This window comes from Amia ocellicauda, chromosome 2 (genome assembly GCF_036373705.1).
Source record: "Amia ocellicauda isolate fAmiCal2 chromosome 2, fAmiCal2.hap1, whole genome shotgun sequence".
Taxonomy (NCBI): Eukaryota; Metazoa; Chordata; class Actinopteri; order Amiiformes; family Amiidae; genus Amia; species Amia ocellicauda.
In genome coordinates, this window is record NC_089851.1 from 56913243 (window position 1) to 56985331 (window position 72089).

The 72089-nt window shown below is 42.1% G+C and overlaps 1 pseudogene; it reads left to right on the top strand.

The window, feature by feature from the left end:
* The first annotated feature begins 23333 nt into the window (after positions 1-23333).
* LOC136713234 (ADP-ribosylation factor-like protein 13B pseudogene) lies at positions 23334-45406 on the top strand (annotated as a pseudogene).
* Positions 45407-72089: the final 26683 nt, after the last annotated feature.

Below are 72089 nucleotides of genomic sequence, written 5' to 3' on the forward strand. Positions count from 1 at the left end.
TTTAAAATAGCCCATATTGTTGTTTTATTTGTGTATGTAATCGATGTGTGTGATAAAAAAAACATGTCGTTGTCGATATAGAACAAGTAACCAATCATCTGATTTATTTTTGTTTGGACCGTAGAAAAAATTGTTGTGTATGTTATACTTTTCTCAATTGTCTAAAAAGAGGTGTTTGTTCGCCTGAAATGGAATAAAAAAAACATGTATAAAAAACTTTGCTCATTGTGTCGTGTGATCTGACAGAATGACTCTGCAAGCTCCCCAGATGAAGGATCTGTACTACAACCCGGCCAAGGCCGGTGGTTTGGCTGGTAAGAAAGGTTTTCAAAGAGGACTAACTGAAGCCGGGGTTAAGGCTAAGGATGAGGTTGTTTCAGAATGGCTAAGGGCACAAGACGCCTATACCCTACATAAACCGCTCAGAATTAACTTTAAAAGAAATCGCGTCTATGTGACTGACATAGACTCACAATGGCAGATGGATCTAGTCGATATGTCAAATTTATCAAAAGATAACAATGGTCACAAATTTATGTTGATGTGCATCGATGTGTTATCGAAATACGCATGGATCCGAATTCTGCACAATAAAACAGGTAGTGTGGTGACAAGGGCCTTTGAGGATATATTGTCCCAGGGTCGGTGTCCTAAAAAACTGCAGACTGATAAAGGAAAAGAGTTTCTCAAAAGAGAATTTCAGAATCTGTTGAAGAGACACAATATACATCATTTCACCACCGGTAATGAGCTTAAGGCATCGGTTGTGGAGAGGTTTAACCGCACCATAAAGACAATAATGTGGAGATATTTTACAGCTGTCAACACGTTCAAGTATGTTGATAAAGTTCAGGATTTTATCGAAGTTTACAACCGAGGATATCACACCAGTATTAAAATGAAGCCTATAGATGTTAACAAGAGTAATTCTTTTAAGGTATATAAAAATGTATACGGTCCCTTTTTTAAGACAGAAAAAACTACTTATAAGTTCAATGTCGGGGATGTGGTGAGAGTTTCAAAGCTGCGCAACCCTTTTGCCAAAGGTTATAAACAAACATTTACTGATGAATATTTTACAGTTACCGAACAGTTGGCTAGAGACCCCCCCGTGTACCGGTTAAAAGACTATGACGGGGAGGAAATAGAAGGGACGTTTTAAGCTGCCAAGTTACAAAAAATTATTGTGGGTAAAGATAGAGTATTCAGAGTTGAAAAGATTATAGCGGAAAAAAACCAAAACCGGAAAAAATATGTGTTAGTGCAATGGAGAGGTTGGCCTGAAAAGTTCAATAGTTGAGTCCCGGAGCAACAGGTTTGTGTTATTCAAGCCTTATAACAAGATGTCCGCGGGTGTGGTGGGGGGCATTACTTTAGTTTCTCAAGATGGAATTAGGTGGCTTCTACGTGACTCTACCCAGTAACTCCTCTCTCGATATATATCCTAAAAATGAAATATCCAGTTACACAGTGCAATTTGGAAAATCTATAGATCTAAGGGGTTCGTGGGAAGTGGGTTTGGCGGAAATACAGTATCCTTACACTTGGTCTATTTTACAAGATAAAGATGCCAACTTCTCAGTTTTTGATCATGTTAAAAAGAGTCAATGGTCATTCACGATCGAAGGGGGTTATTACGACAGCGTGGATAAAATATTAGATGAGATGAATAAGCAGTTCTCAGACGGGAACCCCTGCCTCAAGTTATATTACAATCCTATTAAAAACCGAGTGTACATTGTGTCAAAACCTGGCCTTAGTATTCAAACCAGCGGGGCCCTGGGACGTATAATAGGCTTCTATACTGACACGGAGAACTCATTCTCAGACGTGGTGGCCCCCTTCCCGGCCGATATCAGAGGTGGTTTTTACACTCTTTACATCTATACGGACATCATTACCCACCAGAGGGTTGGTGATAGTTATGTGCCTCTTTTGAGAAATGTACTTATTAAAGGTAAAAGCAATGACATGATCACAATTACTTATGACAAGCCGCACTACATACCAGTCTCAAAGACACACTTTGACAACATCACGATCAAAGTAAAATCAGATCAGAATATCAACGTACCATTCCGTTTCGGTAAAATTATAGTTAAACTACATTTTCGAGGGGTTATGTCGATCCTCTGGCCTATGTTGATTATTACAAAATGCAAGCCGGGAATGGCTTGCCCGGGTTTGTAGGATCCTCCACTATGTATGGGGCCGGGCTAGGTGGACTCTTTCGTGGTCTTTTTAGAATGGCCGTACCCCTGCTCAAGAGAGGCTTTGCTATAGCCAGACCCCACTTGAAATCAGCGGCTAAAAACATTGTTAGTGATGTGTTCGCCAATGTTATGAACCGCTCAGCTAGCCATGAGCATCAGGAGGGTTCGGGACTCATGGTGATGTCGAGGGGCGGGGGTAAAAGAAGAAGCAGCAGACACCCACCAGGGCAGCGAAGACCCCCAGCTAACAAAAAAACGAAGACTCGCTCATTCTCCAACACACCACAGAATCCCTCGGAGAAGGAAGCAACAGAAGAGAAAACCTGCAAAAAGAAAGTCTCAAAGAAAGCCCAATAGATCTTCAGGTTACATCTTTTAAACGTCTTTTTTCCATAGCCTATCGGAAGAATGCATTAAATCAGAACTGGTCCTGTTTACAGTCCCGTACACCCAAACGAGTATAGATAAAAGCATCTATGTAGAGATACTACCTCTTTCCGCAATTTCAGAAACGTCCCCTCTGGAGTTTTTCATAGCGGGAAATGGGGAAGATTATATTGATTTGAACAACACTGTCATTTTAATCAACTGCAGAGTGGATGAGGAGGATGGGGATGCAACAGTGAAGGCAGCCAACGTTGGTGTCATCAATTACCCTATGGCCACCATGTTTTCGCAAGTGGACGTGACCCTGGGTGATCAACTCATTAGTCAAAGCAGCAATACCTACCCCTATAGAGCCATGATGGAGTGTATCCTTAATTATAGTGAGGAGACTCTAAGCAAGCAGTTCAGTCCTGGCCTGTTCTTCAAAGACACCCCAGAAGCTATGGACGACAGGGATACAGATGGACTCAATGAGGGCTTGCAAAAAAGAGCAGCCTTTTCAGACGAAGGCCGGACCTTTGAGCTAATAGGGCATATTCATGTGGACATATTTTTTCAATAAAAACTCATGCTCAACAGGGTAGACATTAAAATTAAAATGATCCCGAGCAAAAATGCTTTCTGTCTGATGACTCCCGATACTGAAAAATATAAACTGAATATATTATCGACCTCATTGTTTGTGAAAAGTGTCCGTATCCCCAGCGGTTAAACTAGGACACGCCCAGGCATTAATGACGGCAAACGCCAAGTACCCGAAAGAAAGAGTCTATATGAAAGTCCACAGTATCCCCGCGGGGACACGTGTGATGAACCAAGAAAATCTTTTTCTAGGGCAGCTCCCAAAACAGGTTATTATAGGTCTAGTGGATAATGATGCCTTTACCAGGGTATACAACAAGAACCCCTTTAACTTTAAACATTAAACGCAGAATTTATAGCATTGTACGTTGACGGAGTGCAGGTGCCGTCCAAGCCTTTTCAACCGGACTTTGAAAACAGCAATGCTGTTCGGGAATATTACAGTCTAGTGTTGGCTACGGGTCGTCATCTCAAGGATCATCCTCTGATGATCAATCGCCAGGAATACTGCAGCGGCTACACGCTGTACAGATTCAACCTGACCCCCGACGAAGAGTGTGGACAACATTTTTCACTGGTGAAAACGGGTAACATGCGTCTGGAGATGCGTTTTAAATAGCCTCTACCCCGCACTGTAAATATGATCGTGTACGCTGTGTTTCACAACATTATTGAGGTGAATCAGAGAAGAAACATTCTGTATGATTATTATTAAAATGAATACCATAGAGCTCAACACCATCATGACGGCTACCTCATGTACCCGCAAACGGTTTCAAGGGGTCTATGCCTGTGACCAGCTGCCTAAATTTAAGATCAAGAATTTACCAGCGATGTACATAATCAATACTCACCCTAAAAATATGCCTGGAGAACACTGGTTCACTATTTATCTAAGGGAGGATCAACGTGGTGAATTTTTTTGATTCCTACGGTCACCCCCCAGATTTCAGACCTTTCCCCCGGAGTATCCATAACTTCTTGCTCAACAACTGTCAAGAAACCCTTTAAAACGGGCGTCAAGTACAGAGTCTACAGACCACCACTTGTGCCAACATTGTGCATTTTTCTTATATCATAGAGCTAAAGGTCGAACACATCCAGACATTATGACTCTGTACAGCGATGATTTAGAACAGAATGATGAAAAAGTGACAGTTTGTCAGGACAATGTATACGGACCCTTATATACCTGTAACGTATGGTGCTAACAACCCTTGTATACAGACTGGCTGCTCTTGTGAGGATTTTAAAAGATGTCACGTATGTTAAGGAGAAAAACAGGAATCAGTCTTTGAAGCAAATCATTTATTTAACACACTTATTATAGAAGACACGGGGCATGTTATAAAGAACACATCTGTACAACATTCGAAAAATAAAACATAAAATAAATAATTACAATCGGTTGTCGGTCTTCATTCACTGTTTTACAAACAATAATAACAGGCTATTAATAAGCAAACCAACGTGTACTAGATCCTGAGATCCTTCGCTTAACACTGGGTAAGTAATGAGCAGTTGGGGTTTTAGCTTCCCATTCAGCCTCCCCCCTCTTTACACATGTGTATTTTTTGGCGTGTCTCCTGGTTAGGCACTGTTGATTGTGGGATGTTCAGACAGGCCATCGCATGTAGGAAAGAATTCCAGCCTACAGGTCTGCAGCTAGCAGGGATCTTATTAGTGCTAGTGACACTCTTCAACAGATCAAACATATGTGATCCTTTGATCAATTGTCCTTTAAAAACAAATTCACCCTGTTCATTCCAAGCCGTTACACGTGGTTTCTGAACCATTTTGTGCAGGATATATTCAGCATTTCTTTTGCTTCTGGAAGGCATGTTTCTCAAAACATCAGTTACAACATCGACCTCTGGCGAGGAGGAAAAACCCTCAACAGGCTCGGTATCCGCTATCACAGAGGGCTGAGCATCAAAACCCTTATCAGCCACAGTCCCCTCATCCGCAATCCCGTTTTCTCGAGAGGCCATGTTTAAAGTTAAAGTGTTGTAATCTTTTTCCCCCTGCCGAACCAGATACTGTATATTGTTGTATTGTGGCACTATACAATTGGGGTTTGGAATGCTGATTTAAATCAACCCTGGCTAATATAGCTTTCATTTCAGAGTCCAAGTTATTTTCGACAGTTTGTTGGAGGGTTTCTGGACCGGCAACATTTTTTTTCAGTTTTTCAAGCTGATCCTGAGGGACCAAAAACATTTTCCGAGCATGTTCCATTACTAAACCGAGCTCGAAGCCAGAAGACTGGCAAGGAAAGGCACAGCTATGCTCAAGAGTGGTTCAATAAAACCCCCGGTTTGATTAATCTTCTTTCTTTTTCTTTTAATAGAATACTTCTTATTAGCGATGATCTTGATAACAGCTTTTTGTTTTTTGAGTTTAGAATGTTGAGAAGGGGTTAGGGGGATGTTTCCACGCAAGATGTTTAAAGCTATTTCGCACAGGGACTCTATCAAATCCGAAGGGGCCGCGGCCAGCACAGCTTTCCTCTGGCACGGGTTCCCCTCAAATAACATCTGCAAAAGTGGTAGATTTCTCTTAATCCGAACAGACATGCTTATTTATTTCCTTTTCTTTAGCACATACACGGCCGGCCAATCTGGAGGGCACAAACCTGTTCCGAGACGAAAGTCTTCTGGGGTTTGTGCTTTAAAATCGGCGAGCAAGTACCCGTAGGGTTTTTTGGTAGCGTCCTCAAAAGCCTCCAAAAAGAACTTTGTCTGTTTGGGGTACATTTGACGAGCCAAGACGGTAACCTGTAGTTTATCTCTGGGATTTAAAAAAATAATTATATAATTAGTGTTTAAATTAATAGTGCGACTTTTTTTACCTTGCAAAAATAAATTTTGAACTAAATAAATAATGCTTAAATTCCGATGATGAGTGTACTTTGTGAAGGCATTTTCCACCTCGCTATTGTCACTGGCCAGTTCCATCAGGTCATCAAGGACCACTAGATTAGGTAGACTTTTTGACAACTCATCATCACACAGCGAGTCGGGGACTCCCTGTACAAATTTCAGATTTTTTATTTTCGCCGCCAAAGCATCGTAGAGCGGCTGCCAGCAAGAGTAGCACCACACTATGTTGTCGAGATTTTGGGACACGGTCGCTTCCACATTTTCTATGAAATTCTTTATAAGATAGCTCTGACCCGAGTTGGAGGGACCGGCTATAATACATGAAAAAGGATGTTGAAGTCTGTTATCAAAACCACCGCTAATATTCATAAGGTAGAGTGTTATAGTCGGGCATCAACACTCTTTTATTGTACACCACCCTGAACCGTTTGTTTAGTGATCTATTTTCCAACATGTAACCCTTTTAATTCAGATAGATTCAGTTTCTGGAAGTAATAATCTCACGAGAAGGCGCGTCTTTTTCAGTTACAAAACTGTGGACCAGGGTCATCATAATGATTTTGTTGTTACAATGGTTCAGAGTGATCCCCTTAACTTTCATACATGTCTTACCAGCAGCTGTTCTGTATGCGTAAGTCTTTGGAACCCTGAAACAAACTCCACTATGTGGTCCTGAGGATCTAGCTCGCTCGTTAACTCCCCAAAGTAGTCCCCGAGGGGCGGGACCCAATCCCCCGGCCTGGTGACAAAGATCACAGAGTCAGTATCGTGATAGAGCGTGCACTCCTGTAGTTGGTCCATTAAGTTGTACAGTTCAAGCTGGGCGTAAGCCGTGGAAAAAATTGCAATAAACACATTAACGTTACCCTGGCGGGTGGGGAAATCTTTCGGGGTCCGCCATTGCACCTGGGCCACTCGGTCATTTATGAATTAGAAAGTGGGATACATCGTGTTCTTTGGAAAACATGAATTCTATAAACTGTTCGGGGTTTTTAATCAAGGTTGTATTTAGACGATTGTTTCCACACATGTTCTACACAGAGGTAACATCAATTTTCCCGAGCACCTGTAAGGCAACACGGGCAAGAATAGACCTCGGGGCGGGTATACGGTGAATTTGATCAAGCCAAAGTAATGACTGATGTCGAGAAAGTCGCGATAAATAATGTTTGGATGTCCCAAGGGATACATTTTAGTTTTGTTGACAAATGGGTACAAGCTAGTGAAGTCATAGTAATCTACTCTCTCCCCTGACTTTACCTCATAATGTAAACAGATGGCGTTGGTCCAACCCCCAAATAATGCCTCCCGGGGTTGGAGACGTTCTGGAAAGTCAAAGGTTTCCATGAAGACCCGCACCCCCTCATCCTGCTGCTTCAGGGTGGTCCACTAGTGTTCCCAAATCACCACCACGTTCAAACCATAGGTGTTTTTTTAATGTTTCAATTCGTTGCTGAAAATTATAGTGCACATCACCACAGAGTTTTTGAGTTACAGGATTAAAGGTGTTTGGATCAAAACATTGCGGACACCCGTGGAAAATACAACCGGCAAACTCGTAAGCGGTACGCACCCCAGCCACCTGGGGTAGTGGTAGGGACCCATTTTGACTTCCCCGCGGTTTAAAGCGTGACTGATCATGATGTCATCCCGGGTAGTCAGGTATTCCAACCACTGTGACAGAACCAACCTTTCTTCTGAGACGCGAAACCCAGAGCTTTAGGCAAAGCACTCAATTTCATGGGTAGGAAATTCAGCGAATCTATGTACCTTTGGTTGAAAGTTTCATCGGTGAAACACATTATCTTGCTCCCCTGAGCAATAATTTTAGGGGTCACCACGTTCTCCACCAGATACTTCATCAAAACGTAAGAATCATAACCCTTAGCATTGTGTGCAATAAACGTGTAATTGAGGTATTTCAGACTACGGTATTTTATAAAGAAAGCACTGACACAATCCTCACCGCTGGCCGACCACTCGCGATCCATCATGTCTATACAGTGTATATAATTAGCCACATGGATCCCTTTTTCCTGGCAACATTCAAAATCAAAAAAGACATACAGTTTATGCAGTGGCTCCTTTTTAACAGACTGAATAAAACATTGGTGTTCGGCCTCTAGGGTCAGGTCGGCCTTACACAGCCGACACCGCTGTTTCGAACATTTGTGGGTCTTGCCCTTATGAAACCGGTATTGGAAACGACATTTGGGGCAATATTTTGTTTGATCACAGGCGCTCAGTTCAACACCCTCGCTGTTAACCCTCGGCACCTTATGCTCAGAAAAACAGAACGCTGAGAGACAGATCCATAAACAATCTTTACAGCGGATGGTGGGGGACAACCCCTTACGACACTGGGGGCTGAAACAAACATTGCAGTAACCGGCGCATCGGTGTTTAAGCTTATCGTTGAATGCCGCATAACAGAAGGGGCAAACGTACGAACAACCCAAAAAAGCCGTCAAACTCTTTATTCCAATGTAATGACTATCATTAAGGAAGAGAAACAGCGTCTGTTCGTGGGGGTCAGAATGCATCTGAAATTTCACAAACACGTCATTTATCACACACACCACAATTTTTAAAGACAATTTCTCCTCAAACTTGAAGATGTCTGAAAAGGCAACAGATTTTGTTGTCCCCATCGGAGTTCACCACTAACTGTCTGATCTTAATCCGGATTATGTCATTCTTCAAACATTTTGACAACTGTCTTCTACAAGCCCCTCCCTCACGGTCACGCACCACATTTAGAACCAGGGTCAAACTTTCATCGGCTAAGATGGATGCGTTACTCTGTAACAAGGCATTACAGACAGGTTGCTAAACAAATCATCACCCCTCAGTTCTAACAGGACAACATCTCGAGGTCTAACCCTATCAGCCACCCGCTCAATCATGCTTTGCAAGGCATCGTGTATGTTGACGAATATTTCAGCATAATTATCACAATTGAAAAGTTCTGCAAAATTAAAACGCTGCATAATTTCAAAATTGTTATAGGCCGGTCTATCTATAATCACTGGATCAACGAACCTCTTAGGATTGTCCACAGTTTGCCCAAAACCCTCACTACCCTTGTTCTCACCGAGTCTGCCCCCTACCACTTTATCAGTATCACAACCCTCCACATCACCCCAACAACCCGCAAAGCCACCATTTTGACGAGTCTCATTTAAGGTCTGTAAAAGACCTTCAAAGATATCAAACCAGTTAATGTCAAGATCCTGCTCTATAGCACCGGCTGCTTCAGCAGAACCCCGGTGTTCTAATGGGCACAATTAATTTGTAACAGGGACAGAATTTGGACAGGGTATCACATTCAAAGCATCAACCATTTCTAGTAAATCAGGATGTATTGGGGGCCGGGGCTCTATAGGAGACATTGGCAGGGGTAGGATATTTATATCATTAACAATTTGCAACAGGTCGGGATTCAGCGGCAATTCGACCAAATCAGGAGGGAACAGGGTGTTTAACTCTATCGGGGGTAAGGGTCTGTTATTTAAATAATTTACCATTTGCAATAGTTCCGGGTTTATTGGATGGCTGGCTGAGTTCTCGACATGAACGGGTCCATTCTCTCTGGATGGTCTTTTTGGGGACTGAACTCGGTCATAATCATTCGGATTGTGAACTCTTTTACCATGTCCAGACATTTTTGTTTATTCATTCATTTATTTATTTTACACAACACCACATCCCACACTTTCGAGTCGTTTTACCGCTAATAAAATATTAATTTCGATCTATGGCGTTATTAACTGTATTAATAATAATGTTTTGACCCTCTATAGCCAGGCTTTGTGCATGTATAATCATTTTTTGATAATCTAGGATATCCAATAACAACTCACGTGCCACTTGTGGGATTATATCCGGGCATTCGTCTATCGATGCAGGTCTATAGGTGGTTCAGTAGATCTCCACCCATCGGCGGATACTGTCCGGGATTTGAAGGGGTCGAACGTAGACTCGGGAGTGGTGACCCAAAAGAACTTGAGGGTAATCTGGCATAGGCGGGGTACTGCTCCCGTATCTTGGATACAGGATCGAGGGCGGGTTGAGTGACGATGAAACTCTTCATTTAAATCAAATGATTTAAACGCTATGCTAGGGTCATTTTAGACCTTTGAAAATTAGCCTTAGGAACAAACAAAACACATTGATGCTATTATTTACAAACAATAGACATATAAACACTCGCTATAAAACGTATGAACCATGTAAAAACTGCATAAAATACAAACCGTAAATAAAGTCATAATAAACGATTCTTTAAAACGGTAATATTAATATTATCATAACACAGGTTTATAGACGACTAACAACATTTAGCTTTTAAATGAACCTTCCAAGTTTAAATGTCGTCTGACCCCGGAGATTCCTGGTTCGGGAGCATTTTCACCATCTAAAAAAATAATAATAACAAACATAAAAAAGAAAAGAATACAAAATGAACACATGTAGTCATTTACAATCAACCCAAACACTTTAAAATACAATCACAAACATCTATATACATCTTAAACTATCAAAATAACGGTAGATATTACAAACAACTCACTAAAACATCTGTGACGGTAAGCTTAATTTCACAACCAACTGAGTGTTCAAACAAACATTTCTAAACAAGGCCATGCTACATGCCCCAGCATGTCATCTACACCCACCCACGAAACAGACTAACACACCCTCCCACCCAAAAAAAATAAATACAAAAAATACCCCTCAAGCCTCAGCGGTACAAACAAACAAACCCGTTTAAAGACTTAAAGTTTGAAGGACATTACTGACTGTCTAGGATCACGTTTCTTACAGCTGTTAAAAAATAATATGTTTTAAAAAGTACCGTGGATCCCTCGAACAATGTAATTCACATAGAATACAACTATGAAAGACACCGCTGTATAAATGGGTACAAATAAGTACCGATAATGTGATGAAAGATAATTTAGTTCTTACGTAGTCTGTAGATCTCTCGTATAGGTACGGTAGCTTCTCTCAGTATCTCGATAACATTGATCCTTTCGGCAACCTCTGTGTAATTAATTCAAAACATTAACAAACATTATATAACAGCTAACTTAAAGCACAAACACAGCAACGCACACACACACACACAACATAGTTCCTATATAAACAATTAAAGCTTACCTTCGTTAATCACAGAGGCGTTCCAAATTATGGCCTCCGCGTTGGGTATTAAAGATTGTTGACTGTCTGTAAAATAAAGTTACAGTTCTTAAAACAGAGGTTATAGCCTTATTTACAAAACATGTGTATAACACATCCCGTAACAATGAATGGAATCTGAAGACTTACCGAAAAATTCGTTCAAGCCGAAGTCTGTGATGCCGTTTCCGGCCATTGTAGTTCTTCAGTAGCAGAGGTCTTCACTTCACTTCACTCGGGAGGTGCGGATGATGCATCAAGATGGAGACCTCACCACATATTTATGCCTATGAATCTGTGGTGGGGGTCAATTTTCTGGGGCACCCCCCAGACTTTCAGTCACCTTGTTAAACACCCCCCACAACCAATCAGCTCTCTCAGCGGCATAATTCAAATGACTGCCAAGGTGGCGCCTCCCCTGACTCGATGTCCAAAAAAAAAAAAAATAACCGAATCAGCTAGACCTATAGAAACTCTATAGACTCTATATAAATCTAAGACTATTTCAACAGTTTATCGAGCTAGCGATTAACCCAAGCTCAAAGAAAAGGACTATAATACTATATACACCAGACTTCTAGCTAACCATTGTATTTCTGATCACTGTTTTAGGGAACCTGTTTTGTCTTTTAAGTCTAAAGACAGACCCTAGGATGTTTAGCATTTTAAAATCAGTATTTCAACATCAGCTTTATCTAAGCCTCGGGATGTTTAAAATGACTTCCTGGTCCAGCCCAGGTTATTGATGGGACACAGGCGTGTTTGGTATCAAAATGTGTAGCAACTAATCAGAAAGCGTTTAGATCAGACAAAAGAGTTATTTGGACTTTTGATACATGTTTAATAAATTATATCGGTTAGAAGGATTAGACTATTTTGATTTCAACAAGCGGTCAGACCCTGTCTCTAGGGGACTATTAGCATAAAACCCCCAACCCACTCACACACACGTACACTCCCCTCGTTGTGAGCCACGTCACATTGAGGGACATCACACAGACCTCAATCCCCACAAGCATTCATTTTAATCTCAGACTTCACGTTATGCATTTCATGAGAGAGAGAGAGGGAGAGCGAGAGCGAGCTAAAATAAATTTTAAAAAACTTTCCCCCTAAGCACTTTACTTAGAGGGCTAGAGTAATTTAAGGAGTTCTAAAGATTAAGAATGTAAGAAAATAATGTGGTATATCGTAACATTTGTAAGCCAGGATAAGGGACTGTTAAGAAATTGAACAATATCTTAAGTTTAAATCTTATTAACTTTTAAGACAGTTAGAAGACGTTTAACAAAAAAAAATGAATTCACTACAAGATAAAGAGAGAGAGAGATAGATAGATAGATAGATAGATAGATAGATAGATAACTATTACTGAAACAATGGAGCTATTCTAACTTAATGGGGGGGGGGTCACAACCCCCCAGGACCTGAAACATTCACACTCTGAACATTCACACTCTCCGGCAAGAACAAAGGCCTGCAGAACTAAGCAGTGTGGGTGGAGGGAGGGGGGCTAGGGGCGAGAGAAGGACAATAGGATAAGGGAGGTCATTGGGGTCATCGTGGGGGGTTAGGGCGCTATGGGTGTACACTTCCGTCTGTATATGACGTAGGTATAATAAATAAGTGACGTAACATGCCATAAAATATCTGGAAACGCCTATGGCGCCCCCAATTCTACTTACATAATAAACACTTTCTAGTTTACTTCTCCCGGCTTTGTATTCCTATTTTGCAAAACCGTTTAAAGTCTATCTGAATCAAAAGTCCCATCTTCTGGAAACCTTAACTTTCTGTCACCTATTGTCCAGTCAAACCACTTGTGCACATCGCGCACCGCTTCACTCCATAGTTATCATACATGTACCTGACGTGTACCTTTAAGTGGCGGGTCGCCCGTCTTACTAGAGCTGTTCCCACACAGTAACACATTTTCCCATTTTCTATGTATCGTTTTGTACACAACAACCAAGGCGTGCAAGCCCGCAAAATAACAATAAAGCGACAAGGGAGAGAAAAAAAAATATATAATAATAAATGCTATATAGGAATAATAACAAGCATGTTTTTCAATATGTTTGCATTTATAGAACTTGTATATAACTTAATTACTTTTCTTCATTTACCATAAACACTATAAACTTCTATAAACTATAAACACGTTATTTTATATTATCACCGGCGTATCAGATATTGAACAATTAATTAGCGCTTTTTTTTTTTTTTTTAATAGTAGGTCAAACCTATGTTGCAGTTTACAGACATACTTTAGTCTGCGGGAACCCAAACAGGAAAAAACAGTCCTGTTTCTTCATAAACAAGAAGACACAGTCAAGTCTATGGTAACCCTAAGAAACCTTTGTTTCTTTACAAGCAAGAAAACATTTCCTGCCTCAAGTATTTGATGTAAGGCAAGCAACATTGTTTAATTAAAATATAGATCGCGTTACCTGATCGTCAGGGGGCCAGGCGAGCAGACAAGTGAAAACAAAGCAGTAGGGATTTTAAAAGGCTCCCTTACCTTATTATTCTGCCGGTGCGGCTTTGCTGGTCACCTGTCTGGCAACTCCGGTCCTCTCCGTCAGGGTTAGCGATCCCGATCCTCGTCGCCAGATAATGTGGAAGAACAATCATCTTCAAATCAGGTTGGAACGTTAGTTGCAATGCCTTTAATACACGCAGCGTGGAGAGGAACAGTGAATCAAGAAGATCCCAAAGTTGCTCTGCCTTCATTTTAACAGTCAGAGCTTTTATACACAAAAATCAAAGAGCTGGTTATAATCAGAAAGTCATTACTATGTTATCTTAAAAGTTAGCTAATCAGAACATATATCATTATAGGACAGAGTTCATAGATCAACACATGGATTAGGGAGCAGGCACTTAAATCATACTGTTCGACATTGTCTGCAAGATTCTCATCATAAATAACAAACAGAAATCAAGCTACCTTCTGGCCTGACCTTCTAGCTTGACCATATCTTTCTTAAGTATACAAGAGAGATTAACAGGTATTAGAGAAATAATTTCTAACTTTCCTTCCACAGTAGATAAAGCAAGCAGGGGAGGGCTGGCCTGAGTGACAGTATAGTAGCCTATAGCCAATGGAAAGGACGTTACTGTCTGTCATCATCCCTAGAGATATTTTTTTACCCAACCACAGACCATGGCTCTATGAATATCTAGCCAATCCAATTAAATACTTTTAATGATGTGCAGAAACCCAGAGAAGGGAGTAGCAGTGAAGAGGAAGACGAGTATGAAGAGCAATGCGTCACCTTATAACACCCCTTCTCATGTGTTAGTGTTTATACAGATCCCCATCAGCTGCCATGTTATTGCATATGTGATTGATTAATTTGAAGAAGATGCTCCCGCACACTGTCTCTACTAGGAAGTGTTATAATTCAATAGACTGCAATGTTTTGATCAAAGATCTTATAACACTTGCAAGTAGAAACTGTGTGGGAGCATGTTTTTTCTATCCAGATCCTTTTCCCTCATACACACCTGTCTAGTCTATACAGGTGTGCAATTAGCTTTTGTTATGGTGATTGATTAATTACCCGAATAAATGCCACGTTTTAACATGTTCACCACACATTTACGCACCCTCATGTATTTCTGGTGATGTTTGCCTTTGGCTGGTAAAAATACCAAGTGGCTGGTAAGTTTTTTCCTTCTACCAGACACCGTGGCTAGTGGCCAAAAAAAGGTTTATTTTATCCCCTAATCAGTCCTGTGTTCCAATGGCACGTTGTGTTTGCTAATCAAGTTTATCATTTTAAAAGGCTAACTGATCATTAGAAAACCCTTTTGCAATTGTTAACACGGCTGAAAACTGTTGTGCTGATTAAATAAGCAATTAAACTGGCCTTCTTTAGACTAGTTGAGTATCTGGAGCATAAGCAATTGTGGGTTCAATTACAGGCTCAAAATGGCCAGAAACAGAGAACTTTCTTCTGAAACTCGTCAGTCTATTCTTGTTCTGAGAAATGAAGGCTATTCCATCAGAGAAATTGCCAAGATACTGAAGTACAACTTCGTACAATGCTGTGTACTACTCCCTTCACAGAACAGTGCAAACTGGCTCTAACCAGAATAGAAAGAGGAGTGGGAGGCCCTGGTGCACAACTGAGCAATAGGACAAATACATTAGAGTGTCTAGTTTGCTAAATGGACGCCTCACAGTTCCCCAACTGGCAGCTTCATTAAATAGTACCCGCAAAACACCAGTCTCACCGTCAACAGTGAAGAGGTGACTCTGGTGTGCTGGTCTTAGACTGGAGAATAAAAATAAAAATTTAAGAACACAGACACTGGACAGAGGCAGATTGGAAAAAAGTGTTATTGGCAGATGAATCTAAGTTTGAGGTGTTCGGATCACAAAGAAGAACACTCGTGAGATGCAGAGCAAATGAAAAGATGCTGGAGGAGTGCTTGATGCCATCTGTCAAGCATGGTGGAGGCAATGTGATGCTCTGGGGGTGCTTTGGTGGTGGTAAAGTGGGAGATTTTCACAGGGTAAAGTAGGGATGCACCGATAAGAAAATTATTGGCCGATACCGATAGCCGATGTTCATATAACATAATCGGCCGATGCCGATACCGATGTTATGACGTTTCTGTAACTTTCTACCCTGTCATAAATTAAATAAAAATGTTGTTTCTGATAAGGCTTCTAATTTCAGCTCATTTTAATTATACAAGTTATTCTTCCATATATTTGAATAAGAAAAGACTTATACCCCATTCAGACATAGGATAAAAGGCCACCAATTTGACATATGGTGTATTTTTTAGAAATGAAAGGTACGCAAAGGGAGACCCGTCTTCAAAGCCGATACATTTCTTTCCTGCATCAGAGGTAGTCTATTTTACCTCGGATTTGTATGAATGGGGTACAAGCATTGGTGGTACAAGTAATCGCCATTTTGAAGTAGTCTGCCGATACCGATTATTACATTTTTGGCCTGTAACCTGTCAATACCGATTGCTGGCCGATTAATTGGTGCATCCCTAGGGTAAAGGTATCTTGAAGAAGGAAGGCCATCACTCTATTTTGCAACGCAATGCCATACCCTGTTCCAGTTTCCTCCTGCAACAGGACAATGACCCAAAAGTACAGCTCCAAACTATGCAAGAACTATTTAGGGAAGAAGCAGTCAGCTGGTATTCTGTCTATAATGGAGTGGCCAGCACAGTCACTGGATCGCAACCCTACTGAGCGGTTGTGGGAGCAGCTTGACCGTATGGTACGTCAATCCAACTTGTGGGAGGTGCTTCAGGAAGCATGGGGTGCAATCTCTTCAGATTACCTCAACAAATTGACAAGTAGAATGACAAAGGTCTGCAAGGCTGTAATTGCTGCAAATGGAGGATTATTTGATGAAAGCAAAGTCTGAAGGACACAATTATTGTCAATGACTATATTTCCTATTCATTTTGCTATATTTCCTATTCAAACTCATTTCATGTATGTTTTCATGGAAAACAATGACATTTCTAAGTGACCCCAAACTTTTGAATGGTCGTGTACATTCACAGTGGTACCATGGTAATGACATAGGCCCCTTCCCCATTGGGCAGAATCCTCGATTTGAAAGATAAGTGGGGTTTGAAGATCAAGCACGCAAGAAGTATACAGAGAAAACCCCTTACATGGTCAAATAAAATAATGTTCTCATTTGTATCAATTATTAAGCAGGTCAAGAAAAAAAATACATAATAGTTATACATCAATTTCAAGGACGAAAACTGTAGATTACAACAAATCTATGACCTTGTAAAGCACATATAGGGACATCAATACATGCATCATGAAAGCCTGATTCTAGAGATGATTAAATTGAGAAACAAGCACTAGAACATCATTGCTGAACGATTTTAAATGCAATAGAATCTAAGGAATGCTGAATGCCACCAAGAAGGCAGGTCCTTGCATCCAAATATTCCACCTAAATACTGGGTGAATATCCATAGAAGCATAATGTTAATGTAGAATATTGTATTTCCCCTAGGCTACAAAGAAATACAAAGTCCCACACTGCTTCGAGAGAAAAAACAAGAGAAACAGAGAACATATTTTACAGTCTGTTACCACTCAAACCCGGGGGCTTAGCTGTTGTAGTGCTATGCATTAACAGTGTATTTTCTCTGTCTATGGTAGAATATTGAGTACATCTCATATGTATTTGTCAGTATATAAGATGGTCAAAATATTGAGGCTCCTGAAAATCGAATTTAAATCCTTTTAAGTAGAAATATTACTTAAACCATTAATTTATGGCTCTAGATAACACGGCAAATGCCGACTTTTCGGCATCACATGTAGTTGTCCGGCAGATGAAAATATCAACGGCCAATATGTCCGGAGGGAGGGAGGGATGGATGGATGGATGGATGGATAGATGGGTTTTAAAGTGAACTTTATTCCATAAAATACAGGATACAAATACACAGTATACTCCTGTCCACCAAACCACAAAACCTGCAAGCTCCCCAACCCACAAAAGACAGATAGAAAGATACAAAAACTAACACAAACGGACAAGAAACTGACAGACAGAAAACAACAGATTGGTACCGACAAACAAGGATAGTTACAAATAGATAGAAACAAAAAGGTTCTAAAGGAAACACACAAGAAATTATGAAAAACATTGAAACCCAATAACAGTAAATAACATACTCCCCCCTATGCTATAGACAATTCAACAAAAGAAACAAAACTAACAAGCAGTTCATTCCATGTCAAATTTGGCACTCATTTGGTTGTTGCATAAAAATGAAAAACAACATGCCAGGAATCCAGGAAATAAATAAATAAATAAATAACAGTATACTCCCGAATCACCATTCACAAAACCTAGCAAAAAAAAAAACCAAACCCTCCCATCCCCCACTCCCCCCACATTCCTCCAACTTACAAAGTCATCTGCAGGACACCGTTCACAACCTCACACAACACTCCCCCCACCCCCCACACCAACAGGAACATGTCCAGTCGGTGGACCAGATTATAATAGGTGAACTCCAGTCTCACCCTGGATGTCACCTGCACTCTAAACAGCAGCCCTGCATCCCCAGTGAGAACCCCTCTCTCCCTATTCTTCCTACTTTTGAGGATGGCCAGCTTGGCCTGGCCCAAAAGGAAGTTCGCCAGTTGTACTGTGCGAGTCCTGTTCTTGCAATGCTGTACCCTGAAAATAAACACTGTCAGAGAACAGGACACCCAGCCCAGCAAACTACCCCTTCAGGACGACAAACAGAGGCCGCAGCCAAGAGCAATGTAAAAAGCAGTTGAACACTGTTTCCCTATGCTGGCAGTATACACACAGGTCAGACACGCCTGGCAAAATGACACATAAAAAAGCGTTAGTAACAACAATGCTGTGCAGAACTCTCCACTGCAGGTCCCCCACTCTCTTCTGCATCGGTGGTCTATAGAGACCACACCAAGCAGGAGTGATAGAAGGCACTACACCTAACTGTGCACGCCAGTGAGTGTCAGGCAGGTCCCGAAGGTCAGGGTAGTGCCGAATTTTGATGCATAAAAAATAAAGTGCTTTTTTGTCTAATCCCTGAAATTGGATGTCATAGTTTTCCTTAAACTGCAGCAGCTTCCATGGTGTATCCAGACACTGCACCACTGCTGGTGTGATCAGAAAAGACACCACTGGGGGCTCAGGCTGCAGGTCCACTGCCCCAAGAAAAAATCCCTCAGCAGCAACAAAGCCTCTCTGGAAAAAGCTGAGTGCAGCTGTTCTAAAAACACACCAATAACTCGTTGAGACCACACCCCTAACACAGCAGCTAGGACATCAGGGGTCTTCCACCTGCGCTGGTCCATATCAATAAAGTGAGCGACTTTAAAACACCCCTTAGCCACCAACAGAGAAGTAAAACTCTCGGACTTTAAAAGTGAACACTTCAGGGACCGATTACAAACCAGGGGCTGTTCCAAAAGACCCCTCAACCCCAAAGACCCAAAATCAGAGCGTACCTGAAACATCTGTAATGCAGTAACAAGTCGCTGGTAAAACACAGGTAAAACCGAGAGATTAAGCTTTTCAGTCTCCAATAAAAACAGTTGCCTATCGCAGTGCAAACCCCCTACTCTGTGCAAAAACGCAAATGCCAGATCCCTCCAAGGGTGAGGCTCAGAGCAAAAAAGTAGCCTCTGGAGAGACTGGAGTCTGAAAGCCACCACCTTACTACAGACATCCATCAACCCTTGCCCCCCTTCCTGCACAGGCAAAAACAGCACACTCTGCTTGATCCAGTGCATGCCATCCCAAAAAAACTGCAGCAAAATCTTCTGAATGGCCTTCAGAAGTAAACCTGGGGGATCCACACACCGAAGTCTGTGCCGAAGATGTGACCAAATTATTAATTACCAGCACTCTACCCTTAAGGACAATTTAGTCACCAGCCAGCGCCAGCTCTGCAGCCTGCCCTGTACACGTTCCAGCACCCCATCCCAATTTTCTGTAGCCCCTCCGCCCTCCCCCAGCCACACCCCTAAAAAACTGAAAGCCCGCCTGTTTCACTGCAGCCCTGCCGGTAAAGCTGGGGGGCTTCCACCTCCCCAGTCCCCCATCAGAAAGGCATTGCACTTAAGCCAGTTAATTTTGGCAGAGGTCACTCTCTCAAAACACTCCTGGCAGTCACCTAGCACCCTGACATCAGCATCATTAGTGATAAGCACCGAGATGTCATCAGCATAGGCCACCACTCTCACAGGATTCATGGGCACATCAGGAATAGAGAGGCCAGTCAGTAAGAGCGGAGTCTGTGAATGAGGGGCTCTACAGACATTGAGTACAGCATTCCAGACAGGGGACAGCCTTGACGGATTCCCCTCTGGATCGGAAAGTGAGAGCTAAGCACACCACACACTGAAAACATTACGATAGAGGACTTCAATTTTCCCCACAAACCTGGGACCAAAGCCAAAAGCCCTAAAAACACTAAAAAGGTAGGAATGATCTACTCTATCAAAGGCCTTCTCCTGATCTAAGGATATAAGACCAGCATTAAAACCGAAGAGACTGGAAGCGGCCAATATATCCCATACTAAAAAAATGCTATAAAAAATGGACCTATCGGGCACACAGTACATCTGATCCGGCTGCACCACAGAAACCAGCATTGTACGCAAGCGATTGGCCAAGGCTTTGGACAGAATCTTAGTCTGAGCATAGGAGACTGATTGGGCGCCAGTTTTTGATGTCAGAGAGCTCCCCTTTCTTGGGGAGTAAAGTCAGCACCGCACGCCGACAGCTCAGAGGCAGTTCACAGTCCTGCACACACTCAGAAAAGACAGCACACAGATCTCCTCCTATCTGTGGCCATACAGTGCGATAAAACTCCACTGGTAGGCCGTCAATGCCTGGTGATTTCCCAGTGTGCAGTCCACTGAGGGCCTCGGAAAGTTCCAGCAGTGTCAGCTCCCCCTCAAGCTTCTGCCTCTCCACCTCAGGAACTACAGGCAGGTCCATGAGAAAACGGCGAGCCTCCACCGACTTGTCCACAGCCTCAGCTGTGAACAGCTCTTTCTAGAACTGGACCGCCAGCCCACGAATCTCCCCAGGCTCCTGCAGCAGCTGGCCAGTTGCAGTCTGTAAACAGTGCATCATCTTACGCTGTGCCGTCTTCTTCTCCAAGGCAAAGAAATACTGCGTAGGTGCATCCATCTGCGACAAACTCAGAAACCGGGAGTGAACCAGCGCCCCCTGTACCTGCGTGCCCAACAGATCCGCTAACCCTTGCTTCTTCAAAGTCAGGTCTTCAAACAGCCTAGTGCTGAAATCAGACTCCAAGGCTCTGTGGAGCTCGGAAATATCAGCCTCCAGTTCTCTCATCGCTGTGCTTATCCTTCGTGTAATATTTTCAGTGTACTGCTGACAGAGCAGTTTTATCTGAATTTTGCCCATGTCCCACCACTCCCTCAGGGAAGGAAAGGTATGTTTTTGCCTCTGCCACCTTTCCCAAAAAAAGGCAAAGCATTTCAAAAGCTTAGTATCATGTAACAACTGAATGTTTAGATGCCAATGAGAGGACTGAGCCCGTGCAGAAGGAAAAACCACTTCTATTGCCACTAAACTATGATCAGAAAACCCAGTAGGAGAGATTTTCGGTTAAATGAAGCACTGAGGGAGGAAATGAAAACAAAGTGGAAACACAGACTATGACAAACCACAACACAGCGCCAGGGGAAAACAAACGAATGAGCTCATACATTGGTGCCTGTTTTAAGGGACATACGGACTTTAGCCATCCGGTTTTTCAGGCGATCACACTTTTTTTTCCATTCCCAGCCCTTTAGACTCCCGCAGCACCAACGCCGCTGAACTTAAAAAGTTTAAAATCGGGAAAGTGATCAACAATGCTGATCCCACGTCTCCCCTTAACCGACTCCAAAAACTCCCTTATACTCTGTGTGCTGTAGCCCCCTTTGAGCAGCGGACTGGCAGACAGACAGATCAGAGTCACTCCCCTCCTCATCGCTCTCGCCGGCCCCGCTGCCCTCCGCAGTCCCGGCCTCAGCCAGCAACTCCCACCTGCTCGCAGTGCAGACACCGCGCTCCACGTCCTGCTTTTCTGCGACAAAACTGCGTTTCGCATCACTGTCAATGGGTCTACCCTTCTTCTCACGTTTCCGTTTAGGAAGTTTAAACTCCCCTTTCTCAGCCGTCACCTCCCCCTCCATTGCCACCTCTGCTGGCCGAATCTCAAGCGCCGGATCTGCCATAGACCCCTCACGAGCAGCGTCGTGGGAAAAACCTGCCTCCTGCAGAGCAATCTCACTCTCAGGCATCACAGTAGCAACCACAGCCAGAGCCACAGTCTCCCCACTCTCATGTCCCACACACCCCAGTACAGCATGTACTACCTGTACCGGCACCCCGTTCCCACAAAGCACCCCAACACCACAAATCCCAACCTTCGCACCGACACCCGACGGTCCAGCCCGCTCCCCGTCCTGCACACCCGCCGGTCCGGCCCGCTGCCCGTCCTGCACACCCGCCGGTCCGGCCCGCTGCCCGTCCCCGGTCCCTGACCCAGACTCTACGTGCCCTCCTCCACCGCAGCACTGCCACCCCCTTCTTCCCTCGATCTCCTGCAGTTCTTCGCAATATGACCTTCATGGCCGCAGACAAAACACTTCATGAGATCAGACGTAGCGAACACAACATGGTCACAGACATCCAATCGAAAACGAAAGGCAACATTCAACTCCCCGTAGGTATCAGGAAACAACATATACAGCGGCCTACGAAAAGATACACCATGTTTCAGCTCGGGACTTTTACAACCAGCGGTATCATAGTGATATCCGACATAATCTGCCCGTGTCGGCTCAGCTCCGTGATCAAAACGACATTGGAAATATATGGCGGCACATTGGAAATAGTAACTCTCCGAGCTGGGACTGCAAACGGCAAGACAGACACCAGGACTGCATCGACAACTAAACCCTCCAGAACCACTCTCCGCACTAACGCTTCATTAGCAAGAAAAACAACAGATTTATTCATCCGAGATGCGGATTTAATATTCCCACACCCCACCACTTTCCCCAATTCAATGACGCATCTTTCTACTGGGACGATCGCATCCACAATAAGTTTAATGCCGTGACGGCGAGTCAGGTTACTAAACCCCAGTCTCCCCAACTCGGGTGTAGCCATGGCGATCGCTGACAAAAGTCTGCTTCCCTGCACAAACCCAAACAGTAATACACTTTTGTACCACCCAAACCAACACAAAGAAAGAAAAGGCAAGAAGGAGAGAAGAAAAAACGGGGAAAAACCCCACTCACTCACTCACTCACTCACTCACTCACTCAAGCTCTGCGCACTCCTCCACACTCCCGCCACACATGCACACTCCCGACAGACACCACGGTAGACAGACAGCAACAGACGATAGTCGATAGATAGATAGATTAATAGCATATTAAATAGCCTAATATTGTGTGACCTATAAGACATGGCGCCAAGACAACAGCAAGCCTACGCTCGCTGTCACAGTAAGACATCACTGAGAGTTTGGTCATGTGACTGAGCGAGATGCAGTGCCGATGAGGACAGCACTGCGTGGGTACAGCAGGTTGAAATACCACACGGCCTGTGAAACGGTCATCGGGGAATTCGGGGAAATGTATCCTGTCCTGGCAATGCTGGGAAAGATTGCCTGCACAATTCCTGCGTCCAGTGTGCCTGCAGAGCGTGACAAGGTGACAAGGTTGATGAGAATTGCAAGTTGTGACAAGGGGTTGCATGGCTTCAACTTTGCACAAGCAGCGGAGCACTTCTATTCAATGAAGTCGCGCCGCAAATAAACGGGAATTTGACAAACGCAGAATTCGGACCGACCAGCCTATTATTTTTTAGACCTAATTTTGTCTTCATTTAGCTTATTTTCAAGTTATTTAATTTGACGGGCTTGGAATGCAAAGAGACGTACATTTAATGTAGGCTAATGTCTTTATTTTATTAACAATAGCAAGGCTATTGGTTTTATTTTATTGTTGTAGCCTATATGCTTGTGAAGAGTTCATTCTGCTGACTAAATAAAATACATTTGTTGGATCATAGTGTTTGTGTTTTATTGCTGTTTAAATGTAAGCTATTATATGGCTATTTAAAACATATGTCCGATAATTGTTCTATATGACCGGAATTCAGGAATGTTATTGGCCATGTTGCCCATAAAAAAAAAAAGGCTAGCACAAACTCTGCTTAGATCACGGTATTCAGATATGAATTCTGTGAGGGAAATTGCAAGAAAACTAATAGTTTTACCTAATGGAATACAATCCTCAATTAATAGATGCAGAGAAAGTGTCAGCTGTGTAAACATGCGGCAGAGGCAGAAAAAGGAACATGCATTACAACACCTTGAAGATCAAAGTACATTTATAAAGATACATGAAATGCATTCCATTTTCAGCTCTTTCGAATAAACAGTATTTGAGATGAAAATCAAATCAGAATTTTACAGTGCCATTAGTAAACGCCAGCAGAACAGCTATTCATCGGGTAAATGAGATCAGCAATGCTGGACTTCAAGATTGTAATGTGTTCTTGACACAAAATACCTTTTACTGGAATCCCATCCCTTTCCAGGGATTGGTAGTGGACAGCTCACAGTGGAATGTGTGTCCAGTGATGAGACAGGACAGACTTGTGCTACCCAGACAATTGGGCTGTGATTTGATCCAGCTTCTGAAGTATTATCTATACAGACTACTGCCTGTAGTGCTCAATAATTACTATACTACTACTACTACTACTACTACTACAACAATTTTACCCAGCATGTGTGCATTTACCTTTTACCCTCAGCCTGCTCCCGCTCCATTTCCAGGTGGGCCAGCAAGGACCTTGCCTTTTTCTGTCTCCTTAAGATTTCAGACCTATCCCCGTTGATCTCATTTAAAGAAGAAGAATTCTGGCATCTTGTAAGATGTTCCCTCATTCATGGATATATTCTGATGGCTCTTCTCAGTCTAGTGCCGAGAGAGAAAAAGATAAATTGAGCAAGAGATGCTGACAATTCAAGTCAAGCAGAAGGTAAAAGACAACACTTTAGGTAGTGGAACAGTGCTCATTATGTAGGCTACAGAAACCTGTTACTGAGCTTGTATTACCTTAGACTTGAAAGAGCAGTCAACCTCGAACCAGGAGCCTGGCCTTTTGGATAATTCTTTTGGATTCTTAACTTACTGACTGTGGCCCATTCATCTTTGGGATTCCCTTCATTGTCGTACACAGACCCTGTGCTAGTCTTTACTCTGACAGGATGAGCACCACATGCCTGCTTTAAGCTGCAAATAGCATTTCAAGCAGTTTTAACACCCCATTATGAGGCCTCATGTTAACAGTTCCTGAGAGGGGACAGCCTTGCAAACTGAAGTGTGTCTTAAGCACATGGACTTGTCGGGCTCAACAGTGTGGCAGGGTTTAATTGATTGTGCATGACAGTGATTAATGCATTAAATGGGCCAAACAATCTTGCAATAATAATTTTGCTCTTGGGACTTCTTTGCATTTTTGGTTTGGAACAACGCAAGACCGAGTTCTCGAATTGCATAATCTCTTAGTAGCTCATTCTTATGTGAGGTGGGATTGCATTGCACAATAATAATATCCCCTCTCAAACTCATTAGATAAGTATTTTCTGATTTACCATGCACAACGGAAGCTTCCCTGGAGACTCATTAGCCCGTCTCATTTATTTATTTATTTTCTACATTTTATTCCCCCCAGTTTCTTAACTATGGAGCAAAAATGACATTTTACAGCAACAAGGGGATCTTTGCTGTTTTTCTAAGATGTCCCATGAGATCTGGAAGGCTCAACTGGCTGATTGGTGCAGTTGTCAATTATTTTCTTTGGAATTAATGCATCAGGTTTTCACATTTGGAAACTTGACTTGCAACCTTTGTATTCTTTATTTAACAATTTATTGCGAAAGCATTGTAAAGTTTTAGCAGTCATTATTATTTAGTTACTTTATCTTCATATGTCTTTTCAATGGTATTTTATTTTAAATCGGAATGCGAATATGATTAGTTTTGGTTTCTCTTGTTTGTAGAACTTAACTGTTACGGTCAGATGGAAAATGCAATTAAAATCCTAAAAAACAGCTTTGGTAAGCTTTGGTCCTGTCTTTTAGGTTAGCTTGTATGTACTGCTTAATAAATATTATAACAAACACAAAGTAAAAACTGCTTTACTGGTCAGACATGTTCCTTTTAGTTATTTATTGATTCCTACCAGTGAAGATTAAAGGACTATTGTACTTGAACCATAACAATGCCATTTCCTGTACTGTTTCTTCAAGGGCAGGGAAGTTAAGATGGGCAGAATGTCAGCTAGATTAAAACGCTCCTTCTTTCAGAGGAGGGCAAGGACACTAAGAAGAGGGTGCATAATTGCAGTGCGACTACTAGTTCCTTATCAGCTTCCTGTGTATTTGACATCTAATAGCTATCCTCGTCTCCCCTCTACAGTTCAGATTCTTTAAAGTGTGGCAGGGACTAGATTAATGGATGACTGATTACTGCAGAAGGATAACATTGCTGCAAAGGTAACTAGAAATATGAATAAATAAACTATATCCACGCATGCTCATTTCCCACTCCCTTCCCAGTAGATATTCTTACACAAATGTCTATATAAATAGTTTAAGTTAATCCTGGACTTCAATGATTCTCCATTTAAAACTGCTATAATCAAACAGGGCAGACTGTAACATTATTGTGGCTGTGAGGCTGAAACCATTTTATTAGAATTGCTTTGTGCAGCTGCTTACCTTGTTGACTGACCATTCACAATTTATAACACTTCACATATGAGGTCCTCCAAAAACATACCTCAATAACTATAATATAATCCTGATTCAAAAATTCAGGAGATTCAGGTGAAGTCTGAATTTCTAAAAAACAATGTTTTATATAGAGAGGACAAAAGAAAGGTAAGTATTGCATGTAGCACAAAAGTTATTTTAAATATTTAAATAGAAGGTCAGTCTTTCAAACAGCAAACACAACATTGTTCTTTCTAGCAGATACAGATACAATCTGCTCAACATAGCCAACAAAATCATTTCAGATTCTCAGACACAGAAAAATGTACATAAAAGCAACCCAAAAAATAAGCTTCTGCAGCTACTTCTATTCATTAGAAAGAAATGCCCAGAATCTAAAAAAGGATGTACACTTTGTCTGATCAGTGACAGGAATCATGAGTACCGGTTTGTACGTTTGTTTCCGGTTAAGGGGAACTTTGCAATCCTGTCCGGTCTCAAAGTTGCCTGGTGACTATTATTGTTATTATTTATTAGTTGACACCATTTCCCAAGGTGAATTACAGTCACCAAATATACAGCTTTAAAAATAGAGCAAGAGCTATTAAATTACAATTTATTTACCCTTTACCACAATTACAAACCACAAATGCTACATTTAAAAAATAAAATAGCAATATCATGCAATAAATTCATATCAACAATCTATTAAAGAAGTAACACTGATACAAAATAAACAGTTGTCATACATATACTACTTTATTCTTAATTTATTTTTTGGGGTGGAAGTGGATGTACTTTGGGCTACATTAGGCCTGCAAACCACAGAGGGACATGGGGGGTTCAAAGTGGGGGGAGGTTAGCAGTGCATGCAGGTGGCAGGAGGGTGGATGCAGGGGTTCCATCTGTCCATAGTGTTTTGGATTATTCTGTATTGTAGATTGTGATTTGTTTTGTTGGCATGTTTGCTTAATTACCACAAAAAATAAATATAAATATTGTTTAAAGAAATTGCTGTTTAATCCTGAATTAATCATTGGCACCCTTGGCACTTAGTGAATTGAACAAACCAGACTATGGGCACTCCAGCCTAACAAAGGTTCGCCATCCCTGCTCTAGAACTGAGCTTCTGGACACGTGATTCAATTATGACCATCTAAGGCCTGATGCCCTGCCTTTTCCTTCAATTATGACATTAGCAGCAGCTTTAATCAGTGGATGATTAACAGCTTGAGTGCTGCCTCCGGTCCCAGTTATGACATCATAAGCGGCAGACGCGTCACATCCCCACATGCTACAGGGTCAGGACACACTTGCAAGTGCAACAGCGCCAGTGGATACACCGAGCTCAGGATTTGCATCATCCTTCCAGTTGTTTTCATTTGTATCACCCATCTCAGCGTGTAGAGGAGCGAATGGAGTAGCTAGCAGTCAGTGAAGAGTAGTCAGTGACATTTTCATTCAGTATGATGGTGAACTGTGGCAAATGGGTGAAACGGTTGTGCCAGCCGGCAAGGAAAGTGACCTTAGTGATGCTGGGTCTGGACAAAGCTGGGAAAACAGTGACTCTGAAAGGAATTTTGCGAGAAAATCCAGAAGACGTGGCCCCCACCGTGGGCTTCTCCAAAATCGACCTGAAGCAGGGGGACTCCGAGGTGACCATTTTTGACTTGGGTGGGGGCAAGTCGATCCGGGGCATCTGGCAAAATTACTACACCGAGTCGCACGGCGTGGTGTTCCTGGTGGACTCCAGCGATGTGGAACGCATGAGTGAGAGCAGGGACACCCTGGCCGAGGTCCTGAGACACCCGCGCATCGCCGGGAAGCCCGTGCTTGTCCTGGGCAACAAGCAGGACCGCGACGGGGCCTTGAACTCGTCCAGTCTCTCTCCCTGGAGAAGCTAGTGGACAAGTGTCACTGTACAATCGAGACGTGCTGCGCTGTGATGGACAACAGCATGAATCGGGAGCACCCCGTCAAGAGGGGGCTGGGCTGGCTGCTCCGCATCATCCACTGCGAATACGCGGCCTTGAACGGAAGGACACGGCCGAGCAGAGGGCCCTGGAGGAGCAGGACAAGCGCGACAGAGCGGAGCGAGTGCGCCGGGTCCGAGAGGAGCGGGAGCGGAGAGAGAGGGAGGAGGCCGAGCGAGAGGGGAGGGCCGCGCCGGAGGAGCAGGCGGAGGACGAGGACGGCATCATGTCCAATCCTTTCCAGCCCATCGCTGATGTCATCACTGGCAACGAGGCCAAGCAGAGGACGGAGGCCAAGGAGAGGAAACGGTGCAGGCGACGGCAGTTCACCTGGCTCCCGGGCCGGCAGACGACGGGGGCAGAGGAGGGGAGCCGTGAGAAGGAGGACAAGCGGAGGAGAGAGGAGGAGAGGGAGAGGAAGCCGAGGCGGTTCCCCTGGCGCTGGGGCTGGCGCAGGACATGCCCAATGATGACGGGCGAGGCGGAGGAGAGCAGCCCCCGGGAGGCCGACAGCGCTGTGTACAGTAACTTCACAGCGACTGAGAGTAGACTACAGCAACACGCACCTAAACCAGACCCTGTGGCTGTACATTCAGGAACGTCATAGCATGCAATTATTACACATCAACATAAAGAAAGTCTGGAGCTCCGGTTCTGCACAAACTTGAGAAACAAACCCGGTTTTCACACAGCCGGCGTCTTACACACGCAGGCAATGTCTATTTGGGTGCTTTATCGCCGGGAACAAAAACGCTCCTGCTGTTGTTTTGGGAGCCACACGGATCCTGTTCACAGCGCTTCTGAATCCGTGTGTAAAGTATAGCGCCAGTTCATGAGCGTTTCCCCACGACGTTTCCGTTTCGCTCTCCATCTTCCCCCTCACTTCCTGCTCTCGCTGCCACTTCCCGCCAACAAAACCTTGCATGTCTCTCTAGCTCCGCCGCCCGCCCTTTCACCCGCCAGGCGCTCCGATATATATATCAGCATCAATTAAATAACACTTCCCACAGTGCTTCATTTAGTTATCCATCAGGAGCCCATCCGAACACTAGTCCAATTATGATTGCCAGGCTGCCCTACATGACCCCCTGGAAAATAAAACTGCAATCAAGTCCTGAAAAAACATCATTAAACATAGTTTTAAGTGTAATATGGATTTAGTGTTATTGGATTTAATAATATTCAGATTTACAAAGAGTATAACCAAAGTGCACATCCATCGCTTCCCTTTTGTATGCCAATATACATATAATATGCAACAAATCGTGCATATGTGTATGTGTATCATATATGCAAGTTAATGTGTGTGTGTATAATATATATATATATATATATATATATATATATATATATATATATATTACACAGTGTAAATAAGCATAGTGTGTTGTCAGTACTGAAGTGTTTTAGGCTTGGAACAATCCCTTCAAGTGTTGTCAGATCCAGATTTAAACACAGAATGCATTGTATCGATTTCACAATTTTTATATCACTGTTAAAAGATACCTACGTTACTATGTCCAAACAGAGGGGAATGTAGAGCAGAGTAGATTTTATTTAGATTGTTTTTGACATGCCCGGGTTAATTGCTGCATACAGTCTAGTCTTTCTACCACCGACCAATACATCTAACTTCTGTACATTGTGTGTTTTGTTTTTGTTCTGTGAAAAGTAGGTAGCCAATCTGGACATACAATCCCCGGATAGAGCACCATTATATCAGTGGCCCCAGGCAGCCCCTCCTCCGCCTCCCCATCAGCAGATTGCCGAATCTCTGCTCAAGCATCTCGGGCTCAGTCTACTGCACAATCTCGTGGCAGTGGAACGACAGCGACCTCCGGCACAGAGGTTACAGCTGAGTCGTGGGAGCTTGCAGATGTGGTCGTGCTGCTCCAGCTGTATAGTGAAGAGAGCAGACAGAGGGAAGAGGAAAGGCAAAGGAAGGAGGATGAGAAATTTGAATGGCTGCTGGCAGTGTTGCAAAGGCAGCATGACGAGAAGATGGAGTTAATGAAAGCATGTCTTAGACATTTTAAATAATAATAAGTAGTACACATTTATCCATTTGGTCATATATATTGCAGGTAACCAAGCGTACAATTTTATTGGGGAGCTGCACCACTTTCTTTTTTTAATCTTAATTCTGTTAGCTGTATATATTGTTTTAAATTGAAAACCTTTCCACCCTGTTTCTGATGAAGAGATTAAGGTTTTCATGGCCATTCAAATCCTCATGGGCATTAAACAAATCCCCATCATATCACGATCACTGGTCTTCCCATGAAGAGCGGAGAGAAAAATAGCGCAGGCTGCTCTGGCACTGATGCTGATGTCCCCATTGTCAATGCAAAATCCTGTTCAACCAGCAATTTCCACATGATAATTTCCTTTTTCTTAGGATGCGCATTATATCTATTTATTTATTCAATGGTAATTTAACACACACAGCCACTTATTATAAAGTCCTACCTTCTTGTCTGTCACTTATATTATTAAGTAATCTTATTCTGAAACAAAGCCATAACACGTTTGGAGCTGAAAATGTGTTAAAGGCCTTATTTATCTCCTACTGTTTTCAATGTAATACTTTTATTTCATCATTGTAATGTGTGTTGGGGCAGATATTGCTCAGGCCTAGTATTATTATTTATTTTGTCTTATTTATTTCTTGGCCGATGCCCTTATCCAGTATTGTGTAAAGACCAAAAGCCAGCTGTTTCCTACAAAAACCTAGTTGGAGAGTATCAGAATGCCTCATTATAACGGACAGGAAACAGTATTGTTACTACCCAATAGGATCTGGCATGGCTGAGGCTACTACCAGCATGGCCAATCTTTGCCATCCTACTCCAAATTGTGTTTGATTAATAATTGTTGTGTATCTGTTTGTTCACATTTCTGGAAAAGTAATGCTTTGAAGTTAAGTTCCCATATTGATGCTGACAGGACAAGTCCTCTCCCACATAAATACCCAATATGTTTTTCATTCAGGGCAATTAAAAACACCTATATGGTAGGCAAGTTGTAGTGAGGTAATCACACAGGGTGAACCCAGGACAATAGTATGAAAGAGCCCTGTGTTATCCCAGGCTTCTCTGGATGTGCAATAGGAAGCTGGGTCTCAGTCGTTCTCCTCCTTCCAGCTGGTCAGTCGGGACACCATGTGGCCTCCAGAGCGCCACTGCTCATTGAACCGGCTGCCCGGGTGGCCGAGTGTCAGCCTGAATTCCCCCAAACCCATCAGAAAAGACCAACCGGTGTTTCTAAATATAAATGCAGCTAGAACACTGCCTAAGACAAACAAATAAATGATACACAATAACAAATACCGAGATACAGACAGAACAAGAACTAAAAAAGAACTGTTCTGAACATTTACAACGTGTTTGTTTCCTTTCAGTCTTTCCCCTCAGTTGGACAGATTCCTTTCTAAGACCTACAGTCATGTGTGGCTCTACACACAGAAGTTCATGTACATACAAATTACTTGGCTCTCAGTACAAGACTTGAAGATATCAATCTGGCCCCTCAGTCAAAACTGATATGTAGATAATTATGAATTAGACCCTAATAAAACACATAAGTGATGTGTCTAATGTAAAATGCAAATATGCTCAACAGACCCTGAAAGGGACTCATGGATCTGATGAGGCTGTATCATTGAAATGAATAAAAAATTCTGTAGTTATTGAATTTTACTTTAAAGCTTTTACAGCTCTGATGTCAGGTATGGTTGATCCCAAAATTATGACATTGCTAATACCTTTTGTTTTAATATTAATATGAATTAATATTCCACTTAGGCAATTAGTTAGGCAATGTACCCTGATTATATTAAAAAACAATATTTAATTTTTTACTGGCTGTTAGATATCACCTGTTGCAGGGCAGCACCACTCATCCCATTGGGATGGCTAATGGGAAAGAATGAGTTACAGTGGCAGTTTTAGGGTTAAATGTTAAATTATGGGATAATATCGAAATGCCCTTATAGCATATACCTGCATTTAAAATAACAAAACTGTTTTTATGTTCTGGTATGATTTGTATTTTGTATTACAGCTATTTAGAAATAAACAAATACATTTTGTCTCCAGGGGTGGGGACCTGGGTGGTCCACAGAAATGTTTGTACTGTATTTGGAAAACACTTAGTAGAATGGAATTGGCAGGAAATAGGTCACAAACGCTGTCATGTTCCTTAAATAACTGTAACAATACATATTATTGAATGTTATAGTATCCTGTATTAAAGTTTGTGTTGGAATTCTGGTATATTCTATGTGAATTTGAGGGAAAACATACAGTAAATTATATCAGTTGATCCTTCAGGGTGGAAGAAAATCAGGACAATAATTTCTTCTTGTGTACAAGACACTCAATTTGTAAGTTGAGTATTACATGTACACTTTCATGAATACTCACACATATAGGCCAGTGTGTTCCTAATCCATTTTCCATGTTGATCATATTTGATGGGCATGAATCACGCAGAATGGTTTTATTAAATTACCCATAAGTCTCCCTTATTATACCTCATTTTGCCCTTGCACAAAGGTGTGTTTTGTGTTGCAATGTTCAGGAATACGTACAAGAATCTGTCTAGAGAACAACAGTCAAGCATTGTAGTAAGTTTGAATTAATAATGACTTGTAAAATGCCTAGTGTCACTTCTGCTGTGTCCTTGGTGGTCATGTAAGAGGGACAATTGTGCATTTCAGAAGGAACCCTTCTTTCAGGATAGTTGGTGTTGGTAGTTGTGTGTCGTTTGTGCTTTCCCTGCCCCTGTGTTCTCTGATTAGGGAGAGATGTGTTTTAGCACACTGCCAACACTGAGATCAGCTGCAGCTAGCCAGCCCACATCAGCATTTCCAGTTGCAATATTTAGGTCTGTTTCAAGGCCCTCCAAGCAATGCAGTGGGAACAAACATGCAGAAGCGACTCCTTTACCAGAGACATTTCCTCTTGAATAAGTCACGGAAATCTGAAAAACCCTGTTGTGTAATACCAAGGCATAGAGCTGTGAATTTCAGCAGCCCTGCACCCCCCTTCCACAGGCTTTCCCTTTGGTGGTAACAGTAAATAATGGACCATGAAAAACAAAACAAAAAAATCCCCCATTACATTTTTCAGGAGAAAACATATGTTGCATTGTGTGTATTTCGTTGTTCTCCATGTGAACCTCTCTGGTAGTTTATTTTAAGGCTATTTTAAGTGACATTTCTCCCAAGTCAAACGTGCCCCTGAAAAGTATCTCGCAAAACCTTAATGATAAGAAAGAGAGTAATGTAGTGCATACTAATGGGCGTCGTGACACTGGACTGTAATAACTTGCTTCCAATGCCATTAGTAACCAAGTTAAAAATAACAAGAGATACATATTGATCAGGGACACATACAGCAGAGATTGAACAGGCTACAGTGGGGGAAAAAAGTATTTGATCCCCTGCTGATTTTGTACGTTTGCCCACTGACAAAGAAATGATCAGTCTATAATTTTAATGGTAGGTGTATTTTAACAGTGAGAGACAGAATAACAACAAAAAAATCCAGAAAAACGCATTTCAAATAAGTTATAAAATGATTTGCATGTTAATGAGGGAAATAAGTATTTGACCCCTTCGACTTGTACTTGTACTTGGTGGCAAAACCCTTGTTGGCAATCACAGAGGTCAAATGTTTCTTGTAGTTGGCCACCAGATTTGCACACATCTCAGGAGGGATTTTGTCCCACTCCTCTTTGCAGATCCTCTCCAAGTCATTAAGGTTTCGAGGCTGACGTTTGGCAACTCGAACCTTCAGCTCCCTCCACAGATTTTCTATGGGATTAAGGTCTGGAGACTGGCTAGGCCACTCCAGGACCTTAATGTGCTTCTTCTTGAGCCACTCCTTTGTTGCCTTGGCTGTGTATTTTGGGTCATTGTCATGCTGGAATACCCATCCACGACCCATTTTCAATGCCCTGGCTGAGGGAAGGAGCTTCTCACCCACGATTTGACGGTACATGGCCCCGTCCATCGTCCCTTTGATGCGGTGCAGTTGTCCTGTCCCCTTAGCAGAAAAACACCCCCAAAGCATAATGTTTCCACCTCCATGTTTGACGGTGGGGATGGTGTTCTTGGGGTCATTCCTCCTCCTCCAAACACGGCGAGTTGAGTTGATGCCAAAGAGCTCGATTTTGGTCTCATCTGACCACAACATTCAGATGTTCATTGGCAAACTTCAGACAGGCCTGTACATGTGCTTTCTTGAGCAGGGGGACCTTGCGAGCACTGCAGGATTTCAGTCCTTCACGGCGTAGTGTGTTACCAATTGTTTTCTTGGGGACTATGGTCCCAGCTGCCTTGAGATCATTAACAAGATCCTCCCGTGTACTTCTGGGCTGATTCCTCACCGTTCTCATGATCATTGAAACTCCACAAGGTGAGATCTTGCATGGAGCCCCAGACCGAGGGAGACTGACAGTTATTTTGTGTTTCTTCCATTTGCGAATAATCGCACCAACTGTTGTCACCTTCTCACCAAGCTGCTTGGCGACGGTCTTGTAGCCCATTCCAGCCTTGTGTAGGTCTACAATCTTGTCCCTGACATCCTTGGACAGCTCTTTGGTCTTGGCCATGGTGGAGAGTTTGGAATTTGATTGATTGATTGCTTCTGTGGACAGGTGTCTTTTATACAGGTAACGAGCTGAGATTAGGAGCACTCCCTTTAAGAGTGTGCTCCTAATCTCAGCTCGTTACCTGTATAAAAGACACCTGGGAGCCAGAATTCTTGCTGATTGATAGGGGATCAAATACTTATTTCCCTCATTAACATGCAAATCAATTTATAACTTATTTGAAATGCGTTTTTCTGGATTTTTTTTGTTGTTATTCTGTCTCTCACTGTTAAAATACACCTACCATTAAAATTATAGACTGATCATTTCTTTGTCAGTGGGCAAACGTACAAAATCAGCAGGGGATCAAATACTTTTTTCCCTCACTGTATGTAATGGAAATAAATGCAGTATAAAAACCCAAGGAAAACGGAGATGAGATGAATCACACATTAAACTTCAATCTGCAAATAACTGAGACCCAGCGAAGGGCAGTGGTCATGGATGATCAACACTCTTGAGCAAACACAAAGCAAAAAGATCAATATGACTTCTTCTCTGTGCATCTCTAGGTAGGATTAGACTTGTATTTTATAAAGGCAAATGCTGATGTTGTTGTTGGAGTATAAATACATAATTGTATGCTCTGGGTCAACATTGACAGCTCTAGGATATGTTATATGTAAGACCCATGCATTTCACTGCTCGTTTGAACTGTAGTTCAATTCATAAACTTTCAATCCAGTTAAATCAATCTTATTATTAATTCAGCAAAGCATTACATTCTGTGATATTAGAAAATACCTCTCAATTATTAGAAAACAGTTTTTATGCTGTTATTATCCAGATCAGTTACATCCCTGTATTACTATACTATAATGTGACAGCTCCAAACAATGCAACAATTACTTTAATTACTGTAATAAAAAATAATAATCCTCTCAAATGAAAACTTTCTCAGCAATAAAAATTGCTCATGAAACAAACAGAAAATTCGAAGAATGCAAGATAAATACAATAAACAAAACACATGTAAATGGCCAAGCTGACAAAAGTCCAACAGTCAACTGTACACAGATATAAAGTAGTAAAGGTAAGCTCCACTTCTTAGGTTAAAAAAACTAAATACAGCTTACACAGAAGGTAGTACAAACACATTCCACCTCCAAAGCGTCTTAGTAACAGCAACTTTTCATATCCTCGAACTAGGGTCTACTAAGGAAGACCAAGAGCAAAGAGAGGAGAGGTGGGTACACACTTAACACTATGAAACTGAAACCTTTTTTGTGTTTTATAATTCAGTATGTTATGTATATACACAATTGTATACTTCCTATGATAACATCTCAATCAACATACAAAGATTTATGATAAACACATTCAAGTTACACCTAGATATAAGCTAGAATGTGACCCAATGCATCGGCTACAGAATATCATTACAGCCCCCCCCCACATAATTTGCAACTATTTGTCATATATTTTGCACACATGCAGTACTGTGCAAAAGTTTTAGGCAGCTCTGAAAAAATGCTGTAAAGTAAGAATGCTTTCAAAAAAAGACATGTTAATACAGACGTGCTCAAATTTGTTGGTACCCTTACAGCTCATTGAAATAATGCTAATAATTCCTCCTGAAAAGTGATGAAATTAAAAGCTATTGCATTATGTATGCTTGCATGTCTTTGGTATGTCATAGAATAAAGCAAAGAAGCTGTGAAAAGAGATAAATTATTGCTCATTCTACAAAGATATTCTAAAAAGGCCTGGACACATTTGTTGGTACCCCTTAGAAAAGATCATAAATAATTGGATTATAGTGATATTACAAACTAATTCATTTTTTTAATTAGTATCACACATGTCTCCAATCTTGTAATCAGTCATTCAGTCTAGTTAAATGGAGGAAAGTAGTCACTGTGCCGTTTGGTATCATTGTGTGCACCACACTGAATATGGACTAGAGAAAGCAAAGGAGAGAGTTGTCTGAGGAGATCAGAAAGAAAATAACAGACAAGCATGGTAAAGGTACAGGCTACAAGACCATCTCCAAGCAGCTTCATATTCCTGTGACAACAGTTGCAAATATTATTCAGAAGTTCAAGGTCCATGGAACTGAGCCAACCTCCCAGGGCACGGCCGCAAGAGGAACATCGACCCCAGATTGAACAGAAGGATAGTGCAAATGGCACCCATCAAACCTGAGAGCTGGAGCAGTTTGCTCAGGAAGATTGGGCCAAACTACCTGTTAACAGGTGCAGAAGTCTCATTGAGAGCTACAGAAAATGTTTGATTGCAGTGATTTGCCTCTAAAGGTTGTGCAACAAAATATTAAGTTGAGGGTCCCATCATTTTTGTCCATGCCATTTTCATTTGTTTTATTTACAATATTATGTTGAAAAACTAAATCAAAAGCAGTCTGATTTCTATTAAATATGGAATAAACACTGGTGGATGCCAATTACTTTTGTCAGTTTCAAGTTATTTCAGAGGAAATTGTGCATTCTTTGTTTGTTTGTGGAGGGGTGAAGAACCCACTCTTGATGTACAGAGGATAAAGTATTTATTTAACATGCCTGGCCTGAAAGGCCCTGACATGGAAGCTCTCCACATGAGCGGAGTCTCTCTTGGATATACTGGGAGAGGTCCGGTCCTGTGGTCATCATAGCAACTGGCTCTGTTGATATATTGGTTTTTCAAACATTAATATAAAACATTAATACTGGCTCAAGGGGTACCAACAAATTTGAGCATGTCTGTAGATTATTTTTATCAATTAACTAAATGCGAAGTGAGTGAACAGGAGAAAAATCTAAATCAAATCCATACTTGGTGTGACTACACTTTGCCTTCAAAACAACATAAATTCTTTTAAATACACTTTCACAAAAGTCAGGGATTTTGTAGGTATATAGTCAGGTGTATGATTAAACAATTATACCAAACAGGTGTTAATGATGGGCAGCATGGTGGCGTGGTGGTTAGCGCTGCTCCCTCACAGCTCTAGGGGTCCTGGGTTTGAGTCTTGGCTCAGGGTGCCTGTCTGTGTGGAGTTTGCATGTTCTCCCTGTGTCTGTGTGGGTTTCCTCCCACTGTCCAAAGATATGCAGGTTAGGTTAATTGGCCACTCTAAATTCCCCAGTAGGTATGTGTGTTGCCCAGCGATGGCCTGGTATCCTGTCCTGGGTGTATTCCGGCCTTGTGCCCTATGCCTGCCGGGATTGGCTCTGGTGTCCCTGTGACCCTTACCAGGATAAGCGGTTTTGAAAATGGATGGAGGTGCTAATGATCATCAATTCAATATGTAGGTTGAAACACAATCATTAACTGAAACAGTAACAGCTGTGTAGGAGGAATAAAACTGGGTGAGGAACAGCCAAACTCAGCTAACAAGGTGAGGTTGCTGAAGATAAGTCATACACCATGGCAAGGCTGAGCACAGCAGCAAGACACAAGGTAGTTATACTGCATCTGCAAGGTCTCTCCCCGGCAGAAACTTCAAGGCAGATGGGGGTTTTCAGATGAAGAAGCAAAAAGAATTGGGCAACGTTGAGGACTGTAGATGCAGTAGTCAGCCAAGAAAACTTACTGCAGTAGATGAAAGACACATCATGCATCATTCGCATATTAATAAATATAAATAATATGACTCTATCTGGGCTTAGTTAAAACTTCAACTCTTTGCCTTAAGGGAGCCAGTTAAAACAAATGTGATGTGATGAATGCTGACACAAGCAGTGCATGTAATATTCAAAATGTAAAAAATGAGCAAAGGAAGAATAAAAACATACATCTGTGTGGTTCCCAGAAAATGGATTACCCAATGATTATTATCCATGGGATAGATTCATAAAGTAGAAGTACATACATACAGAACAAAATGTGAAAACTGTATTAGCTTTTTACATTTTTTGTATATATTTTTTGCAGGGAAAGCTTTAATGGTAGTTTCATTATTGTGGCAAGGAGTAGAACCATACACTTCTACTTCTAGGTCTACTCTACAATCAATCAATCAATCAATCAATCAATCAATCAATCAATTTCAGTGTATTGTAGTGCCCCATATACGTCTCAGGGTGCTGCACAATTTAAAAACAGCACCACATAAAAAGTGAGTAACATATTAAGTATACAAAAATTGTACTCCTTATTAAGAGATATACAATGATCAGTCTCTTAAATTGGTCTTGAATTAAGTTGCAGTGGTTTTTTTTGAGTCCGTGTGTCAGCACTTTTACAAAAGGCTTCCCATTTGAAACAAGACTCCACCCTGTGCACAGCAGCAGAGGGACACAGTTGTTTTAGTAGGAGGGGTGTCAGTTTGACTCCAGTGTGTATATTGTGCAGTGCTATTTAGATTTCAATTTTCAGGAATTTCAGGAGTGGCAGGTAACCAGAAAGAGGTGGGCTTGAAATAGGATGATGTTCTTTCTTTCAGAAAAATCACTTAAATATGCTGAAGGGGGAATTCATTATTATTATTATGATTTATTTGTTTTTGAATTGGCAGTTTCTAGAATCTTTTTGAATTTTGAAATTATGACAGAAATGTAATTTAAGTTGAATTAAGTTAAGATACTCTTCTATCGTTTACACACCAGCAAGATAATAGTTACAATCAATGCCAATGTGTTCTGTGTGGACATTTGCGGTTTATTTTACCCATCCAACTTCCAACTTCCAGCTATAAAGAAGTCCTGACGAAGGTGTGAGCAGCAGCGAAACATAGATTTTTTTCTATTCAGATGACTTTCTAAACAAAGCAACTGGCTTAATTATTTTTTGATGAACTGGTATAATAATAAATATAGACAGTTGGTCCTCCATGCACGTTGTTCCAATTGACGTCTTTTCGAAAGAACATCACTGTTGGATTACGGCACAGTTGAAAGGGAGAAATCGACTCCCTCAACAGATAGTCAAGGAACACTCAGGGCCCAATTTAATTAGAAAAATAATAAAGCTTATAGTTTATTCAACTATAATAAATTGCTCCAGAGATGGCCAGTCAGGAAACCTCGTCTAAAGTTTTTCTAATTAATATAATATAGAAGATTACTCATTTGGTTGCTAAGCAACTATATTGATGTCAGTTAGAACATAAGAAAGTTAACAAACGAGAGGAGGCCATTCGACCCATCGTGCTGGTTTAGTGTCCATTAATACCTGAGTGATCCAAGGAAACTATCCAGTCTATTTTTAAATGTTCCCAAATTTTCAGCTTCTACCACATCGCTGGGGAGTTTGTTCCAGATTGTGACAACTCTCTGTGTGAAGAAGTGACTCCTGTTTTCCATCTTTAATGCCTTGAAGCCCAATTTCCATTTGTGTCCCCGGGTCCGTGTGTCCCTGCTAATCTGGAAAAGCTCCTCTGGTTTGATGTGGTCGATGCCTTTCATGATTTTGAAGACTTGAATCAAGTCCCCATGTAGTCTCATCTGTTCCAGGGTGAAAAGGTTCAGTTCCTCAGTCTCTCAGTAGGACATTCCCTTCAGACCTGGAATAAGTCTGGTTGCTCTCCTCTGAACTGCCTCTAGAGCAGCGATATCTTTCTTGAAGTGTGGACCCCAGAACTGTCCACAGTATCCAGATGAGCTCTAACTAGTGCATTGTACAGTCTGAACATCACTGCCCTTGTTCTCTATTCTACACTTTTGACAATATACCCTAACACTCTGTTTGCCTTTTTTATTGCTTCCCCACATTGTTTGGATGGAGAAAGTGAGGAGTCCACATAGACTCCTAGGTCTTTCTCATGCGATACTTCATCTAGTTCTATTCCTCCCATAGTGTATTTGTCCACATTGAATTTCATCTGCCAGGTGTCAGCCCACAACTGAATATTATCTAAATCCCTTTGAATAGCCTGTGCTGCCGAGATTATATCTGCTGAGCCACCTATTTTAGCATCATCTGCAAATTTGACAAGTTTGCTAACTATCCCAGAGTCCAGATCATTAATATAGATTAAAAAAGCAAAGGCCCTAGTACTGATCCCTGTGGAACTCCACTAACAACCTCACTCCAGTTAGAAGCAACTCCTCTAATCGACACCCTCTGTTTCCTATACATCAACCAGTTCATAATCCATCTACTTACATTACCCTGAATGCCTACAGCTTCCAATTTGAGGATCAGTCTTTGGTGTGGAACCTTATTAAAGCTTCCTGAAAATCTAAGTATATCATATCATATGCTTTCACATGATCTACAGCTGCAGTTGCATGTTCAAATAATTCTAATAAATTAGTAAGACATGATCTGCCTCGTCTAAACCCATGTTGACTATCTCCAATAATATGTTTTTCATCAAGATGCTCCTCTTTTTTCTGTCTAATATTTTTTTCCAACATTTTACAGGTGATGCAGGTGAGACTGATTGGTCTGTAATTTCTTGACTCAGTTTTGTCCCCTTTCTTGTGGATTGGTATGAGATTTGCTGTCTTCCAGTCAGTTGGCACATCCCCTGTTCTAAGTGTCATTTGGAATATTTGAGTTAGCGGCCTATAAATTATTTCCCTAATTTCTTTAAGTACCATTGGAAATATCCCATCTGGCCCAGGTGATTTGTTTGTTTTTAATTCTGCTAGTCCCTTTAGTACCTCCTCCTCATTTATCCAGGTTTCACTGGACTGATTGTTAACCTGTGGCATGTTATCAATTTTTTCTTTTGTGAAAACCTCTGTGAAATACTCATTTAGAACTTTTGACACATCTTGTTCGTTTTCCATGATACTTCCATTTGTGCCCTTTATCTGTTTCACTTCCTCCTTTATTGTCCTCTTGCTGTTGTAATATTGAAAAAAGCTCTTTGCATTAGTTTTAGCTCCTAAAAGAGCTATGTTTCTTTCTATTTCCCTCTTTGCTTTCCTGATCTCTTTCTTAAGGTCTCTTTGCAGCTCAACATATTCTATGTATTTTGTTTTGTCTCCATCCCTTTTGTATGCGCTATACAACATTTTCATTCTCTTGATATTTTTTGCATTCTTCTATTAAACCATTTTGGGCAATGTTTGTTGGTCCTCAATTTGCTATGTTTTGGTACAAATTTCTCCTGAGCCTCAAGTAGTATAATCTTAAAATATACCCATCAATTTTCAACTGAATCTGTATCCAGTGTGCTCCAGTCTAACTGTTCTAAGTGCTGCCTCATGCCTTCAAGATTTGCTTTTCTAAAATTGTAGACCATTGTTTTAGACTTGGTCCTTGATTTTTGAAAGAATGCCTCAAAGCTAACCATATTGTGATCACAGTTTGCCATTGGTTCTCTAACTAGTGTCCCTCTGACTCTATCTTGGTCATTTGAAAAGATCAAGTCAATGCATGCACTCTTCCTGATTGGTTCCCTGACAAAGTCCCGAGAAACTGCTGATTTCCAATGAACATGATGTCATTCCAGATGTTCTGCGTGTGCGTCACTGCCAACGCCCCTTTAGCTATTTCCATAACCGGTGGAGTTTTAGAATCGGGGGAAAGGAATAGCCAGTTTATATGTGATGGCAAACTAATTAGAAGTGCTTACAGTGGAGTCGACAGTCAACATGTGGGCAAACAATCTCGCCCGCCCCCGATTTTCTCTAATATTTATTAATGTATCAGCAGACGCCATCATCCAGAGTGACCTACAGTTTACACAAACATTTCACAAAGTACAAAGTGCAGTAATAAGAACCAGTACGACATACAATAAGCAACCCCCAGCAGACTGAGGATCATTGGGTGTCCAACGACACAAGGTTACAAATGTTTTGCAATTGAATGTAACTTTCACTTTTTCAAAAGTAACTCTATCCCTTTATGTGAATAAAATTACAAATTAAACAGTACAGTAACATTAAACCTTTGTAATTGTTAGGCCTACAGCTTAAATGTGAGTGTCATGTGCCCAGAAACCATGTGACAACCAATGTTAGAAGCTGCCTATTGAAGTTGCACTTTGCTTAAAATACATGATCTCCAGTAAATAGTTTTCATTACAGTCTTGTAACAAGGGAATTGCTTCATTCCCATACAAACAGTCAGACAAAGATAACCACCCACAACTGATTTCCAAGATGTTTGCATCCAAAGGAACAATAGGAGGAAATGGTCATGAGAATTGTTCCTTGCTAAGACTACTTCCGTTAATTATTGGAGGAGAAGTTCCAGAAGTTGATAAATCTTGGGAAATTCTAATGGATCTAAAAGAGATAGTTGAACTTGCATCATCGCCTAGGTTCACGGATGAAACTATCCAGTACTTGGAATGCAAAATCTCTGATCACAAACAACTGCTGAAATAAGTCTTTCCTGACTTTAGATTACGTCCAAAGCACCACTATATTGAACACTACCCTCACTACTACTAGGACAATGCGCTTTGAAGGAAAACATACATTTTTCAAAAAAGTTGTTCTTGAAATTCTCAAAATGTTAAGAACATATTAAAGACCCTAGCAACGAGACACCAGAAAATGATTGCATTCCACCTCAGCTCACCATCTTTCTTCAGACCAGCAGTGCAAGCTTCTAACATCACTGCAGTATACACCAATCAGCCATAACACTACGACCACTGACAGGTGAATTAATAAAACTGATAATCTTGTTATCATGGCACCTGTCAGTGGGTGGGATATGTTACGCAGCAAGTGAACATTTTGCCCTCAAAGTTGATGTGTTAGAAGTAGGAAAAATGGGCAAGTGTAATGATCTGAGCGACTTTGACAAGGGCCAAATTGTGATGGCTAGACAACTGGGTCAGAGCATCTCCAAAAATGCAGCCCTTGTGGGGTGATCCCAGTCTGCAATGGTCAGTACCTAACAAAAGTGGTCCAAGGAAGGAAAAACGGTGAACCGGCGACAGGGTCATGGGCGGCCATGGCTCATTGATGCACATGGGGAGTGAAGGCTGGCTCGTGTGGTCCAATCCAAGAGACGAGCTACTGTAGCTCAAACATAGCCACATAGCCGCAGACCAGTCAGGGTGCCCATGCTGACCCCTGTTCACTGCCAAAAAGCACCTACAATGGGCACGTGAGCATCAGAACTGGACCACGGAGCAATGGAAGAAGGTGGCCTAGTCTGATGAATCACGTTTTTTTTTTACATCATGTGGATGGCCAGGTGCGTGTGCGTCGCTTACCTGGAGAACACATGGCACCAGGATGCACTATGGGAAGAAGCCAAGCCGGCTTAAGCAGAAACACATTAAAACACAGAAATACATAATAAAACTGTGACAGTGCTAATAATCATGCAACATATCACGGAGAGAAAAATATAAAGGAATAAAATCTATCAAGCAATAAGAAACTTATAATTATAATGAGAATTATCCAGTGTAAGGAGAATTATTCAGCATACCACACTCTCCCCCTCAAAATAAGATGTCGTCCCAACATCAAATTGCTTAGTCAGTAACAGTAATACTCACTTTACAGTATTTCAAGTCTTTGAACTTTACCCAGCAGTTGTTGTCTACAACATCTGATATTACAGCACTGTCATCAACATTTTCCTTGTACAACTTTAGATGCAAAGTGTGGGTAGTGGTTATCACCCACCATCTGCACATTGTACCATGATGGGGTCCCAAGATTGTCATATGTAAACTTATTTGGTGGCCGTCGCTTCCTCCTGATGAACTGGTACCCGTTTTCCTCCTCTGAGGTCCTGTTCCTGGACCCAAGCGCTTCAGTTGTTTCATTAACAGGCAAGTATCGTTCCATTGGGTCAGTAGTTGGTTCATTTTCATGAAGTTCTTGTCTTATGGCCGTTGTATGGGCAGGTTCTAGAAGATCCATCTCTGACTCGGCTGAAGGTGACTGTGGCCTTGGTTCCGACACTGTCGAGCTAGATCGAGGCCCACAAGGTACTAACTGTGGTGGTAACATATCCCTTTTTCCTAGGAGATCACTGCTTTCTAGTGATCTTCTCTGATAAGGCTCCACTTGAAAGTAGTGCTCATCCTCTTCGCTTGCACTATCACACTCTGGCTCACATTCTCTCCCCCTGTTGGGCCGAGTTCTGCTGTTTCTTGGTTGATGTCCTTGCTTTGGTTTGGTACTTTGAGTTGATGTGGTGTTAAGAGGTAAATGGTCACATGGATGGAGAAGATTGCGATGTAAAACTCTTTACTCTGCTCAGGTTTTACTTCGTAGATTGGTCCATCATCTGCCACCTGGCGTGTGACAACGTGAACTTCATCCTCCCAGTAATTCTGCAGTTTCCCGGGCCCACCTCTTGGAGTCAGATTTTTCACGAGGACCCTGCTTCCCAGGAATAGGTCAGTGCACCTCACTTTTTGGTCGTAATTCCTTTTGTTCCATTCAGCAGACTTGGTTGCCTGTTCTCTCGCTATCTCACAAGCTTCTTGCATCCCTTTCGTCCATCGTTCCATGTACTCACTATAACTCTGAGAGTTGTTTTCTGAGTTTAGCCCAAAGAGAGCATCGATGGGCAGCTTTGGTGAGCGGCTGAACAGCAGATGGAAAGGTGAAAAGCCAGTCACGTCACATCTAGTACAGTTGTATGCAAATATTAATTTGTTGAGTGCATTCTTCCAATCAGATTTTTGTCTTTCAGTCAGGGTTTTCAGCATCTGCAGTAATGTCCGGTTAAATCTTTCCACCTGCCCATTCCCTTGGGGGTGGTAGGGGGTGGTCCTTGACGCCACTGTACTTTTCAAGTCTCCCCCTTGGTCGTGGTGAATTCTGGATGGAAACCCAAACTTGAGGGCGAAATCATTGAATAACCGGTCAGCCACTGTTTTTGCTGATTTTGAGGTTGTGGCATAGGCCTGTGCAAACCGGGTGAAGTGGTCAACGATTACCAAAATGTACTCGTAGTCCCGCTTGCATTTGTCCAGATGAAGAAAGTCAATGTACACTAATTTGAATGGGTGGGTCGTTTTGATGCTTTTAAAGGGCGCTCTTGTGTCACGGCATGTTTTTTTTTGTTTGATGCAGGAGCAGGTTCTCAGGGCATAGTTTTCAATGTCTTTCTGCATGTAGGGCCAGAAGAACCGATCCCTAAGGAGGCTCGTGGTGCGGTCGAGGCCCTCATGACCCATCTCATTATGCAGTTCCCTTAGAACAGTTCTTTTGAATTGAGTTGGTAATAGCAGCTGTGTCCTTTGAGATGTGTGGTGTAACAGAATGCCATGTTCATCCAGTTTCAGCTGATCTCATTCTCTCAGAAGAACTTTGGATAGAGAGTTGACAGAGCGCCACTGCTGAGGGGGCCTAGATCCTGTTTGTAAGTGCTCAACGATTACTCTAATGTCCTTGTCATTCTTTTGTGCTTGTCTAATTTCTTCTTTTGACAGGGGTTTGAGGAGTCCCTCATTTTCCTCCACACATGCTGATACACTCGGACAGGCTACAGCCAGGGACACATCTGGATTATTCTGGATCTCCAATGCTTGCACTACAGCTCCCACACAGTCAGATGAGAACTCCTCAGTACATTCTCTCATTGTCATTTCCAGATCCGCTGGCATCCTGGAGAGTGAGTCTGCATCTATGTTTTCTTTACCTGGACAGTAGCGGATGGTAAAGTGGAAGTCTGCGAGCTCTGACACCCGTGTACACCAGGTGGTGTTCAACTTTGCAGAGGTCAGAACATAGGTCAATGGGTTATTGTCGCTGAACACTGTAAAGGTTGGTGCGTAATAGAGATAGTCTCTGAATTTTTCAGTTACAGCCCATTTCAAAGCTAAAAATTCCAACTTCCCACTGTGCAGGTGGTAATTTTTCTCTGCCTTTGTCAAAGTTCGGGAACCATAGGTAATTACTCTCAGCTTGCCATTCTGATTCTGGTATAGAATGGCTCCCAACCCTTGGTTGGATGCATCTGTATGGAGGATGAACGGTTGGGAGAAGTCTGGAAATCCTAAGATTGGAGGCTGAACCAAGCAGTTAATCAACTTCTCAAGTATCTGCTGATGGTGTTCTGTCCACTCAATTGATTTACTTGATGGCACCACTTGATTCCGTTTGTTGTTTCTTACTTTGTGGTTTTCTTTTCTCTGTGGCTCATCACCGCCAGTGTTACATTTTAGCAGATCGTAGAGGGGACTGGTAATACGGGAGAAGTCTTTGATATATTGCCGATAATAGCTGAGCAGGCCCAGAATCTTGTGTAGCTCTCCCACCGTGCTTGGTGTCTGTTCCTTAAGCGCCGTTACAGCGGCTGTGTCCACGGGATCAACACGACTGCCTTCAGCTGAGACAATTCTGCCCAGATAGCGCACCTCCCTCTTAAAGAGCTCACATTTTCTTGGTTTTAACTTGACTCCATGGGATTGCAACCTTTGCAGCACTCGCCTTACTGCTTCCACCTGTTCGTTTAAGGACTCCGTGAAGACCAGGATGTCATTTAAATAGGGTATGCAAATTTTATCCCTCAATCCTTCTAGGCATTCCTCCATAAACCGATGGAACGCGGCACAAGCATTCATAAGGCTGAAAGGGATACGAATCCATTCGTAGAGGCCCCACGGTGTTGTGAATGCAGTCTGGGGACATGAAGCCTTGGTGGTATGCCTTTCTCTGGTCCAGCAGAGAGAGCCACACATTGCCCCCCAGGCCATTGAGAATATCCTGCACCCTGGGTATTGGCTGGCGATCGGGGATTGTTTTGCTGTTCAGGCCCCTATGCACAGCCTGAGACTGCCATCCTTTTTACAGACGCAGACAATTGGGGAAAAGTAAGGGGAATGAGACTTGGCCACCCATCCTTGAGCAATCAGGTCATGTAAATAGTCCTTAATTTCCTGGTATAACGGTTTAGGGACTTGAAGACTCTGTATAGGATGTTGAAGAAAGTGTTTTGTGATAATTATATAATGTTTTATATTAATACTAGCATTAGAAATAGTTTTGTATACAGACAGAGCAGATTAGATTTAGCAGGACAAGTAAAGGGTCAACAAGGTCGATTTGTTAGAAACTCCTGTCAGTAATGAAAGATTACACAGTGCTGAAATAGCCTACAGATGTCTGCTGAGAATTTGTTTATGACTTAATCGTTTCTCAAGATAGGCAGAAATTGTTTCTGTTAATGAGCACAGGAATGATTAACTCTTTCTCATTGGTTACAGGGGATGCCAGCTTGAAGGTCATCTCCAACCATCCTGTGTATGGCATGTTTGTTCCATTGGCTGCCAACAGACGCACACTGTCTGGTGCTTCTGTTGCCTCTGAAATGTTTCTCAGTGTCACCTCAGGTGCGTATTTGGCTTTCCACTGCTCATCAATACTGCATACTTGGGAGCCTGTGTCCCATAATGCTTCTGTCTTTTGCATTGTTTACCCACTAAAGACGTGATGGCAGAATGCTGGTTAACTTGACAAGTGGAAGTTAAAATACTATTAAGTGACTGGAACACAAGCTGTTTCTGATTGCTCATGCTATCATGTTTTTAGGCCTTCTCTACTGGTCGGGTCCTTCCCTGTCCCTTGGGGGCAACCCGCTCCGGTTTAACGCAGCTCCTGGCTGAGGCCTGGGGCCTTTACTCCTACAGCCAGCTGAGAAGTGTTCACTGCTACCACAGTGGTAACAATGGGTGCAAGGTTCCTCTGCTTTACGCTGCTGGCAATGGAAACATTGTCTGGCTCGCCAAGGACGGGGTTGGCGAAACTGATAAAGGTGCTGTTGTGGTGGCACCATATACTGCTGGGGATAATACTGTGGTGCTGCAAAACTTGAAGGCTGAGTTGCATAATTGATGGACATGGGATGCTGCTGAGGGGAAGGATATACAAACGGCCGTCCATGGTGAGTAGAATGTTCTTGTGGAACAGTTGACAACTGAACTAGGTTTGCTGGTGGAAGAGGTATTTTCTGGTCCTTCACCTGTTGTTGGCTTTGTGAGAACTGGAGTGGAGACATGTACGGACCTGCCTGCTGTTGATATGTAGCTGTATCTGGTTTCCAGGTCTGATGCTCTTGGGCTTGGGTCCATCTTGATGTCTGTCGGGAACCCAGAGATGAGATCTGATGCTGTGGGGACACTGCTGCTGCTGGTTCTTTGTTATAGACTGCGAAACACTGCTGAGGAACAGATAAGGGTTGTTGGATTGTCTTTTTAATCTGCATGATATCATCACTCAGGCTTTTCAGTTGTGACATTAAATCGAACTTTTTAAATTTTAAATCGAGACTGTTTGGCCTGGAATTGTTGTTCAGGGGCAGGCTTGTTTAGCTGCACAGCATGAACACTACCACTCTTATCATATTTTCTTTTGTTCTGTGTTTCAGATTCATTGGAACAAGCCACGAGTTTTTCCAGCAACACGGTGGGATCTGACAGGTATGGTTAAAGGTCACTTTGGATGTGGTCGTTTTGCAATCCGGTCAAAACTGTGTGCAAGAACATTTTGTGGACCAGAGCATGATCATATTTTAACCCTGAGTCATCCTCCTGAATTTTCTGTCTAAGATTAAGGGCTCGTAGGAAGCTTTGTGGAGTTTCTCTAGGGCGCTGAGCTTCTGTGGTGAGCTGCTTATATAGTTCAGTAGCATTTTTCTCCTGATAATGAGAGCGAAGTATCCATCTCAGCATTGGGAGTGTCAGCCCTGCCTTTCCCTCAAGATAGCTCCGCAGCTGAAGCACTGGTGTGATAGCTCTGATGACAGAATCTATTAATTCCTGTTTTAGATAGCCCTTATGGAGTCCACTTTCTATCTGCCATGCCAGACTGGAGAATGAGAGCCGATCCTTTTGTCCTCAGTCTCCTATTAGACCAGAAATTCTTTCTAGCATGCTGAGGTAACTGGTCTCTTTAATATGGGTGGAGAATAAACTGGGCCATGGTCTACATATGTCTGTCCGTTTCCTGCATGCTGTGGTGCGGCTGGACTAATGTGCATGGCAGAAAACAGTTCAGCTGCATTTCTTTTACTCTCTGACATCGTTCTCTGGACTGTGTTAACATCTCCAGGTTTATTTTCCTCTCTTTCTGTCCCTGGTTCAGATGTATTAATTGTGATTCCCATGAGCTGACTCAGTTTATCATTAATCATTAAGAGTTCAGCCATGCCGCCATCTTCTAACTCATCTAGCTCATTTCTCAGAAGATGGTTACTAAGGTGGCTCAACAGAGACAAATGAGTCACATGTGTCTCATCCTCTCGTGTTAGGTGAAGAAAGACACTGAGTTCTGCCAGCTTTTTGCGTGATAGTGTGCATAATTTCTCACCAATTTCATCCTGAAGCGGTTTAAGCTCATCCATTTTTAGCTGCCATGTAGACACACCGTTGAGAGTGGCGTTTACCTTACTGACTTGACCTTGCTGCCGCTGGTAACAAACTGAACCTCCAGCACAGGCACTGCTCACTCAGTCTTTCCCACCACTTGCCCTGAATGTCTCACACTTCTGCTCCTCTGGATCACTAATAAGGGGATGATGTTGCTAATCTCAACATAAATGAATACAAATTATGTACATTAACACATGTGCATAGTCTCAACACAACTTTGAATTACATGCTGTTAATGTTAACACTTTCACAATTTCATTCATGCCATGTATGTAAATAAGTTCACTAGACTACATAGCCTACGCCATATACATACTCATACTATCAGTGAATCAGCACGAAATAAACTCACAACACAGAATTAATGAATGAAGGAAAACATGAAACACATACAATGACACTACATATATACCGTCTGTAATTCAGTCATCTCATTCACCAGCATGCACGCTAATTGCGGCACATCTGCTAACCATGTGTTCAGCACCGATCGTTAACATTAAACAGAGTTTACAGACATAACACTCATACACATCTCGTAAAACAATCAATATAGAAAACAGTCTTTCTTATAAAGCGATTAGAACAATGATGGTGTGCATTTTGTACATTTTATACCTGTTAAGGATGATATTAAATGAATACACGTTAAAGTGATGCTTCTTCACCGATGCTTTATCATGAATTAAGCGTATGGCGAGAACTCCCTCTACAAATGTACACAACGACGTGCACATGCACGTATAACCAATCACACATGAAAACACAGAAATACGAAAACTGTGACAGTGCTAATGATCATGCAACATATCATGGGGAGAAAAATATAAAGGAATAAAATCTATCAAGGAATAAGAAACTGTTATAATTATATTGAGAATTATCCAATGTAAGGAGAATTATTCAGCATACCACACTTGCTCCTAGCTGCACTAGTAGAGCAGCCGGCCTTGCTATTCTAAGCAGAGGGTGTAAGAGTTGAGCTCTGCTGATTGCATACAGTTCCCGGTAAGAGCGTGACTGCCGTCCTTGCTCTTGGGCGGCCTAGGTGTGGCCTTGCGCGGCCCCTGGGATTACTGTCTGGAAATGTGTTGTCAAGGTCCCCTAGCGGTTCACCTCGGGGCAGGCTCCCTTATCAGCTCTCTGCCTCCTCCCTTGCAACGGTTTTGTTTGACAGTAACCCCTCCCCCTTGGGCAGTGCTTCTGACGTTAAAGATAACAAACGGTTGCAAATGCAACCCCGGTTTTCTGAAAAAGGAAGCACTGCCCAAGGGTTGCAAGGATGAACCTGCGACAGACGTCACGCTCAATAGGACAGGAAGTGGGAAGGGACCTGTTCTGAGTGACGCACGCAGGGGCCAATGGCAAATTCGATAGTGACGTTTTTGATCAGGATCAGGAAGGTGAGAGCAGGCAGTCGCATGGTGTGTGCCTCGTGCCCGTAGCCCATCTCCGTCCCTGTCCCATGTCCGGTAACAGCGGCTGTGTGGACCTGCCGGAGCCCGTGCTGCTGGTGGTTTCTGCTGGGCTCGAGGACGAACTGTTCACCGCAAAGACATGGTGATCTGCGGACTGCTGTGGAATTACAGCACTGATCACTTAACGTCAGAGTGACTAGATTTTTATATTCCTGGTGAGAGAGTGTGTGGATGATGTTGTTAGATAGGTGAATCTGCGTGTTTTCTTCGCTGACTCCTCCACCTGTAAGTGAACGCCTTTCTGCACAGCTGTTAACCCCTTGTGCCCTGACAGTAATAACGAGAGGGTGAAGGGGGGGCCCAATTAAATAATGATGATGATTATGTTGCACATCTGGCTGATATTCAGAATTAAAGGTAAACACTGATAGTGCAGACAGGTCGTGTTGAGCAGTACAGAGAAAAAGAGTAGCGAAAAAACGTTTTAATGCAAATATTGAACATTGACAGCGGTTTTTAGATTTGTACAATATCTGTAGAACAGGTGTGGGATCAGCTGCATAACTATGAAGTGCATGGAGAGAGTGGGGGGACAGTGTCGGAGGCCTGAGAGGCCAGAGCATCTGAACTTCACAGCAACACAAACACACAGACTGACTGTCCTGGAAGTAAACGAGACGCCGGAAAGCACGATTCAGCCAAAGGCACATTTATCCACCCAGTGTTTAAATATCACCGTTAATTCAAGGAAGTTTAATTCCCTCCTTAATTAGGAAGACAGTATGTTAGCTCCCTATGTTAGGACCACTGCTTTTGTAAAATGCCCCGTTCGGGGAGTATTTGATGGGCTTTAATGCAATGAAACAATGAGTCCTGCCCAGAAGTCAGAGGCAGCGTCTGTGTTTACGCAGTGCTCTGGTCAGAAACAGCCTCCTGGTCGAGTCGTGTTTGATCTGACTGAGAGTTAAAAGCTTGCAGGAGAGATTGTGTTGTTTCCACGTTACTGGTCTTGAGCTCCACCCGGTTCCACAGAGCGCTGGAGGTGACAAACCAGGGCGGCTTGTCCAGTAATTCAGCCCAACGGTACTTGCTGTGTAATCTGTAGCACTTTGCAGTGTGTGTGCGTATGATCACATTACCACTCTACTCTCTGTGAGCCCAGCTGGTCTGGGTGGCTGAGTCACTGGGAAGGCAGAGGAGTCGGATAATTTCCTCCAGACTCTGGGAGTCGGCGTCGGCCCTGGGTGGCAACTACGCATTGTGGGATTTGGAGAAACGTGTTTACAAAATGTAATGAGTTTCTCACTCATCTTACAAGACTTAAACCTGGGTCTCGACTGATCAACGCAGTCTTTGAAACAAGTGGAGCTCTTCAGTTTATCTTCATTTGGTTGTGTCTCCTTCACACCCAGCGTCTCTGTCTCTTACTGCAGCGTTGTAGTGATTCTGTGTGACCTCTCGGTGACCTGGTCATCCCTGTGTTTTTAACAGAAAGCACTTCCACATAAACGGTTGTGCATTAAATCGCTCTTCTAATAGAAATATCAGCTCAGGGTCAGAACCACTGGGCTGTAAGTCAGCAGAACAAGAGTGGAAGCCCCTTCCAGCTAAGTTTTGATTTGAAAGATCTTGCTGCAGTTAATAGTTATACTGTGTTTGGTTTGTTTGACTCTTCTAGGTAACGAGGTTCCCGACCCCTGAGCTACAGGTGCTAAGGACTTCAAATATGGTTCTGCATTGAGGTCCGTAAACTCTGCTTCTCTTATCGTCCTGTAATGGGCCTTGCAGTGCAACTGGGGGGAGATCCCAGTAGCATGAGAGTCCATCTGCTGTGTAATCCCTCTGGGGCAGATTTGGACAAAGATACCCCACTGTGTGATACATATGTTGGTTCCAGAAGTGCTGCGATTGGGTTTGAAAGCTTATAGATTGTTTTATGTTTGATCTGGTGTGGGTCTACAAAAAATGCCACATCCACGCCGTGCACATGAGAGTGGGCAGGGGGTTCTTCTTTAATTATTGCCCTCAACTAAACCCTCGGGGCAGCATTGTAGTCCCACCTCCGAGCTCTAGACACGGACAGGTGATTGGTTCCCCTGTCTGCCTTGTTTGACGGCTGTTTTCCTTGTCATTCCAAAGCTGTTGTTTGAAGGATTGCATGAGTTCCCCTTGTCACTTTGTAATGTCATTATTATTGTTTTGTTTTATTTTAAATTGTTATTAATACCTTTTGTTTGTGATTCAGGTTGAATTACATCTCAAATCCTGCCATCATCAGGCGTGAATCACTGGTCATATCGATGTGTGTTGATTGTGATCAAACGATTGAATTATAAAAGTGTTATTTTTAAATGGTGAATCACGCAGTTTATTATTGCAGACCTTTTTCACATGTTTTATTAGCAGACACCTATATCCAATATACGCAGAGCTCATATATTTGAAGTATCTCATGAAACTGGAATAAATGGATCACATTTCATCACTAGCGATGTTTGTCTCCTTCCGCTTGTGGAAAGTCTCCCTTCTGACTTCAACCGACCCACAGCCCTCACGCCTCTGCTGATCTCCTCCGTGACCGACTGGCTCATCCAGCGCTCAAACAGACGTGTGGTCGTCCGCGCAGAGGTCCGGTTGTGCGGCAGAAACGTCCCGCTGATCATGAAGGCAGAGACCTGTTTTCACAGTGTGGATCGGCTCAGAGAGGAGCTGGGCTTCTGTTTTGGGTTTTCTCTCATTTGTTTGGCACTATAAATCAACCTGCACTGATTTCACCACAGACTCCCTGTTTCTGTGTCTATTTCCTGAGGGCAAGGCAGGGTCAATACTAGTATTCTTCATAAAACATGAGAGAGATGAGATTGAATAAAATGCATCGTTCTTCTTCTTATTATTATTATTATTGTAATTATTTACTTCTTAACAGACACCCTTATCCGGGGGAGTGAATCAAAAGAGCAAAAATACAAATCGGGCATAACACAAACTAAAGGTCCAAAATGAATGAGGTTTATTATTAATTCCTTAATTCATTATTACTATTACATATTTAATTCATTTTGCCACGTGATCGTTCCATTTTATTTGAGAAACAGACTTTTTTGATGCTTGTCAATCTTCCTTCCTGTGTGGAAGCACTAAACCACTAAACCAGCACATACGCATGAAATGTGAAGTGGTTTTAAGTGGCCTACTAACGCAGCCAACTGTCCTGATTAGGTGTCATCTATATCAGGGGTTCCCAGCCCCGGTCCTGCAGGAGCTCCAACCCTGCTGGTTAATTGAACCCTTAGTTGAACTAATTGACTTTCTAAATTGTGTAACAGATAAAAAGCTGGTTCCTTAGGAAAATAAGTTCCTTATACAATTGTAAACTGAAAAGCCCTAATGTTTAAATTATTTAAAAGGAAATTATTAGTTGAATTAAGGGTTCAATTAAGTAATTGAGAGCTCCCCCAGAAGCAGGGCTGGGAACCCCTGATCTATATGACTGAAGTATTGGAATTAGTTTAAAATAAATGTATACATTGAGACAAAGGTGTGTGTGTGTGTGTGTGGGGGGGGGGGGGGTTACAGAACTCTATTGCATATGTTTTTTGTACATTAATAATGCAGCACTTATGAGACTTTAAAGTAGCTGTCACAGGTCAAAACAGACTCTGTGAAATATTCTCAAAACGAATTGTCCCTCCTCACCAGCACAAAAGCCCTGCTACACAATCACAATCACACTAAATTAAAGCAAGACATTTTATTGGGCAAAGAGAAAAATAAATCCACCAATGATTTGGATAGGAAGCCTTCATCAGGGCATAATGTATGGAGCATTGTAAGGCTCAAAATTAAATCTTAAAGATATATAAAGTAAAATAAAGTTTTTTTAATTTAGTGCTTGAAGAGCTGTGGGGCTTTCTGTTTTCTGCTCGTTAAAATACAGCTCTGCAGGATCTCTTTTCCAAACGTCCATGACGGCCAACCCTAACACCCGTCCGTGATGAAATCAAAGTGTTTGAAGAGGTCCTGCTCCTCCGGGCTGAGGACCCTGGGCTGGCGAGGCAGGGTGAGGGCTGTGGCTGCTGCGGTATGGAGCTCCTCATGCTCTTCGATGGCGGGAATGAAGGGAGGCCTCACATTCTTCTCTAGCAGCCCAGGCCAATCCACGCCCTGAAACGAGAGAGGAGAGAAGAAGGACGGTCAACATGAGGTGGTCCCGCCTCCATGGGAAAGAGCGGCCTTGAAACGGTTGTGTGCCCCACGTAACCTGAAGAAAGACTTCTCCTTCACCTCCACCACGCCTTGTGCACCGCTGCCCAGGCGGTACTCCGGGTCTTTCTCCAGAAGCTGCAGGTGACTCGGAACAAGAGGGAGACGCACGTTATTCTCCATCAATGGACTTAAAGTTGAAACAGGATGCTAGAGATGTGTTGTTCCTGTGACCCTCACTGCTCTGCCACACTGTCACAGGGTCTTTCTCCAGTTCCGTAACATTTAAATCACAGTGACATTATTTCATTTGGGTTGGCCGGCAGGATAGCAAGGGACAAACTTTTTAAAACAACCCGGCAAACAAACCTCTGTCACGATGCAGATGGCCTCTATTGACAGGAAGCGGGGGACTGGCATCCTGTCGTGGATGATGCTGTGGTACAGCCTCTCCAGGCTTTCTCCGGAGAAAGGATGCTATGGCAACAATGAGAAAGAGAGGAGAGAGCATTAAAGGGTCACTCCGGACCGAACGTCTGAATTATTCACCAGGAGCCCAGGAATGCAAAAGCCACACAGACACAAATATTGTAGAAGTTGTGTTGAGAACACCCACCTGGCCAACCAGCATCTGGAAGAGCAGCACCCCCAATGCCCACCAATCCACGGCCCTGGTGTATGGAGTCTTGGTCAGGATTTCAGGAGCCATGAATGCTGGAGTCCCGCAAAACGTCGTGGTCCGATCATTTGCACCCATGCCTAGCAAGAGCAATTAAGGACAGTTGGGGAAAAAACGCATTGTAGTCAAAATGCAAATTATACATAAAGAAATCAATTCTATTTTTTTTAAATGTACCTTCTTTACACAGACCAAAGTCTGCGATTTTCACGAAGCCTTCTCTATCTAGCAGAAGGTTGTGCAGCTTTAAATCCCTGAAATAAAAATAAAGAAGAATCACTTGGACTGCAGAATACAGATAATATAGTATGTCTACACTGATTTTAGGACAGGGCTTCACGCACTTGAAATGAAACAATCTAAGAAATGACATGAAACGGGTGAATAGTTGAGGTGGGGTTTGATCTCGGTGAGACTGTAGATTTGTCCTTCTTTGTATGTTGTAAGAACGGCTGTCGAGTGATACCTGTGTTCAATGCTTCGACTTTGAAGGTACTCCAAGCCGAGCACCACGCAGGCTGCAGAAAATCTGTTCAAGAATAGAGACCAAGAATTAAAAAGCACAGTTAAAATATGTGTCCTGTTTAAGGTTTTTAAGCTCCCGTCATGCAACTCAGTATTTCACTCACACGGCCCGGGACTCCGGAAAGGCAACTCCATCGCTGTCCATTGTGAGCTCCCCCCCTGTAGCGAACTCCATGACAAAACAGATGTGGTCTTTGGTCTGGAAATAGCCAAAGCCGTTCACCAGAAAGGGCTGGCTGTTCACCGCCTCCAGGATCCTCTTTTCACAAATGACACTGAGGTGAGACAAGAGGCAGACAGCGTGTGAATGTACATTTAGAGACAGCTTGAGTAGGTTTATGTGTCTTTGCTCTGCCTTCAAACCTAGAAGCCTGACTAGAACAGAAACTAAAACATACCTGTCAATCCCACCACGGTCTATGATTTCTCCTTTTTTCAAGGCCTTGATGGCGACCTTTTCCTTGCTGTTCTTATCCTCGGCAAGCAGCACCTGTCAAAGCAAGACAGATTCAAAATGAGCCAACTCCACTCTCAACCCCAGGGTCTTCTTTCACATCATGAGCATTTAGTCATATGTCCTCACTATTGCTACATCTATATAAGTTGCAGACAATGTTTGTGTTCAAGTTTAAAAAAACGGAAGTCATTTCAAGTATTCACAAATCTGTTTTAGGAAAAGTGGTATTGAGCAAATATCTCATCACCACATCCTCGGCTGAATGACTGATCGATTGGAGCTGCCCCCCCACCAGAACCATATACCGACTACTCGATTGTGGAGAAGCGACTCATATAACTGGGATATACCTTTCCAAACCCACCTCGGCCAAGGACAGCCACACGTTCAAAGTCATTGAGGCCTTCAGGAAAGTGACGCTGCGCCCTGCAGGAGAGAGAGCGAGGCACAAAGTCAGTTAATCAAGAATGTTAAATTCAGCCTTTGCTCAAGTACATGACAATTCACTTGAATAATCCCAAGGGTTTCTATGTTGTTACTCCTGACCTTGTGTTTTGACATTCAGAATTTGCTTTAAAATCACAGGAACATCTGGAATGTATTTGGACTATTAGAATGTCCTCGAGGAGCTCTTGCCAAACCCATGAGGTGTGCTGCACTCCATTCACTATTTTAAGTAAAGCTGAAGAGATTGAAGTGCTAATTAATTTTAACATACAAGATATTAATATTAACATATATATTAAGATATTAATATATAATATCCTGACATTCTTGTGATATTAGAAAGTGTCAGAATGGAGTTAAAACACTTCAAAAGTACCTTGGAGGTGTCTGCGGGACATTGCCCTCCTCTGGACGTTCAGGGTCATTCGGCTGCGGGACAATGAGCTTGTCTGGAGGTCCGGAGTCATTCGGCTCCACTCCGGCACCATCCCCCGTGCCACGGTTGGCATTTTTCTTCTGAGACTTGCACCAATACAAGCTCATCAGCGCCATCACTGTAGGAAACACGTAGGCTTTCCGCAAGCTCCTACTCAAAAACGACTTCAGTTGCATCTTCTCTGTATCTCTCTCTCTCAATGGGTATAGTCCTTACCACAGTGTCAAACCTCGCAGCTGAGAGATTGAACGAATGTGTAGTGTCTTCCAGGTGTGCTCAATAATGAGCCTGGCATAAGAAGGTTGGCATAGAACTCGGGAGCCAGGTGACGTCACAGTGCTGCAATGGCAATGCCTGCAACTTAAATGTCCGTTGGACTGCTCGCGTTTCTTCACATGATCACATGACCTCCACATGCACAGGACACATGTGGCCCAAAGCCGCCTTAACACATATGTGACCGATCGAAAACTTACACACGTTTTTCAAGGCGGTCGAGGGCGGCCTGTCTGTCAATGTGATCGCCGTGACGGCACTCAAGACCCAGACTCAAACTGTGCGGGTTCAAAGGAAACGCCGCTGCTCGCAATGCATAGAAAATACAGGCACCAATAATAGCCCAGACGTGTATTTAAACGATGTGTTCAGCAGGCAGAATTCTCAACGGTTCAATTCAAACAGCTTCAAATTAAAATTATATGTGATGTGTATATGAGGTGTAAAAGAGTGATATTTGTTAAGGTTTAGTCAATGCAAATATGAATGTACGCATACAATGTGATCTTTAATATGAATACATTACAGAATCTACCCATACTTTCCACATGCCTGTCAGTAGCCATAATAATGGCTGAAAATAACGCACCCCACCCTGCCTTCCTTTTGATTAATAAAGTATTAATAATACATGCAATGGCATAGAACATCTTATGGTATTTAATACATGTAACTAACGGTGAATCTAAATTATTTTCTCGATTTAAATGTATCACTATCGTTAATTTAATAAAGGATGTTTTACATTGGCCACATTTCTATAAATTCTGATGCTGTATTATGCAACGTAATCCTTGTTGTTATGTACAAATAAATATATGATCGATTTTTGTAATTTCTGTATCTGATATAAAGTCCACATATCACTGCATAGAATAGTACAGCGTTGTACAGAGTATTTGAGTATTGACTCTTTATTCTTATAAATGAAATGCATCATCAGGGAGCCGCTGTAAATGTACAGAATGGCTTGATATGGTATTAAGGAACACAGGATTAAAGATTGCGGAAGAGTTCTTCTCACACAAAAGTACGAAAATTCCCGCTGGGAAACGGACGTGTCTTGTATTTCGCTGTGCAGACATGAGTTTAACACAGACTATTATTATAAATCTCCTTCAAGTACTCCAGATTATTCCCGAAGTTTTGTATCCTACACCGAGAAGCAAACAGCATTTGTTTTTAGACGAAAAAGCCTGCTTTGTAAGGAGCAGACGAAACTTTGGAGAGAATGTGTCAGCCGTAAAATTAACTGAAACATCAATTAAATTACATACATTAATTACAAAAAAGATGTTCAAGCAAAAACTGCACAATCGCAGTAGGGGTTGTAGCATTTTGTGGTCCGAGGTGCAGTGGTCCGGACCAGGCCGCAGAGCAGAGCAGTGCAGTGCAGTGCGGACCTTGGAAATTGTACGCAGACGAAGGCATAACATATCAATTTTCAAGCAGCACAGCTGTACTCTGTGGTTAACAGACATAATCCCACTCGTGTATTGTGCGGAAGTCTAAGAACAGAAAGCATGTGTACCGGTGTGATGACAGGACAATATGAACATGTGTGTGATTATTATCACTGTAGTCTGGATAGTTTTTAGGAGTTTAGAAAACTAAAGCAATGGCAGCGCAGTGACAGTGTCGGGGCTGCAGCACTAGAGCTCTCGGCGCTCCGGACCGGACACTGTGCGCATGTGACCACTTTCTCATTTTGTTTCTGATTTGTGTTTTTGTTTTTAAAAGGCATAACTATATCGGCTACTTAGTGGTTAACATACTTAATGCCTTCCCCGTTATTGCACGGGATAATAACAGTAAACATTATTATTATTATTATTATTATTATTATTATTATTATTATTATTATTATTATTATACAGTAGGGTTGATAACTATAATATTATATGTTTATGATTTGTATTATTATGTTTGTAGTTTCCACATATGTCGACCACGTATTTTACAGTAAACGGGTTTTAGGCGATATGTCCAAAGAAAAGAAAAGAAAAAAACATCCCAGTTTGCGCTACGTGATCTGGACCACTCCGCGGACCACTGTGCCGAGGTCCAGACCACTACTTGGACCACTGTGCCGAGGTACGCAATACTCGAGAGTGCCCTCGCTGTAGCCTTTGTAAGACCATTAGATGCTCTTCCACTATGGAAGTGGTGGCACTAGATTATTTTTTCTAAGCTTGCCCGAATGATTCTAAGCCTTGTGTGCTAGTGATGCCTGATTTATTTTCTAGATTCACATGTGCTGTTCCCACACGAGATCAGACGGCGCTCACCACAGCCAGAGTTTTGTGGCATACTCTCATCCTGCCCTTTGTCCAGAGAGGATATTGACTGGCGCTGGGTTTGAGTCTGCCTTGGTAAAGAATCTGTGTGGGCTCTACGGCTGTACTTAAAGCTGTACTACTGGCTATCACCCCCAAGGGAATGGGATGTGTGAACGCTTTATAAAACACTTTGGAGGAAGAAAAGCAGCATAAGTGGGAGGAACACTTATCAGAAGTAGTACATGCCTACAATAATGTTGGCCATAGTAGTACTGGTTATGCTCAATTTTTTGTCAAGTTTGGTAGACGTTCACGCCTCCCAGTAGACATGATGATGGCGACCGTTCCTGCTTCGCAGAATGGTGCTGGTGGTTGGGGAGTGCAGAATTGGGTACATACTCACTATAAGAGATTAGCTTGGGCCTACGAATAAGTTGAGAAGGCTTCTAGACAGTCAAGAAAAAGGAAAGTGACTGTATGACCATCAGAGTAAAGAGGCCCCCTTATTACCAGGTGCACGAGACCTTGTCCATAACTTTCAGAGAAGCAACAAAGTTGCCCCCCTACTGCCCCTTTGCCCAATCACCCTGTTTACAAGATCAGGCCAAAAGGGAAAGATGGTCCTATTCGGACCATACACCGAAATAACCTGAAAGTATGTAGGTTTTCTCTCCCTCAATCTGTACAGGTGGAAGCCCCTCCAGAGAGAGTTGCTGAAACTGAGATTTGGCGATCCCTTGTGTGGAGACCCGTACTGGCCCCACAGCCAGCACCTAACCCCACTCTTGCCCTAGAACCAGCCCCTGAACCTGCTCTAGCCCCACAGCTAGCCCTAGTTCCCGAACTTGATCAAGAGGATGGTTTGAGGCGCTCAACTCGAGAGAATAGAGGAATACCCCGTTTGAGGTTTCGTGAGTAAAAGTGATATTGTTGGATATGACAATTTATTTGGCTGCCACCCATGGGACATTGATACTTAATTTGCCTTTTTTATTGGGTTTATATTTATTACACATATTTGTTTATATACATATATACATTTAAATACATACACTTGCTTGTTTGATTTATTTATTTTTGACACTTGATTTTGTGATTTATACACTTATGATTTTTGGGTTTTGCTCAAATGTATTGTTTTTTTTTTTTACAACTGATTATCTAGCTAATGAGCATTGAGCACCTGTAGCGTAAGGTACACTTATAAAATTCAATTAAAGAAGTGAATTTATAGTATCACCTTATCATGAATCCTGGAATCTTGTAGAACTCAATTTCTGTAATAATTGGACGCAGACACCAATTCCAAATATATAAATTGTCAAATTTATTCAAAACAAAGACTAAATGTAGCACTACACTAATTATACAAAAGGGAAAAACTAATTAAAATTCAACTCTAGATCAATAAATCAAAGACAAATCACTTCCATGACCAAATCAAAGACCATGGGATCGCATATGATAACACAAATCGTTAAACAAAAAAAAGGTTATAAACACATTGACTACAATACCGGTTAGTAAGATGAAGGGGAGTCTCTCATTAGTATTATTAGTCAGACATTAAATAACTACGCAGGTTAGTATTTATGTCAGGTAACTTCTCGTTATATATATATCAGTCTCATTTACGTTTAGGTGCCGAGAAAGATCCTATCATTGCTTGTTACCACAATTTCCCTTAACTGATTATTATTCAATGATTAAGGATAGGCAGGGCCACCAATAATCTAATGTCTATTAACTTGTGTCAATTTCAGACTAAACAGTTAAATAGAAATGAGAAGATATTTCTCGGCGTTGGCAGATTTTATTTCTAAAATTATCAACAAAACAATTTAATGCAACACACATTTATATTTAAGAAAACTAAATGATATTACACATTCTAGAGTTATGAATCACAGATTAACATTTCTAATTGATTTCTCAAATGTCATGAATCATGAACTCCAAACTGTTAAACTTATCTGAACTTCGTCGCAGAGAGGCCTCTCTGTCTTCGGGCTCAGATAACAGCACATGGCACGAGGTCCGTGTGGTTTGGAACAAAGGCAGTCCGGTTCGGCTTTGTCCAAGAACTTCCACTCAGTCGATGCACCTGGAAGTTGGGGTGTCGCGAAAGTAGAGTAGTTTCCAAACAGATTTTCCACTGGTTTGAAGGCTCCAAGGTTGTGTACAAAATCTTCTTGGCAAGCAGGGTCTCTCACCGTACTTATTTGAAGACAAAGTCTTTGAGGAAAGCAGGGCCCTGTTCGTTCCAAGGATCAAGTTTCTTAAGACTCAAATAGCTATTTAAACGACTGACACTTTCGTATACAGTCGACTTAGTCAATTGTCCAGCTGTAAAACTCCACTGATCAGGTGGGCACAGGCGGGCAGCGCAGTCTGTAAAGTTCTTTATTTAATAAAGTCCTTTAAAAGAATTCTTCGTACGGCTCAATCTCCTTCTCCCAGTTTAACTCTTCTGTTGCCGGCAAAGACTTGGTTGGTTTCTGGTTCCGGTTCTGGCAACAGAGCTACAGGTTGAGCTGTGGCAGCAAGTTACTGGTTCAGGAGAGAGAGAGAGAGAGAGAGAGAGAAAGACTGTCTGCTGTTCCTTATAGTCTGTCAGATCAATAGGTGATTGGTCCCTGAGTTCTTGAGATTGGATTTCGGTTTCAGCCCCCCAGTGTCCTATTGGAGGGGGGCTTGATTTATGACTGATGTCAATCCATGCCATCTTTTGGAAATGCCGGTTGGCCAGGGTTCGTAGCTCTATGTCGGGATTTCGACTCTCATCCACTTCAAAGAGTTTTTATCACCTACAGGCCCCTTTCTCCAGACATTTCACAGCAGGACTCTAAACCATTCGGCCCATTCTCGGTGCCATCCTGCCCAAAACTGTCACTTTGATGCAAACCAGTTCCAAGCTGATCAGTGCTTCAGCTCAGAGCCCAAATGCTCTTATCCAAATACACCCAACATAACGCTACACACCGCATTCCATTCCAAGCATTCTCATGTCTTTAATGATAGATTGTAATTACTGACAAAAAAATAAGGCTTGTATAACTGAAACGAGAGGACGGGGATCAGAACTGAAAGAGTGAGTAGCAGAGAGCAGGAAAGGGAAAAACAGAGAAATGAGAGGGGAAGAGATGAGAGAAAGGAAGAACGAATGAAAGAAAGAAAGAGAAACTGAAAATAAGACATATAAAGGGACTTTATCCCTGCAAGAACGCACATTTGTGTACTTTAATTTGTATCTTTTGTGTGTGTTTTTTATATCTCCCGGCTGCTGCTGTATTTATTATAAACTGGATTTGAACTTTGTTCTCTTTTAAGAACTTTTTAAGCTCTCCATGAACACTGGATGCACTTTTGGACTACTAGTTTTAAAGACTGCATCTATACCTGGATACCAGTCAACTCTACAGACATCGCTCTAGCAGTGGATTGGACAAGCTTTTATGTTTTGCTGCAGAGACTAAGTTTCTTTCTGACAAGGTTGTGGATTTTAACTTTTTTTTTATTGCCTTGGCTTTTTGAGCCAGGAAATTACAGATCAATCAGTCTCACCTGCATCACTTATACATTTTTGTAAAAAATGATTAGACAGAAAATAGAGGGGCATCTTAACGAAAACCATATTCTATGGAGGCAGATCGTGTCTTACTAATTTATTCAAATTTTTTGAACACGCAACTGCAGCTGTAGATCATGTGAAAGCATATATGATATACTTCAATTTTCTGAAAGCTTTTGATAAGTTTCCACACCAAAGACCACCTCAAATTGGAAGCTGTAGGCATTCAGGGTAATGTAAATAGATGGATTATGAACTGGTTGATGTATAGGAAACGGAGGGTGTCGATTAGAGGAGTTGCTTCTAACTGGAGTGAGGTTGTTAGTGGAGTTCCACAGGGATCAGTACTAGGGTCTGTGCTTTTTCTAATCTATATTAATGATCTGGACTCTGGGATAGTTAGCAAACTTGTCAAATTTGCAGATGATACTAAAATAGGTGGCTCAGCAGATACAATCTCGGCAGCACAGGCTATTCAAAGAGACTTAGATAATATTCAGTTGTGGGCTGACACCTGGCAAATGAAATTCAATGTGGAAAAGTGCAAGGTAATACATGCAGGTAACAAAAAGTTCCACTATAATTACACTATGGGAGGAATAGAACTAGATGAAGTAACGCATGAGAAAGACCTAGGAGTCTATGTGGACTCTTCACTTTCTCCATCCAAACAATGTGGGGAAGCAATAAAAAAGGCAAACAGAATGTTAGGGTATATTGTCAAAAGTGTACAAGGGGAGTAATTTTCAGACTGTACAACGCACTAGTTAGAGCTGGATCTGGATACTGTGGACAGTTCTGGGATCCACACTTCAAGATAGATATCGCTGCTCTAGAGGCAGTTCAGAGGAAAGCAACCAGACTTATTCCAGGTCTGAAGGGAATGTCCTACTGAGAGACTGAGGGACCTGAACCTTTTCACCCTGGAACAGAGGAGACTATGTGGGGACTTGATCCAAGTCTTCAAAATCACATCTTCACAGAGAGTTGTCACAATCTGGAACAAACTCCCCAGTGATGTGGTAGAAGCTGAAAGTTTGGGAACATTTATAAATAGACTGGATAGGATCCTTGGCTCACTCAAACGAAATCAAATGAGCACGATGGGTCAAATGGCCTCCTCTCATTTGTAAACTTTCTTATGTTCTTCTTCATATGTTCCTATGTTCTTAACTTTTCTTAACTAAGTTCTTAATATTTGTTTTAAAACTTGTTTTAGAGTTTTTAGCCAATAGGAACTCTTTAAATAAAATAATTGTGCCCCCATGTCAGTCTCCGTGTTGTAAACTTATGCTGTGGACCACAGGTAAAAGAACCTGTGATTCATCTTTGTATAAGTATTGGAGGTTTGAGTCCTAGTGCTCAATTAAAACACTAGGTGGTGTAGTGGTATGAAATTTACCCCTTCACACAAACACATTGATTTGTATGTTCTGTAAAAGCCACCAGTCTTGGACAGCCCTAATGTAAATTATATTAAATTACAATGATACAGTTTATGGTATGTTTCTGTAAAAAAAAAAAAAAAAAACTAGGGAACTTTTCCTACAAATGTGGGATTGTATTTTATATCTGGTGAGATTTGAATTGACCTTTTGATATTTCAAATGTAAACAAAGAAAGAGATATGTAGGTCATGCCCCTGACCAGCTTTGCATAATACAGCATGGAGGAACAGCCTGAAGGAGAGTCACAGCGTTCGTCATATGTTCGTGTTGTGCAGATTTCCTCAGGTTTGCAGAATCCTCACCGCCTGCAGCAGCACAAGCAACAGACAAATTGCAACTAGCACCTAAATGAAAAAGAGTTTGATATTATTTTGATTTAAAACAAAAAGTATATATATATGAAAAAAGAGAACCAATTGATTTGTCTGGCTTATAAAAATAAAATTTCATCGAAAACTGGAAGCACAGCAAGCATGATGATGATGATGATGACCACTTAATATGTATTTAATTTGCATTGTCTACATTATTATATGTTGTACATCAATTACCTTAATACATTTTCACAGCTAGGACAGGGTTTCCTGAAGTACAATCGGGGGACTGGGTAAAACCTGGAACGCTGGGACAGTGGAAAGATTTACAAAGATGTCCAAAACAAAAATACTTATTCTGGGCTTTCAGAAACATGTGTTTTAATGGAAAATATTGTATTACATAGTGTAAATAATATTAATAATGAACTTTAATACTATTTAATACTATTTCTGGAACTGGGAATAGACACCCAAACTGGTGACCTCCATCCCACAATGTCATATTTTGAAGTGCATTGTGAGCGTTCCGAGGCTGGCTTTCTCTCATTTAAGAGAATGGGCCCAAAATATTTTCTGGTTCAATTGATAGAATTAAGGGTCCCCTTTCAACCTACAGTAGTGTTATACTGGGGCACTGTCTGTGGGAGTTTGTGTCTTAGATTAAGTTGTTAGCTTTCCAAGGGTTGCTTTTTAAAATAAAGTCCCCAGAACCATTTTAGGTCCAATTGATAGCAGAAAGGGGTCCCCTTCTAAAGTAAAATAGTGTTAACCGGGGGAACTATTTGTGAAACGACTGCTTCTCACCCAAATTGTTGTCCCCTATGCCACAAATGTGTGTCTTAAATTGCATTAGGGGTCCTCTGCCTCTACAAGGTTGTTTCAAGTAACATACCCATGAAAGTATGCAGAAGTATACAGGGACCTCCGTGCATCTGGTCCATTTGAAACTCTGCATTGAATTTAAAGTGCAGTTTTTACTAGAGCCAAGAAGAGATGTTGTACCCTGGTAACCTGTCAGAGGAACCTGTCAGCATAGGTAAATTTGGTTTATTTCTTAATAAAGGCTTAACATAAAAGCATTTTAAAATATCAACTGTATGTATAGTCATACATTTGCAACATTGATGGAGCTGTCCGTCTCGCCTCACTGAAGCGGAGAGGAAGTGATCGGTGGAGCTAAACCCATCCAACCAGCAGGACTCTGACAGCATCGAGGGCGAGTTGTAAACAGCAGTGTGTGAAAGGCAGCTCTGAAGATGGCTGAAGAGGTCCTGCAGACATTCACACACACACTCCACGGCTCTTCCTCTAGCAACCCCCACTCCCCCTGCGGTGGCTATGCAGGTCACTCGGTGTTCCCCTCTCTCCCCCTGTGCAGGTCCAGCCCGGCTCTCTCCGTCACTCTGTATACTGCGGAGGGGGGGTCTTGGGAAAAGCGTCCTGCTCTGTGTCCGGTGCCAGCTGGTAGCCCGGGGCACCGCTGGGCTGTGTTGCTGGTTGAGGGTTGGCCCCACACTGGATGAAAATCACAGGCTGAGGAATAGTGAGAGGGAGAGAGAATCACTGTGTGTCAAGAAGTGAAAAATACAGCTCACTGTAAACATTTTTGGAACTGGAGAAATAACTCATTGAAAGATATGTAATGTAGAAAAAGTACACTGATATTAAAAATAGATTTGAATTGGAATTTATGGATGTTTTTTTTTTTTTAATCCTGGTTTTAATTAACTTTGTCAAATTCTGCACATAACAAATTGTAATTAGAATTGTAATTCTAATTTAAATAAATATTAAAAACCTATCAATAAAAATTAATAACTTACAAACATTCAGTTACATGGGAATGTCTAGGTAAAAAGTCAGTGATTGGCAATACGTGTCAGCAATGCTTGGACAATTGTACAACTTGTGCTCCTGCATTTGTAATAAGCAGTTGGAGTCCAGACACCAGTACAGGACAGTAAGAGTCTGTGTGACTCGTTTATCACCTCAGTGCTGGCAATGCACACAGCTTTGCACCCAAAGACCGACACAGAGATGGCCACGCAGAACTCCAGGGCCGAGAAAATCAGCTTTACACACGCCAAAGTGAATGAACCGAACTAGAGAAAGAAAAAGAGAATGAGAAGCTATTTTCCCCTAATGTAATTATCACCAAATCATCCCCCCACCCCCCACCACACACATACACAAATACAAACTCTTGTCTTTTTGGATTTGGATTAACCAGTTACTGAATTTGGCTCAATACAACATCCACATTGCCTCACAAGGGAGGCGACAATACACACACCTGTTATTACTTATTCATTAGTAGACAACCCTACTCAGGGGGACATATGACTAACAGTGCTAATAAAATATATACATGTAGCAAAGCATATTAAAGTGAGAGCAAACAATACCAAAGATCATCTGAATCCTAACTGGATGTAATTACAATCATTAAACATACATTTTCATTTTGTGCACCCACAATTCCTAATGTGAGGGGAAAAGCAAACCAGAGCCCCTCTGCGCTTCTGCCCCTCCATCCCAACAGGTTTCACTGTATTTTCGTATAGCATAGTGATGCAACATTATACAACATTCCGGTTTTGGATCCATATTTTTCAAGTTTGATTGTAATAAATGAGAGTATATTTTTGTTAAAGTTACTACACACTGGCAAATTATTTAATGCAGGATTTACATTGCATTATGGTAAGAATAATATTTATATACAGTGAGGGGAAAAAGTATTTGATCCCCTGCTGATTTTGTACATTTTCCCACTGACAAAGAAATGATCAGTCTATAATTTTAATGGTAGGTGTATTTTATCAGTGAGAGACAGAATAACAACAAAAAAATCCAGAAAAACGCATTTCAAAAAAATTATAAATTGATTTGCATGTTAATGAGGGAAATAAGTATTTGACCCCTTCAGCTTAGTACTTAGTGGCAAAACCCTTGTTGGCAATCACAGAGGTCAGACGTTTCTTGTAGTTGGCCACCAGGTTTGCACACATCTCAGGAGGGATTTTGTCCCACTTCTCTTTGCAGATCCTCTCCAAGTCATTAAGGTTTCGAGGCTAATGTTTGGCAACTCGAACCTTCAGCTCCCTCCACAGATTTTCTATGGGATTAAGGTCTGGACACTGGCTAGGCCACTCCAGGACCTTAATGTGCTTCTTCTTGAGCCACTCCTTTGTTGCCTTGGCTGTGTGTTTTGGGTCATTGTCATGCTGGAATACCCATCCACAACCCATTTTCAATGCCCTGGCTGAGGGAAGGAGGTTCTCACCTTTAAGAGAGTGCTCCTAATCTCAGCTTGTTACCTGTATAAAAGAGACCTGGGAGCCAGAAATCTTGCTGATTGATAGGGGATCAAATACTTATTTCCCTCATTAACATGCAAATCAATTTATAACATTTTTGAAATGCATTTTTCTGGAATTTGTTGTTGTTATTCTGTCTCTCACTGTTAAAATACACCTACCATTAAAATTATAGACTGATCATTTCTTTGTCAGCGGGCAAACGTACAAAATCAGCAGGGGATCAAATACTTTTTTCCCCCACTGTACGTCACAAGCCAACAACGTGTGCCCTGGACCCTCTCCCTTCTCGTCTCTTCCAAGCATCCGCTCCTGATCTTCTCCCTTTCATCTCCTCCCTCCTCAACTCCTCACTCCTCTCTGGCTGTTTCCCCTCTGCATTTAAACAAGCTGCTGTTATCCCACTGCTCAAGAAACCAACCCTACTCCCCTTCCTCTCCAAGACTCTCGAGCGGGCGGTCCACCGTCAGCTCTCGGACTTTCTGTCCAAACCCCCACTCCTTGATCCTCTGCAATCCGGCTTCCGTACAGCTCACTCCACTGAGACGGCTCTCCTGGCAGTCACTGACTCCCTCAGCTGTGCTCGGGCGGCCTCCCTCTCCTCAGTCCTCATCCTCCTTGACCTCTCCGCAGCATTTGACACCCTCCATACATTCCCTCCAGACCACTGCGTTCCTCCAGTGCCAGAAGACTAACTCTGCCTCCTCTCCACTCTCCTTCCTCCAGAGCCCATTCCTTCTCATCCCTTGCCCCTAATTGGTGGAACGACCTGCCCACCACAGTCAAAACAGCAGAGTCCTTGACCTCATTCCGGCGCTTACTCAAGACACATCTTTTCCGACAGTGCTTGTAATATTAGTCCTCTATCCCTGCTAGATAGCACTTCAGCTTATTATGCTCCTCACGTTCTTGATTGTTTTCCTCCTTGCTCCCTTTCCCGTAGCCCTTGTCTGTGACCCTACATCTTGACAGCACTTAGCTTTCACCGTCCAGGATGTTGAAGTCACTTACTGTACTTATGTAAATTGTAAATTGGAATTTGTAAAATGTATGTTTCAGGGGGTTTTGCGGCACAGTCGCAGGCAGCTCAATAAAAAATGTGGCTCTATGCCGGAACGGAGACAGTTCTTTTGCGGTGGAAAAGCAAAAAATGGTTCCAAATTAGGCACCGGCTCCAAACTAACACTGGCTCCTTGTCGGTGGAAAAGCGCTAATAGTGCTCCACAGAAAGTGATTTGTCTGGAAGTGCTGCGTGTCTGGCAACAGGAACAATGTAACAGTGATTTGGGGCCATCATCACAGACTTCATCAATAAGCACAATTTCCCATGAAACCATTAACATCACCTGAGATCGTCCAACAGTTTATTGATCTGTCCACGACTGCGCCGCAAATACCCCCAAAACAGCCGCATCCATAATCAATAGACTAGCCTATTGTTTTTTAAACAAGAATAATAGTAAAAATACGCCACAAAATGAATGAAAATGTATCCACTCATACAAAGTATATTCATAATGAACTGTGTGCGCGGTGACGAATGCATGTTAACTCTAACTTGTATTTTATTCAATACAGTAAAAGTGTCTGAAATAGCAAATCGGTGTAAATCCCTTAATGCATCAATAAAAATCAATACAAATAAAAGGCTGAGTTATCTTAGAACAAGCACTGCTTCAGAGAGAGTGTTCAGTACGGCTCACAACATTGTCACCCCAGTTAGATTAGACTTAAACCAGACAGTGAACCTGTTAGTGCTCCTTGCACGGAATCTCACCACTGGGAAGGAGTAGCAGAGGTAAAGATTGTGAAAGTCTGAGATCTGGTCAATTCTGGCTGTCGCACATGTTCCCCATGTGCAATTTATTTTGGTTTAGTAGGACTTAAAAGCAGGCACTTAATTTTATTTAAGTATATTATTTGTCTATAAATTACCATTCCTTAAATCTGTATGCATCTGTGTGTTATACTTTAATGTAGTATAAAAGTTATGAAAATAAATAAATGGATAATTTAATCGTTAATAATGGCAATATTTGTATAACAAAATGTAATGATCATGACAGCCCTGTAGCGTAAGGTACACTTATAAATTTCAGTTAAAAAAGTGAATTTAAGTATCACCTTATCAAGAATCCTAGAATCTTGTAGAACTCAATTTCTGCAATAATTGGACGCAGACACCAATTCCAAAGATATAAATTCTCAAATGTATTAAAAACAAAGATAAAATGTAGCACCACACTAGTTATACAAAAAGGGAAAAACTAATTAAAATTCACTCAAGATCAACAAATCAAAGACCAATCACTTCCGTGACCAAATCA